The following is a 71,478-nucleotide window of genomic DNA, read 5'->3' on the forward strand; positions in this document are numbered from 1 at the left end:
GGCTGCGACACTCCTGTCAACTGTTTACTATCAGACCTCAAAGCCACCTTCGTCTCTGGACTGACTTCATAGATATTGTCAATGTATGACCACGGCTGTGACCTTTTAATCTGGCACATTCCCAGGAATGTCCATTTACTCATAAATTATAAACAGGAGGGCGACAGGAACATGTAGGTCTGTGCTAACACTAATCCATCTCCATCTACTTACCACAGAACCGGTGAGACTTGCAGCTCGCTTTGAAATCCCTGCGTCATGCAGTACTTCCTAGGATCAAGGCCGAAGAAACTATGTCCTTGTCTAGCATATATATGCATTTCTGAGTACTTCCAGAAGAAAATCCAACCGGTTTCAGACTGTGCAACATATTGCTTAAAGGCACTAGAGAAATTTTAATTAGAGCCTGGAGCTAGGAAGCTGGACACAGCAGGAGCTCCAGACAGGATCTACTGACTCTGAGTCTCAATCGCCTTTAGGAAACATTAACAAATTTGTTTGAAATCCTTTACTAACATCTAACACCAGGACACATGTACAGCACAACTTTCTAGGAGAAAGCTCCCAGTGAGGAGCTGTTCAAAGCATCATCGTGTTTCATCCAAACCCCAGCCTTCAAAAAGTTGATAATGAGTGATCATTTTGTGGGATAATCAGCATTTCTGCTGAGTCAACTTAGATGCAAAGTACTAGAAACGAAAAATCAAGATAAGAATCAAGGCCCCTCTTTCACTTAACTTAGAGACATCAATTTCTTTATTTCAAGACCGAAATCATATGAAGTAATTGCCCAAAACAACATTAAAAGCTATAACTCAATGAATAAAGCATAAAACCAGTTGTCATAATTTTAATATATATGTTTATTGAAAACAGACAGGACAGGGACATTACTGAGATGTTTTTAGACAGAGGTGATGTAAAAAAAATAATGACAGCACTGAAGCAAGTGATCATATAGAGTTCTGAATTTTCTGTGATGAAGAGGCTGTAAAACAAGTGATACAAGAGAACAGAGGGTGACTTTTTACAAAGTCAGAGGGATCAGCTGGAATAGATTCGTCTCAAACGTTGGTCTTTTTTTGGGAGAGGTTGATCTTGTCTCCGAGGCTCAAGGCCATCCCCTGTGGAAGAAAGGTGGGGGGGAATTATATTTCAACAGATTGGATATATACTGGTGATATCACATCTAACAGGTTATTTCATAAATCAACTTTCCTTATAAATTATGCCCTATTATTTAATAGAGGCATCACTTTAAATTGTTATCCTTTCGTAAGACAAACTGGTCGCAATGCGTAAGTTGAGAGCAAATCAATTCAACCGAGCCTTTATTTTGCAGTGCAGCAGCTGTGACCCACCTGGCTTTTGGCTCTAATGCGTATGTGTCCGTTGACAGGTGCATCAGGCCCCAGGTGGATTGGCTTCTCGATGCTGACATTAGCCAGAGCATCTTCTCCAAAGATAGAACGAGCATAAAGGTTGGCAGCCATGAAGCCACAGAAGCCAGACAGCGCCTGGTTAGAAAGACGAAAAGAATGACTTATTATCACAACCCAGTCCTTGCAGACATTCAGCTGATATGAGGACTTGATGACGACTGTTTTAATTGCACCACTACACAGGCCACATGTGATATTTTCCCAACATGAACCTGCTCCAAACGGATTAATTGCTGGCCTTATGTATTTTCATAAGTTCCACCAGCTTTAAAAACATAGCTTGCCATCGTTGCTTTGGTAAATGTAAGATCTCACACCAACCTTCTCAGGCGTCAGACACTTCATGTTGGTGGATCTGAGGATATGCTGAAGGTATTCGTTCAGATCAGTGATATTGGTGTTCACTGTCACCTACAACAAACAAAGAACAATCATGTAACATCATCAATGTTTGTTTTTTTTACTTGCCCTAAATATGGTAGAATATTGTTTTTTTTCCAAAGTAAATCAAGGTTTTCCCCTTTGTAAAGCCAGTTATTAGAGTAAACCGTACCTTGTTTTCCCATTCAAACTCTGCCCACATCTGTCTGAACTCTGCATCAGTGCAGGAGGCAGGCTGGATGTAGTCCATGATGTCAATGTGGATGTCACTGAGGACGACGCAGTTTCTGTCACTAGCAGCTCCCGATACATCATAGACTGCAAAGATATATCAAATATATTAGAATAAGAAATTATGCTCTGGTGACACGAAGAAAAAAACATAAACAAGTTGAATGATGCAAACACAAAATGTGTCTCTCACCAATGTTGCCGAATATAATTCCGTTCTCAGTAGAGGCCACTTTAACATTGGCCTTTATGTTCGCAAAATCATGGGGACCCAGAGTTAGAGGTGAGGGTTTCTCCACCAACTTGAGATCACCTGTGGAAAGATAAAACACACCTTAGTGATGCAGATGCTTCTGGCTCCAATCAGCATTACACAAGAGAACCAGTACATTTCCCGACTGCAGCAGAAACTAAACAAGACTAACCTAAAGTCGCCAACTCAAGGGTGCAATTCTGGAGAGTATCGTTGGTTTGGTTGACCACCAGCACGTCCAACACAATGTCATACTGGTTGACATGCACATAGGCTTCAGCATACACTGGGTCTGAGAAGCCCGTCAACTGAGTCACCTAGATTGGAGAAAAACGAAAGACATTTAATATTTAATTATAGCAACAAAACTAAATGGAAATGATTACAGTTGAAGAGTATGATCCAGTTGTCTTGTATACTGAGATGTGTGCAGAGCTGGTGCTGCACCTTGTTTAGTTTTGAAGCCAGGGGATCAGCAGCGTCTTTCCTCTGAGTGTTGCCCATAGCAGCCAGCAGACTCAGCTGGAACTGGTCATCCTTAGAAGTCATCTCGTTTTTGGCGGTGAGCTGCATGAAGGAGATGGGGTCGTCTGCCTGCACTGTGACGTTACGTTTCTCAGACTCCTTCTGTGGTTAGAAAAGAAACACAGGGTCAGTTGTAGCAAGTCACCACTAATTAACCAAACAGCAGAATTAACACAGAATGCACTGACAGAGCTCATGTCAAGAGAAACCCTGCTTATTAATTCTGGATTGTACGGTCATACATTTTATAAATTTAAGTTTCCTGGTTTATAAAATAATGAATAATGATAATAAATAGCGATAATGTTTCAATTGTGCACGATTGTCAGGAGGTTATATAATGAATTCAAGCCACTAAGTCATTACCTTCTGTGACAGCTTCTCTTCCTCCAGTCTGACAGTCAGCATGTGTGACAGGGATTTGCGGCACTCCTTGTTGAAAATGTCATTCATAAGTGGTGAGCACTCTGAAAGGACCTTCAGGCACAACGAGATGCGGTCCACATCATCGTCTGTAATTGGCTTCTTGGGCAGAGAAGACTTGCCCAGGTGCAGCACAGTGACCATGATCAGCATGGCCTCCGCAACAAATGACTAAGGGGGACAGCGTGAGAGCAGAGGTTAGAGGAATGTGTCACTTGAGTAAATAATTGGGAACGTGAAGAGGGGACATCTTACATTATGTTTCTTTTTGTCTTGGACAATAATAACATAGCGCAAGGCCACTTTGGTTAGTGTGGTGGCCAGGGAAGCTGCCACATAGAAGTCTCCGTCCATCAGGAAGCCTCTGAGTGGCGGTCTGGAACAAAACAAATCAGTGTTGTTTACTGAGCTGGACAGTTTAGCTCCATTTAGTCAATGGACTATTTTGGGCTACTTATGATACTCCTCCACAATGTGTAATGTTTACCTGTCTTCCTCTTTCTTTGAAGGCCGGGAGGAGCTGAGGGCACTCTGGGTCACATAGGTGCCCATCTCTGTCACCAGCTTCTGGGCTGGAGCTGCACTCACTTCATCCTCGGTCTTCATCTCTCCCGTCTCTCGCTTTATCTCATTCTCTACAATAGGGATCTGTCCAAGTTCAGACACAGATAGACATTTGTTACAATTCTAATGAAGTTAATGAAATCGACTGGTCACCTTTTTGTTACATGACAACAATGGACAAACATACCTCTCCTAAGGACCTGCGTATTTCTGTCATCACACTCTGGATGTCTTCTTTGGTGCTGCAGTATTCTCCCAAGATCCACAGCGCTCCCCTGTAAATCCTGAAATACCAAAATAGTGACAAATGTCACACGCATACATACTATTGACAAAACTCAGACCAATTTATTAAACGGCTGACAAATGTGACAATTATCTATTACGACATGAGAGTTAAATGACCAAAATCCAACCATGTCCATTTCTCGAATAATGGAACCTACTGATTAAATTCAAGAGTTAGCATGTTTTGTACATTTCATATGCTTTTGCTTCATCCTCAAGGTAGGCAAACAATTACCAATTGTAAATAGTAGTTTACAGGTAGAGCCTTAAGGACCACCAAAATTAAAATCAGCAACAAAGGAGGCATTCACTATTTATCCAAACTCAACAGGCAAACCAAAATGTGACATGTCATTTGGAAAGAAACAAAAATATTAACAGAGGCTTTGAATAGTATAATTCGCATGTGCTCATAAAGGCTTACTTGACAGTTCTGATGGCGTGAAAGACTTCCAGCATCTTCTCGATGATGAGGGGTCTCAAGTTTTCAAATCTCTGAATTGCCTCCCGTACAAACTCCAGTACATCAGCAGCAGCTGCCTCATTGGTGTCGCTTAAAAATTCCATCAGCTGTAAATCAAATCAACATACAGAAAAGTCAATATATATCGAAAACCAACATTTGGGTATCTCAAACAACGCACAGCTTCTTTTCAATGTGAAAAAATAATGGGAAGCTCACCACAGGTATCACATTGGCCGCCATATCAGGGAAACGCACACTGCAAGAGTGAAGAGTGCGCACCAACAGCTGCCTGTACTTATCAGTGTCTTCATGTTCCGTCACGTTGTTCGTCTTGATCACTTCTTTCTTCAAAACAATCACCAACTGGAAAACATAGAAATGTCATGACATTTGCTTGGATTTCCTTTTTTTCTCTGTGTATATTCTAGGACATGAAAACAACAGCAGAAGCATGGGTGCACTGTGCATGCCGCTGACCTCTTCTACATTGCGCGAAGAAACAAGGTCCAGTGCCAGCTGCAAGGTCTTCTTTCTGACTTCCAGGTCAGGAGTGCTGAGCACACGCAGGATGTCCATCACAAGGTCCTGGGCAAAAGAGACATCGGTCACAACCAACTTAAGTCAACAGAGGTGATACACTATAGGTGCAGAGAACTAGTACTTCTTAAATAAATTATATATATTTCACATACATTTTGTGTTAATTCAAATGATATTAGTTTTCAGTAGAGCTTAAATCTTGGTTGATGTTCTCAGGAATAAGATTTATGTCTTGATATCAAGGGGAAATGGTCTTTCAGAAAAGTTTAGCAGTAACACAAAACACAGCCATAATTCTTAATCTTCAAAGTACCTGGAGTACACGCTCGTGAGTGGGATGCTCCTTCAGTTCAATCAGGCGGTCGAGAACAATCAGCTTCACGTTGTTGTCGCTCTCCTTGATAATCAAATCAATGTAGCACTGGGCAGCGGCCTGGAGTCCATCAAAAGAATGTGTCAGAGACTGTACTTAACTAAAAACATTCCTACTATTCGGTGAAACATAGTACAATATCAGTGCCGAATAAATGAGATCTATGACCTGCACGATACTATGAATACTTTGGTGATGTACCTTAACGGCTGTGGGAGCACTGGAGAGGGTTACAAGAGTGCCAGCGGCCTCATACTTCACAGCCGGGCTGGAAGACTGCAGCAGGTTGTAGATGCAGCGGATGAACCGGGCACGCTCAGAGGGGTTGGCATGGCAAACCTAACAGACAGAACAAAAGCAGCAGGAGTTCAGACAATAAAACCGCTATTCTTCTTCAAATAGTACACTGTTGGGCTAAAGAATTTCAATCAGACTAATAAAGGCCTTGACTCACTTTGTAAATCAGCTCCACAATGACCAGCTGGAGAATGTCACCAAAAGTGTGCACTTGGTCAATACATGTGCTGAGGTAATCCAGAGCTCTGTCCTGTAAAATGTGAACATAGTTTAAGGAAAGCCTCTGAAATTGACATTTTGGGTCTAATGACACAAAATAGTAGTAATAGTGAGAAAATGAAAATGTGCCACAAACCTGATCTGCATGAATCAGCATCATGAAAGCGTTTCTCTTGCAGCTGGCATCTTTCTCATTAACAAGAAAGTCATGGATCAGCTCTGGGGCATCAGGGATGAGATGTTCAAAATTCCTAAAACAAACGAATCTCATCAGTTGGATGTAGTTTGCTAATACATGAAGTATAAGATACCTTGTAGAAAAGGTGACTGAGCTGTTTGTACCTGTAAATGGTGTAAATGGCCAGGACAGCATTGCGGCGCACGTAGCTGTGCCGGTGCTCCAGACAGGCCCGGATCGCCGGCATCAGAGGCTCAAGCAGCTCAGACTCCTTCAGCTTGCAAAGGAAGCGCAGAGTGGAGCCGCGGATGAACTCATTGGGATGCTGCAAGTCCTGAAATTGAAAAAAAAAAAGTTTTCACACGATGATTGCTGTGCCAAAGGAGCCAAATAAATATTTCAGAAGTTATATTATTATTACATCCTAGATAAAGGAAACATGGACTTCAGTTTTTGGACCATAAATCCGATGAGGTTTATTGGAAGCCTTATCTGGCCTCATCTCTTTTTGAAACACTTTTAAATTCACTCTCAACTTTATATTGTTATTTTCATCCATTTGTGAAGTACGTTTTTAACTTTTCTAAAAGACAATTTCTACACAAAAAAGATTATTATTATCATTATAACTTTCTTTTTATAAAGAAGAGATCAGTGTATTTTAATTATACAGGTGTACAGATAGAGTTGATAACTCATTGATCGCAACTATTAGTTATCTTACCTTTCTGTAGGCGTCACAGACCAGGATCATCTCCTGAAGCAGCTTGCCGTCTGGAGTTGTTTTGGGGACAATCTCCCAGAAAACCAGTAGCAGCTTCTTAATGGTGTGGTCCTGAAGTGGCAGCACGAAGCGGATGATTGTCATCAGAAGCCCTGGCAACTTCTCACCATTCAAGATCATGATGATGACCTTCTTCAGGGCTTCAGTCTTTGCCTTGATCTCGCCCTTTTCTGTAGAGAGATGATAACTATTATTACGATGAACAATATCAGCTCAGCCGTAAGCATGCATTATAGTTTTTTTAACAGATTAGAACAGAGGGGAGTTGTAGTTTTGATTAGCAATCACTAATTTTTTGTGTCATTTAAAAGCAAAACTGGTTACAGCTTTTCTGAACACAGACCTCACAGTCAACAGTTTTCACTGAAACCATATTCTACTGTTTATTAAAAGTGATGTTTTGTTTTAGATTCTTTTAAGATTCCTGCTATAAGCACATTACTTCAAATTCCACCAACCTCCATGATACTGAGGCGGAGCGAGAGGTTTAAGAAATGAATATCTCCCCTCTGCATGCTTTATTGAGGCTTATAAAAAAATCTGTTGAGCAAAGCTTTGCATTAAAAATAGTTACCAAGATCCGCTTTGAGGCTGACCTCCGAAGTCGGCTCGGACTCGGATGCGACATTGATGAGAGTGTAACACACGTTCTCTGCAGCTGTCATTTTGCTGCTGGGCTTTTATTTGTTTAGGATAATCCCAGTGAATGATCCTTACAGGATATTACCTATGAGAAACAGAAAAAAGGAGATTTAAGAAATGGTGGAACAAATGTTTACTCATAAGCTCAAACATTAATGCAGCAAAGAGATGAATCCAGTGTACACCAAGAGCATTAAATAACATGCAGGTTTCCTAAATAGCTTAATATTTTAACTCAAGTACACTTGTGTTAAGTTTTATGCGACTATTATGCAGGGTTGTGACACTAGTGTGGTGACAAAATCGGACTCAGAGACACATAAACATCTGCGAAGGTACTCAAACCAGCTCTGTGGGTGACAACACTAAGTGACTTACGATGAGGCTTTCACCTGCCTGCACACACAAACCAGGAAGAAACAATACATACCAGGCTGGCTGCCATGGCTGTTTATAATGATAATAAGCTTTCAATAAAACACAGTCCACATCTTACATACATCTTAGCTGGGGCTGACTGGCTGCTCAGCTCTGCAGACTCACTGCAGATGTGTTTTTTCCTGTGCTACATGGTAATTCTCAGCTTCCACAGGGCAGACTTTGAGTTCAAGAGAGTTTACTAATTCTGTTAAGTAAAGAATTACATCTTTGTGTCTCTACTCTCTCCAGAAGAGGACACAACAACATCACAGAAAGAACTTTGTACTTAAGACTGAAACTCACTTTATTTGCCAAACTCAGCTGAAAACTCATTTCAACTTCAGATAAATACTGATGTATAGGTTTGATGACTACACCAATAAAAAACGCTTCAAATTGCCATAAGGGCACCTTGTTTGAGACAGATTTGACAATTTGACAATCCATCCATTTAAACTAAATGTGCTTCTCAAGCACTGGAGTGTAAAGAAACCTACACTTGAACCAAATAAGGCTGTTAAAGTAATGTACATTTTGTTTTAATTCCACTGGATCACCTGTTTTTTGTATTTGGTAGTATTTTGGTTTTAAGAAAACTTGTGAATACAATGAACAACTAAAAGGCTCATGTTATATCAGATTACTTTATGCCCTTTATGGGACAAAAGTCAAGCTGAATCTTACAATAAGAGGCAAGCTTAATACATAATTCATTTTCCGGAGGAAACAGTATAAAGTGTCACAGTAAAAAACATGGAGCTTGATCATATTTGAATAGATTCATTATGTGTTTATATTAAGAGAAAGTTGTGGAAAGAAAGTAAGTACATTTCAAAGTAGTGTCCTTGAGTGCACATTTGACTTAGTTAGGTATTTCCACACCTCTATACTGCATACTTTTACCATAGAGAAATATTTAAACTGCATGGTGTAAAACACTACCCAACGACAACCGTGTATAACAATCGAGCTTATTATCATTAATTAATTGTATTAATTACATTACATTACATTTCATTTAGCTGACGCTTTTATCCAAAGCGACTTACAATAAGTGCATTCAACCCTGAGGGTACAAACCAAGAACAACAAGAATCAAGACAGTAAAATTTCTTCGAAATAAAGCAAAACTACAGAGTGCTATAAGTAAGTGCCATTTTAGTGCTACCAAAGTGTTAGTTTTCAAAAGTGGTTAGTGTTTTTTTTTTTTTTTTTTTTTTTATTCAAGGTACAGTCGGAAGAGGTGTGTTTTTAGTTTTCGGCGAAAGATGTGTAAACTTTCAGATGTCCGGATGTCGAGTGGGAGCTCATTCCACCATTTAGGAGCTAGGACAGCAAACAGTCGTGATTTTGATGAGTGTTTAGCTCGCAGTGAAGGAGGAACGAGTCGTTTAGCTGAAGCAGAGCGGAGAGAACGTGCTGGTGTGTAGTGTTTGACCATGTCCTGGATGTAAACTGGACCTGATCTGTTTACAGCATGGTATGCGAGTACTAGTGTTTTGAACCGGATGCGGGCAGCCACTGGTAGCCAGTGTAGGGAGCGGAGGAGCGGAGTAGTGCGAGTGAATTTAGGTTGGTTAAAAACCAGTCGAGCTGCTGCATTCTGGATGAGCTGCAAAGGTCGGATGGCAGTAGCAGGTAGACCTGCCAGGAGGGAGTTACAGTAGTCGAGGCGTGAGATGACCAGGGCCTGGACCAGAACCTGCACCGCCTTCTGAGTGAGAAGGGGGCATATTCTCCGGATGTTGTAAAGCATGAATCTACAGGACCGCGTTGCTGCAGTAATGTTGGCAGAAAGGGAGAGTTGGCAGTCGAGTGTCACACCCAGGTTCCTAGCAGTCTGAGTGGGGGTCAGCACGGAGTTGTCAAAGTTAATAGTCAGGTCATGGGTGGGAGAGTTTGTCCCTGGAAGGAAAAGTATTTCAGTCTTGTCAAGATTAATCTTCAGGTGGTGAGCGGTCATCCACTGAGAGATGTCAGTCAGACAGGCAGAGATTCGAGCTGCTACCTGTGTTTCTGATCGGGGAAAAGACAGGATTAGTTGGGTGTCATCAGCATAGCTATGGTAGGAAAAGCCATGTGAGTGAATGACAGAGCCGAGAGTGTTGGTGTACAAAGAAAAGAGGAGAGGACCCAGGACCGAACCTTGAGGGACCCCTCAAGGTTCGGTCGGATCACTACATTTGTTATAGTGATCCGTTCATTTAATGTTTAATAAATTATCAATATAACTGATTAATCATGTAAGTCCTTTCACTTTTGATACTGCAAGTACATATTTCTGCAAATACGTGATTTTGATTCAGAAATACTTAGACTGGAGTATTTCCAGTATGGTAGCAATACTAGTTTTACTTTAATACAGACCGGCGTTCCTGTTTACACGTCATCTGCATTTCTGTTGCTTCTGATCCGTGAAAACTGAGCTGCTGCCATCACAGTAACATGTTGTCACTGTGACACCAAACGAAACGTGGGTTAAAAGTTGAATGTTGGGTTATTTCATCAGGTGAGTAAATAGTGACACGAAGCGTTAAAACCACCGGAACAACACAGCAGCTACTGGGAACCACAACGCGTTAATGGCGTCACCTGAGTTAGCATCAACACCTGTACAGCTGAAAAACCTCAATACAACCCAAAGCCCAGTTCGTCTGTCCACCATTCACACCTTAGGTCAAACAAGATTAGGAGATATGATGACATGCTAGCTTGCTAACAGTGGCTAGCTCCATGCTAGCTTCTGCCCCGGCTAGCACTGAAATGGAGGACAGATAACGTTAGCTAGCTGTGGTTATAACAGATGATACGGCTGAGGAAACAACACGTGTAGATGCACACTAGAACACACAACCCACCTCAGAGCGCGACCTGTATCCTGCGAACTTGCCTTCAGTGTCCGGGTTTGGATATTTACATCTGAAAAAGAGAGAGCTCCTCTCGGCGAGCTGCCTGTCCAACACTTCCTAGTGACGTGGAAGATTACTTGCTGAGCCACATCACTGCTACGGTGCGCGGCGAGGATCATACGTCGGAGGAACGACACCAAACGCGCATGATAAAATAACCTGAATAATAATAATAACACGTTTTACACAGCACCTTTCATAGATACAATGCAGCTCCAAGTGCTGTACAATAAAATCAAAGACATTAAATAAGATTGATAAAGAAGAACACGTTAGCAATAAAACAAAGACTTGGGGGAAATATAGAAAACTAGAAAAAGGTATAAAAAGAAGGAAGACAATGTTGTTGTTTTTTTATGGTAAGATTATTATAAGCTGCTTCCACAAACTTTCTGTAGTTCACTTTTGGGATATTTCACAAGCACACGATAGAAGACCTTAGAAAATGGGACATACCCCTATAGAAAATCAGAAAGGTATGAGGGTGCTGTACCATTAAGATACTTTAAAAAAATATATGTGTAATGTGATCCTTACATCCATTAAAACACAAATAAATATAATAATAGAAAATAATAGATTGTGTAGAATATATAATTTATGTGTAATTCTGTATGACTTATATGTTCATGTCCCATCCTGGGTACCCACCAGAGACTATTTGGTTCCCAAAAGATGAAGCAAAATATAAATGCTCTTTCATATAAACAACGAATTGTAAATAGTGATCACTGCAGCACTTGTGTATTTATCTTAGGTATTTGAAGAAAGAGGATACAGAAAATGTGTATGTTTAAAAATCTGTACGCAGCCTTAGAGTACAACTGACGACATATCCCTAACAACCGCTGGTGGTCACTAACATCAGCTGACCTCAACTGGTGGTAGGCATAAATTAGTGCGGTTGAACATACAAGGGATATTCAGTGTTTAGTTTGAAAGGCAGAGAGGTAATGATGCCTGATCTACTGAGTAGGTCACATGGCTTTCATAGTACTACCATACAAGCCAGTGGCCAGTCAGATTTACCTTACAAAGTGTATTTGTTTATCAGGCCGTGCTGTTGCAGTCGTTTTCAGACATGGCCCCAGTATCACAAACACAAACACAAACAGATCATCTCTTCTTAACTTTCTTTATAACTGTCTTTTAGTTTATTTTATTGATCATTTTACACAGCACTGGTATTTACTGTATACACTAATTTAGTTGACCTGCTTTCTTCCTAACCTGATGTTTTATTACCTGTCTGTTTTTAACTTGCTGCCTTTGTAAAGCATGTTTTGAAAAGTGCCCTATAAATAAATATTATTATTGTTATTGTTATTATTTAAAATGCATTGTAAAACAACATATTACTGATATAATTTAAGTTGAATTAAATTTTTGCTTCAACAAAACAGTAACACAGATTTGAATGGTATGCAGCACCCTCCAGTGGAAGCTCAGCCTTGGTGACACAGTGGATGAATGAACCATAGCCTCAAAGTCTATGTTCATTCACTCATGAGCTCGCTGTGTACACCAATGCTCCTCTATACACTCATTGACAAAGCAAACACTTTATGTATCACGGAAATACTTGTATTGTCTACATACTTCACATACTTCACTTACAAAAACAACAAGTGATTATATATGGTAAACCTAAAAAACAGAAAATATATTTTATGTTATTATATATATTTTTTAATATGTAAATAAAATAAGTCTGGGGTTCTTTTATCGTTTTATTATGGCAGGGTAATGTTTTCTGATGACCATGGAGAGACATTAGCTACAGGCATTCGCCGTGAAAACAATAAGCATTAGTAGGTTAAGAGATTCAGAAACGACTGGTTTATTTCATTATCTGAACAGATTTGCAAAATCGTACACTGATAAACTTCTAGAAGCATCTCTTTGCATAACCTATTCAAATTGAAGTTGGTGTGATAAGGAGGGTTTATGGTCAGAGTGACGAGGAAATTGTTTGTTTACATCACAGAGAATTGTTAACCAAAGAACAATGGCCAACCTTGTGTTTCTATCTACGCCATATGCTATTAACACAACTGTTTACTGTAGGATTCTTATCTAACTTGGTAATAAGATCTGTTCTGTGGGCATGGTTTCTCTGAAGTCAGGAAGATCATGTTGTTACTATTCCGATTATTTAAAAGGAAGTACAAAAAAAAATGTCATAGAATTCATGACATAGAAAAGTTATTGATGCATATACAAGCATTAATTTGAGGCTATGCTGAGGTTTCCAAACAGTGACATCATTGTCATACTGGCTATGGAACTAAAGGAGATATGAAAACACACATATATCAATAAGTATCTATACATCTATAAGTTTATTGAGTGTTAAAGGGTAGCATTGTTCACCATGGGAAACAATTGAAAACAAGGGTCACGTGTTTTATATTTGCTTGAAAACTGAGATACCAATGTCAAATACAAGAACACAATGAATGCTAGTATTAGCAGTTGAACTGATGGCGTTTACTTTTAAGAAATATGTTAAACACAGTCTATGGCTGGCAAACATCATCTGACTTTTTAGTTTGAGATATTACTTTACAAGCTAGCTTTTGCGAAGGAGGCCTTGCATCTGTATACCCAGTGTTAATGAGTGAGGGCTGCTCTCAGAGTCCATACCTCCACATAGGCTCATGTCCTATCTCACCACCTGCTAAAAAGTAAAGTAAGGAAATGAATACCTCAAATATATCTAAACAAGTCTGAATACCTTTCCCTGGAATGAAAACTCATATCTTCATGTGTTACTGCAGAATTGGTTCTACTGAATTATGTTTGGAGACATGATATGCTCATTACATAGCAGGAATTTATCTGAAACACATAATGACCCTGCATGATGTGAGAGTAACTTTTAAACTTTTGAAAACCTTCCCTGGTGACCTGCAGCCACATCAAGTATATTGATTGTGTTATAGCACAAACAGTATATTTAGTGTGCTATATTTATACAGTAAATTGATCGTTTTATATTTATATACTGATTCCTGTATTCATATATATTAGTTGTTATATTATATAAAGTACATGATTGTGTTATATGTTTATACATTATATTGATTGTTATATTGATATATATACTGTATATGATTGTGGTATATGTATATACAGCATATTGTTTGGGTTATGTTTATGTACAGTCTATGATTGTGTTACATGTATATACAGTAAATGATTCTTATATTTATATACAGTATATTGATCGTTATATTATATCTAGTATATTATTGTGTTATGTTTACATATTATATTGATTATTATATTGATATACTGTATATGATTATGGTATATGTATATACAGCATATTGTTTGGGTTATGTTTATGTACAGTCTATGATTGTGTTATATGTATATACAGTATATGATTCTTATATTTATATACAGTATATTGATCGTTATATTATATATAGTATATGATTGTGTTATATGTTATACATTATATTGATTGTTATATTGATATACTGTATATGATTATGGTATATGTATATACAGCACATTGTTTGGGATATGTTTATGTACAGTCTATGATTGTGTTATATGTATATACAGTATATGATTCTTATTTATATACAGTATATTGATCTTTATATTATATATAGTATATGATTGTGTTATATGTGTATGTATTATATTGATTGTTATATTGATATACTGTATATGATTATGTTATAATACAGCATACTGATTGGTTTATGTTTATGAACAGTCTATGATTGTGCTACATATTTATACAGTTTATGATTCTTATATTTATATACATTGTATGAGTGTGTTATAGTTCTGCTGCAGCTCAGGATCGGTCCCGCGCTCCACACATCATCACAGAGCCCCGGGCTTGCGAGTTGTGGCCTGTAGGCGGCGCTGCGGAGGCCGCTCCCGTGTAAAAACAACATCTCACCTTCTTCCTTCAGTCCAAGTGCTGGAGCACGTTCGAGTGACCGCGGAGCGCGTCGGCTGTCATGGAGTTCAGCAAGAACACGGCGTGAATCGCGAGGAAGACGAGGGGGACTTTCGAGTCGGAGGAGCGGAGCCACGAGTCGAGCCATGGCCGCCCGGGAGGAAGGAGAGGTCCCGCACGGCAAAGCAAGGCACCGCGACGGGGCTGGAAGTGCGAGCAGCTCGGAGGGCTTCAGGAACGGCTACGTGAAGAGCTGCGTCACCCCCCTCCAGCAGGACCAGGAGCGGGGCTTCTTGTTCGACGTGGGCCGGTTCTGCAGCGGGGATGTGCTCCACTCCACTCGGCGGAAGGTCTCGGTCCTCTACGCGGGCGCCTTCGTGGTGGTCGCGGCGTCGCTCCTCGTCTCCCGGAGCCTGCACGGCGACTCGCCCCGGGACCTGGGGACCTTCCTGTGGGGCTGCTCGCAGTCCGCCAGCCCGCTGTTCAGCATCGGCTGTGCTTTCTTCTTCCTGACCCTGTACCTGCGGGCGAAGCAGCAGGGCAGCGGCGGGAGCAAGTGCTGGCTCGCCTCGCTGCCCGCCTCCTGCTTCCTCGGGGACTTTCTGGTGCTGCGGTTCCTGCAGTGGGGAGAGGAGCAGCACCAGATGCAAATGGTGGGCAGGTTGTTGTTCGTGCTGGGCTGCGTGGGTCTGCTCACCCTGGTCCCCACTCTCAAACTCAAACACAGCGTGCTGGTGCTGGTGTTCGCCAGCGTGGTGTGGCTCGTCTCCTTCACCAGTCTGACCGGGCTGCCCGCGCTGCTCCGGCCGCTGCTCGCCTGCCTCGCCGGGCTGTGCGGCTCCGTGACCGGGCTCTGCTTCGACCGGTGCTACCCGTCCAGGGAGGCGCCGAGCGGGACCTCCGGAGCCGAGGAGAAGGTCCCGGTGATCCGACCCCGGAGACGGTCCAGCTGCGTGTCGCTGGGGGAGACGTCCACCAGCTATTATGGCAGCTGTAAAATGCCCCGCAGACCCTCGTTGCCCTGTATATCCAGAGAACAGGTAGGTCTCCCCCCCCGGATCCCTTCCTGCAAGACCACGGCTGTTGTTTTTAAGGACAGCAGGCCCACCGATCATCCACAGCTACACATGTGCACGAGATGGGGAAAACACACAAACACACACAAAGCACAGACCTGCAGGGACACACTGCCCCATCAGGAGATATCCATAAAGAAACTGCTCAGATCAGGATGCACTAAAGAGAAGTTTGCTTCACTTTGCCACTCCCGACCCAAAAACTTTATATTTTACACTAATATAATGTCCACATTTACTTTTTATTAGTTTAAACTTCACCCAATTATTTAAATATGAAATTGAACTTTCTTGCATCACATTGCTGATACTTGATTACGAGTGTATGTCAGCCAAAGATTGCTTGTTATTTATTACAAGTAGATTTCACCATCCAAACATTTCTTGATGGATATTTAATGTAAGCTGATGAAACAGTTGTTTCTCTCTTACTAAATATCAGCAATAAACTTTCCTGCATTACATTGCTGATATATGACACTAGACCTGCAAATACTCTCTCACCAGAACGAAGACATTGCACAACATTATATGCACTAGCTGATTTGATTACACGTACTTTCCTGCAACACTTTCTCGCCATCAGTCGTGTTCCTCTTCTGCTGGGAATATAATCTTTTAAAAGTTCACACACCACATCATGGATGGAGTGTGAGTATAGAAGTCGGACATTAGAATAACAACACCAGCAGCAGACCCAGTGATGTGGCCCGTCCACTCCCACATCACTGTAGTCAACAGTCAACAAAACACGAGGATGGTGAGCACAGACAGCAATGATTCACTGTCTTGTTTCTTTTCCCTTTTTCTCTGCTTGTACACATGGGCCTGTGCAAGCTTGGATGAAACCAGTGTGTTTACATACAGTAGCTGGCAGGGTCCACCGCAGAGAGATGCTCCTTTCTCCTCCGCATTAGTTTTTGTAAACCAATCCACCTATATCAAGTGATATCCACACCAAATGAAGACTATCGTGTTGCATACTAGTATGTGTGCGGGACAAGAAAGAGCTGAAGCAAGCTGCTGCCTTCACTTGTGTGCAGACAAAGTGGACAATTGACAGAAGTTAGTATTTGAAACAATACATTTTAAAACACAAAACCTGCAGCTGCTCAGTGGATGCCAGTCAGCTCACACACATTGTTTGTGTGTCCTTCGAGCGTAGTAAGAAATGATAAGAGATCTAAAAATGTAAGTCCAGTATGTCTCAGTTGTCCTGTTTCCAGCAGTTGTTTTTCCGCCTCATTGTTTTAAGGCTGTTAGCAGATTAGCAGTCACTCTGAGTCAGACAATAAACATTGCATTAAATATATATAAATGTAATATCTCTCCTTTTGTGATGCTTAATTAGTTTCCTAGTTTTTGAAGGTAGTTATGTACAACACACAGTTTTTCATTCAACAAACTTTGCGTTTTTTCCATTGCTAATCGGTTTTTAATAGATTTGTTCAGATTCCTAATTATTTTCTAGTCCCAGGTCCCTGAACTGATCGCTAAACCACTTTGATCCTGTTTAAAATTGACAAAATGTATGGAAAGAACAACAAACACTTGCTAAAGTGGTGGATAAGATGTTCTCCACAGTGTGAAGCCGTGAACATCTTATCAGCTAAATACCGTGACATGCATTGTAATTCGTATTGAGTCAAAAGATAAGCAAAGTCCATTGTTATCACCCACGTCGACTTCACACTGTCCTTAAAAAACTCTTGGCAGCCGCACAGTAAACATTTTAAAGTTTTTTTCAGTGACGACAAGGGACTAACAACATAAATGCACTTTTTAAAGTACCTGTGTGTCATATGAGAAATGCCAGTCAGGTGCACTGAAGTAGGTGAATTGCCTGATAGTTTGGGGTGAACCCTATTTAGCAGCTTACCAGCAACCAGTCAGGTGTATTGTGGCCACTGCATGCTGGGGATAGATCATCCTCATCAGGATGGTATAATATCTTTCAATAGCCCATAACGATGGGAAAAGCTTTGTTAGATGCTCTTTTAAAAAGGTTATTTCTTTTTTTTCCTCAAGATGATGGGAAACCCTTCGCATCAAAGAATTTAGTGCGCGAATGAAGAACTTTAAAAACCGAGCAGAAGAAAAAACAGTTTGTATTATTGCGTCTCCACATATTAATGTTTAATTCTGTACAAAAACCGTCAGTTCCTGCGTCAGAGAACAGCACAAGGAGGCACAAAGGAAGACTTTGAAAGGAGTCACTCAGGGTTCACTGGTGATGTCACGCATGTTCTTTCACTCGCAGAGAAGGGGGAGGACGTCTTTTTGGTCGCAGGAACACGTGGTTTGATATACAGCAAGTTCGTCATCACTGTAGACGCATGGTTAGGCATCATGATGAAAGACAAGATGTTGGTTTAGGTCTTGATAACAGACACAGATGTGTGAATTAAGTCTTAAAACTAGAGGCAGAAATGGGGTTTTCAAAACAATTTAAACGCTTCATCCTCAAATCTTTTTAACTGTCAGGTGCTTGTTAAAATCACATGAAAGGACATCGCTGGAAAAGACAACAGTTTTACCATCAGTCTTTAATTGTGTGGATTACATGTTTAACTACAGAGATGGTACTTTTCTTGACGCCCTGTAACTATAACAGATGGGTCTCGCTGCTGAGAGGAAACTCACCAAGACTCATGGCCAACAAACTAAAAAAAATGTGTAGTGTCGTAAACACAGCTTTTCTTTTTATCCACGGTAAATGACCATGATATAACTATGAGGTGTCGCTATACATAAAATCCACTTCATCGCTTCACTTGCACATCATTACAGATGTAGACTCATGTTAAAGTGAAGACACTCAATAATGACTATCATCATCATTTTTTTTTTAAATCACTGGTAACTGGAAATAAGCGAATTTGAGATTTCAGGAGCTGTTAAATATTTATGATGAGGCATTTCTTTTTCTATAATTCACCTTTCCATCCCATCGTGAGAATCATTTTGACATTTTATATTCATGTTTGAACCATCTGATGTGTTCAAAACCACTCTGCTAATGTGGATACAGATTTACTGCAAGTCCAAGGCATCATGAATATTCAAGCTAGAAGTGCTGCTTCCGACAAATGTGCCCCATGGCCGGAAAGACTCCAGGGTGAGAGATGTGCCACCAGTATACGCTTGTATGATCAGAACTTTTATATTTAAAATAGTTGGCTTGTTAGTTTAGTATTTGCTTGTTGTTTGGGTGTTAGGTTAATCATTTCTCATGTATATGAAGGAATTTAAGAGCGGCAGCAGCACAGATAAGAAGTGGTAATACCTAATATTTGCACCTAAAAATACAATCGTACCAGAAAATAGTTTGTGTTGTCTGTCCCAGTTTTTCTAATTGGAAAATCCAGAGTTCAAATTGAGGACATGAGTATAAACCTATATGTTTTAAAATCAAACGTTTCGGATATTTTAGGTGTTGACAGAGACCTGAGCCGAAGAATCATCTGGTATTATTACACAAAATGTATTAACAGTTGTTCATTGTATATTTTTATGGGCTGCAGTGTGTAGACAATGTGATAAACTGAAACAGAGACCATGGATCTTAAGTTCAGTAGGAGGTCCTGCATTTGTTCTTAAACTACACGGAAGAGATTTGGCCAGTAGTGTTGCTAGAGAGCAACACTTTGTCATGCGAACTAACAGCCGCACATGCGACTGCACATGCGTGGCCAGAATATTTTTTGAGGAGGCGAATAAGGCTTCTAATTTTTTTAATGTAAAAACTTATTCTGTGATAGAGGGCTATGTAGCTAATACTACAATTTTTTTTAGGACATTGCTGTTGGTAGTTGGGCCTCGTCAAACTGCAATAAAAACTCTTTCATAATTAGAATTCTTTTATTTGCCAAGTGTATTTGCACATACAGGAAATTGCCTTGGTGTGGTTGGTGCACTGTACATAAAACAACAATCGTACATAAAAAAAACAATATATACAGTAAGACAACAATATATACAGTAAGAAACAATAAGTTATGCACATGCGGTGCTAAGGTGCAGCGATTGGTTTTGTATCAATTATGTGCGTGGGGGCAGATGTTGCTGATTTTCAGGCCGCACTTCTAACATGAAAGTTAAAAAGAAGTGATTAATGGCACCCTCTGGATTAACACAGTTTTACCAGTTCATGATTGGACAACTTGAATGAGTTCTAATATATGGCCAGCAACTTGGAAGAATGGGACAAGTGGAAATGCACTTGCAGCTATTTCATACAGTTCAATTAACATATTTGTAATATGTATATTATGTTTTAGTGAGAAACACCAAATGTTAATATTCAAATTGGTGTTCATTTTACAGTGTATTAAGTGTACAAGACACATGCAAAAGTTCATATATATATGAAGGGAAGGCATCAAATTAAAACACTTTAATATAACAGTTAACTAAATGCATTTTTAAAATGAAACGGCTGAAACACATGCAGAGTTGAATAGAAACTTGGCTTACAAATGTATTGAGAACCACACATTTGGATTTACTGAGAAAATAACCTTTTTCCTTCAGGCCTTCAATTGAAAATTTATTTCAACAGATCCTTATTGTCTCCAAGTGCCTATATAATACCTCAGGTGAGGTTGTCAAGTGTCTAAATTTGAACTGAATGTGAACTTCCAATGAGCTCTACATGTTAAAACAAATGCAAACACACTGTATAGCTCCATAGATTGCCTACAGATTAAGAACACCTAATTCAAATTCAGCCGTGTGATGGCACACATTTCAACAGATGCTTGTCTTTCTAGTTTCAACACGTTGATGTCTATCTTCTGTGTCTTTTTGAGTATTTTTAACACCAAGAGGATTTAAGTATGATTATACCAGTCAATCAAATATTGCTCAAGTTTTTTAAACGCTCTTAGGTTTATATTTAACTGAAGGGTGCTGTGACATCGATAAATATTCTTTGAAACTTATATAAAGTATCTTAAGTCAACTCTGATGAAATCTTATTGTCCTAAATTGAATTGTACAATGTCACATGAGTAATCCTTTCCGCTATTGTCTGTTCATGATCTTAAGGCAACATTCAAACAAACCACAAGCATCATTTGCATGTCATGGTATGGTCCCGCTGTGAATCAAATGAACCAATGATAAGAATTAGGCCACTTTATTGTGTGTTTTTCCCCTTGTGATGAGACTTTCTCTTAATGACTCGTACCGAATGTCCCGAGCCCTAGAGAAACTTCTTCTTACCTCAGAGCAAAATCGGCGAATGTCACACATTCTATTAAATGGCTTGTATGCTCCGCTTAAGAACGAATCTGTTCATTCCACACCGGTGTAAAAGGCCCCGTGTATTAACACAGCATTGAGTCAGTTTGATTTCCAAATCTTGAAACGAGACTGGAGTTTCTGTAAAAGTGTGAAAGTGGTTAAACAAACGACTAGAAACAGAATTATCAACAAAAAAACTATAAACACAGCCTTTTTAGGTAGGAGATAGAATTGTCCCATTATCAGGTTCCTGTTTCAGTTATGTTATCCAAAACATCTTGCACAACAAAAGTGGATTGACTAGGGACCAGGAGTCCTGGAGATATTCCGTTAAGTGTAATCAGTTGAGGTAGATTCTTCTTCAGTTGAATATCAGAATTAATAGCCACCTAAATAAGTCAGTAAATCGTGTAGGTGTGCCCTGTACAACTTTGTATGCGCAATTTTATAATTACAATTCTGTTGCACTTTGAGAGGGTCCAATAATTGCAATGGTCACAAATAGAGACTTAGTATTTGTTAGTGAGAAATATATAAAATAGTTATTTTGCATATTTTGGTTGTGGGTCCCTAGAATCATGCATTTCAAAACAGCTGTTTTCCACAAAAGGATTTTATTGTTCAACCTGAGAAATAACCTGTTCTTACCCAGAATTGTGTCAACACAGACGCATTATTGACCCTGTTAGTTTTTTCAGATGAATTCTGTGAATTCAGGGAGAAACTCCTTCTTTTTTGTGTGGTTACCACTCCATGGGGGCAGGCAGGGGTAAATAATACACTTAACTACCCCCCCCCCCCTCCATCCAGGCAAGAACAAGAGGAGCAGGCTGCAGAGAGAAAGGTTGGAAAGGAGAGCAGCGAAAACGCAGAGCAGCTCTCAGCTGTCACGTTCGCTTGCTGTAAAGCCATGTGGAATGATATAACATTGACGTCACAACCCAGTGACGTACCACAGGGTGATTGCATAGAAGAAAAAAAAAATGCCAAGTCTTATTAATCGCCCTGTAGAATATAGTGTCTGCCTCCAGCGGTAATGAGAAAGGAAGAAATTGTCCGTTTTAGACAGTGTGCAATAGAAAGAGTGTTTAGGGGGGGAAAGGTGCCACGGACAATTGTACTTTAAAGCCCACTTAGCTTTTTTACCCCGAAAATAATTAAAATAATTTTGATATAAAATATAAAAAATATATGGTATAAAACCTTTTATTTATTTATTTTGTCAGTGGTCTAATGAGACTGTTTGCACCCTGTGCCTCTTTATATGATTTGTCTGTAGAGAAACATCCACACATTCTGTTTGCTCTTTTGCCCTTTGGCTCATTATTATCAAAACAAAACCAGCGTCTGAACAACATGTGTTATATTCAAGATGAGTTATATGTGTGTGTGTGTGTATTTGTCTTTCTCTCTCTTTACGCTTGTGTGTGCCTGTGTGCAGGTGTTTTTTTATTTTCCAGTATACAGTTAATTACACATTTACTATTTACTGCACCATTTTCAATGCGTTTACAAAAACCTGAAATAAGTCTGACTTGCTTTAAACAATTAAATGTATAAAGATTACCAAATTAAAGCTTATTGTGCCCCTTTCACACACTCTGGGCCTCTGTCATGCTGAGGATGTGTCACAGACACTTGAACGAACAACACAATCTAATTTTATTTATTGCGCTTATTCTTTTTTGTTTATTTAATACAATTAAATATCAATGTAAATCCATTAAGATCAATAAGGGACCTTTTCAGCTCAACCCAAATTGTAGTTTATAATTTGTCTATATTTACACATTTAAATCTATTTGTAATTAGCTATAGCTTATATGTCTAATGTCATCCACAGTTTAAGGTAATGTTTATTTTTATGAAACATTTTGTCAGTCTATGTAAAAAATAGATAAATGTAAAAGTACATTATTATTTATTTTTTAATAATATATGTATTCATTTTTTTGGACTTTTAAATAAATTGCACATATGGCCACCTTCAGTCAAATGTGGTTCATGTGAATTTGAGCTGAACATTATTATATACTGTAAATCTATTTGATAAAATGAAATCTCAGCTGTGCTGTTGTTGCGCTGGAGGAGAATGACGTGTGCCGCTAACCTAAGTGTTTCCGAGCTTGTGTAACAGTTGAAATATCAAGACCAAGATGTTCTAAATCATTGCTTAGCAACTACCTATCAATGCCACTGGTAGCTTTCATAGTAATGGTAAACATTTTGTGAAATGCCAAACCAAGAGCTGAATCAGCATTTATGAATGCTGTGTGTTAATATAGAAACCTTTTATCTGGTGTATTTCTAAAGATGTACATAAGCATTTAATTCTGTTATTTTGGAAACTGCACTGGTCAAAATGTGGCTTGTTGTTATTGAACCCAGATGTCCCGCTGGTGACAGCTTCTGTTGGATTACACTCTCATCCCACTTCCTTTTAAGAACTAGTTTGCATAGCTGCTTTTAATTTTTCATTGTCGGCAAAAGCAGGACCAGTAGAAAGGGTTAAGTCGAGCGGGGTGCTGTGTGTTTGGCTGACTGCGGAGTGAAACAGGATGCAGCGACTGCATTGTCAGCCTGCTGGTGTGAGTGCAAACAGATGAGGAAATGCTGGAGCGGGTACTCCAAAACTCGGGTTACCCTGGAAACGGTTTGCGTCATGATCACCAGCAATTAGCTTGCAGCTCTTTAGTTTTCATGATAGGACTACCAGAGCTTAGCCTGATGACTCTGGTGTCTGAGCAGTCGCCATAAACAGAGGACTCACTAAATATTCAGACCGTCTTGTGTTTGCTTTTTCCCTTTTGAGTTAAATTTGTGGTCCACGAATTATAATTATTTTAGAAAAGAGTTTGAGTTATGAGTTTTTGAAGCTCTTGTTTTGAACTGTTCAGCATGACCTCTTTTTCTAGTTTTCTCTAATTAGTCTTGATCCTTGATCCATCCCTATCTTGTCCATCTTCTTGTGCTGTTATCAGTATACAAAGCGTGTTTGAGTTTGTTTACTGTTGAGGCCCAGGCTGGAGAGGGGGGGGGGGGGGGGTACCAAACCGTTGCCATCAACTAAGTTGGGGCTAATTAGAACCTTTTTTATTTCTTCTCCTTTTCTCCAGCAACTATTGCATCAGCTTCCCATACTTTGCCTGTTTTCACTACATGAAAAATTGGCAAATGTGAAGTGGCTAGATAAGATAAGTAATGACAAAATGTTCCCCCAAGCCGCCTGCTCCATTTGCAACACAATTGAGCGTTTGAGTTTGAGGAAGCGGTGTAGATTTTATGTGCAGCTCGTCGTCTCGCAGGCTTTTGATAACACCATGAGGTTTCCAACAATGCAAACATTTCAGGTGGCTTAGCTTTTAAGTTCAGGATGAGGTTGTTGAACCTTGCATGTGTTGACTGTTTGCTCAGTCCAATGACAGGGTGAGAGTAGAGGGAGAGAGCATGGTGAGGTTTTGACGAGGGGCGGTGTGGTTAAATTAGACCGCTATGACATAGATGCTGGGAGCCCTTGTTTGAAATTCTGCTTGAGAAAATAGGTTGAGGGTGTAGTAATTTTTTTTATAGAACTGAATACGTGCTGTTAGTAAAACATGAGGTTTTACTGACTCTTAATAGTCACCACACTACTTTACTGGTGTAAAATCATCTTCTTTCTTCTTTCAATATTTGCTAGGTTTTACATGATGATCTAAGGGATGTTTGGACAAGAGTGATTTTTTTTCTTTGTGGCATTGAGAATTATTACAGCTCTTTTTATTTTACATTTTCCCCAAAACATTAACCAGCAATTTTATGAAATATTTCCTCACTTTCTTCCTCCACTTTCCTGTCTTTATTTTGTTCACTCTCGCTCTGTTTCTCATTTTCTCAGAATTTCTTCCTGTCTTTCTCTGTGCGCCTCTTTTGAAAATGGTGTCAGCACTGCTGCTTTTACACCAAAAGGCTGTTGCTAAGTGACGGTTGACGTCAGCCGCAGCTACAGAGGAGGGCTTGTGTGTGTTTAGCAGCTGAGGGCAGATCCCACTGAAAAGGGCAAAACTGTGAAGCACTATTAGTCACTGCAATGAAAACCCGAACTTCAACCAACGCAATCACCATTTCCAATAACTGTGCACAATTTATTTGGAGTACTTATTGTAAAAAAGTAAATCTGTGAAAGTGGAACGATGAGGTTTTAGATAAATTGTTTTTGGAGAAACTGCACCCGGCCAGTCCCCACCCCCTTTTCTTCACTTTTTCTTTAGTCTGTCGCTGTCTCCCTTTCTTTCTCACTTTAACCCTCATCCGCCCCTCCCCCAACACACACACACACACGCACACACACACTCTCACACACACACGCACGCACGCACACGCTCAAATGCCAGACACCCCCCCTCTTCCCCTCACATAATGTAAGTGAGATTTTGTAGATAGACTTTGTGTCGGACGAAGGTCTCTGACTCCGAGCTTCAGTGTGATATCTCCCCCATCTGGCCAAGGTTGCTCTCGATCTGCTCGCCATTGTTCGGTGTAATCAATTCCCAGGGACCTGTATCATCCTCCCTCTCCCCACCCCACTTGTGCCCCCCCCCTTGCCTCTCTCGTCTGTGACTGCACACGAAATTTGACCTGTCAGAGTGAAATAAACTTCCTCCGCACATCTCTCCTGAGCAGTTATTTGTTATTATCTTGTAAGAATTCCGGACATTTCGGTTGCAGCATGATGCTTGTATCATCTGCGTCATCGTGAGGTTCAAAACGGAACATGATTTGCTCGTGCCTGGCTGACACACGAGAGGCAGAATCCTTGTTTTTCTTTATGCGAGAAAAGTTGTAGAGCCATGACACAGAAATTCGCACAGTCTGTTTACACAGCAGAGGACACGGGCAGAGTCATATGGAGCTTACTGATGGCAGAGCTCAGGGTTTAATCGCACACCCCCACTGCCGCTAATGCACACTGTGCTGATCAGATACAGTCTGAGCCGTGGCCCGCCCCAAACTGTCAGCGATCCATGTGAACGCCTAGAAATGATGTGCTCATAAGAATATTAGCAAAGTGATATTTAGGGGTTCAAGGTCTGATCAGCAGTGGTGTCGTGGTCTAACAGACATGGCTTCAAGCCGAAGGGAAGTTTAGAGAAAATGGAGTTAAACCAAAGACACTGACTACAGCCACACTCCTACACTTTAGTTTAAAACAAATCACTGCTGCTACGTTTACACCTGTCGTCCACATAAATCCGAGCACCTAAAACGAAGAATGGAAATGCTGCTGGCCCGGTTTTAGTTTGAAAACTCAAAGTTAAAGTCTGGACGGGCAAAAACAGAGATGATCACCCGAATTCACTTTCATTCAGTCACGACTCGAAATGACGGCAACAAAATTATGACTGATATGGAGCCAAAAGGCTCAAGTGGATGGAGATGATTTTAGTTATAAAACGCTGTTTATAAAAAAAAAACAAGAATCATTAGTACTCATGTAGCCTAAATCCCTTTTACCCTTCTGGGCACATCTGACTCTGAAGGGTTAAGCAAGCGAAATATTTATTTATTCAAGCAGTCACAGGCGCCATATTAATGTTCTTACATATTATTAAAGCTTCTGTCTACTATTTATATACAATACAATGCTTGTGGATTGCAGCAGTCGTATCTGCCTTTGTCCTGATGCTGTATCATGATATTAAGTTGATCAACAGTGGAATTGATGTCATACCTGGCATAGTACCATAGACATTGGGCTTAAGGAATTGGGTGCTCAGCTACAGACAGCAGTTGTTTGCAGAGTTTAGGCATAGAATAAACATATTCTTTGAACACAGATAATTTAGAAAGTTACTGTTGTTTTGGGTGTGTTATTGTTGCTAAGTCGTCAAACAATGTTGATGCATCAGGTTGGGTGTTTGTAGAAGTAGCAAAAACGATGCAAATTGCATTTGAATCAGCAAGTAAGCCAACTAGTCAACTTTAATTGTCTTTCATTTGCTCCATAAGTGTATTTTCAACATGCAAAGCTGAAGATGTAGTTGAAAAGTGTTGTGGAACCACAATACACCAATTAACCTATTCCTGACGTCAGTGTAACGTATTTGCATTATATCTTATGTCAGCTGCTTTCAGCGCTTCATCTGTTTGCACTTCGGCTCAATCAGACATAACAAACTTTGTACCAGGGAGCAAGCAGGATGATGTCTGTTTAATGTCCGGTTCAACTGATTCGGACATTTTCTTTCTGGCATACAGCTCCTCCGAGTTACGTTTAGATAAATTCAGCGTTGTAGTGAACGTATCAAAGCAGCTCTTGTCTGTCGCACACAGCCTCTATGCCGCTATCCAAAATGTCACTTTATATGACAGGTGGTATCTTTTTAAACAAATATAATCAAAAATGGGTCCAATAATTCCCACACAACTTCTTATAGAAATATCATAGTACATTTTAGAATAGATTCGGACAAATCCAGGATTTTTTTTTTCCCTTTTCTTTAACATTGCAAGATCTTGACATTGTCACAGATTTCAAAGGAAGTAATCCATAGATCTTGATGACAAAAATTTGACATATTTATGAGGGACTGCATAGAGCCATTGTTGTTCAAACTGTTCATGCTATACCATTTTTAAAAGCAATAGCCAAGTGGGGAAATTCCTGGGGACTTTCTGTGGACTTTCTCTGGCCAGTTCCCTAGTTAAGGACAAGCAACAGATGCAAAAATTAAACATGTACATGTGCAAACGGAAACCTCTGGAGAACGTACAGACCCAATTCTCCTGAGATCCTCCGGGGGTCACCTCAGAAAACGGCTTCACAGATGCACACACTCACTTACTGACATTCGGAGAAGTAGCTAAGACCGCAGCCGGTCCAGTCAAAACTAATTTGAGCAGCTCTACCAAAGACTAAATGTATCATGGAGGTGTTGATCATTTATCATGTTTTTGGCACATGATAAGCTGTCCATGCAGATAATGTGTTGAAGTTAACTGTTAGCCTGTCTTTGAGCCACAGAGCAGTGGAAATAGTGAAGCAGTGAAACTAAAGGTCACATTCAGGCAACACTAGTCTCCATAACAAACCTTTACTTTGTTGTTTCCCTAAAACAACATTTATATATCATGATACTGTAGTTAATTGATTTGTCTATCTAGGGGTTACAACCTACATGGATGTTAATACTGTCTCATTAAAAAAAATATATAATATAATTAGAAATGCATTAAAACTCAAATTTAAAGGAGATTATATCAATTATTTCACAAAGTCTGAGTCAAAAAAAGTTGCATATGTTATGAAAGGTGTGCAAATTCGTGTCACCAGTTTCTTGGCTTGACGATCATGACTTCTACCATTTAAACAAATTTACATTTTCAAGCTCTCCTTTACTTTACTTTATTCTTCCCGACTATCTTTGCTGATAATTGATTTGGAAGTTTTGCCCTTTTCGCAACTTTATTTGTCTGTATTTTTGACCAGCGGTGCCCTTTAAGAGCAACCCCACAGTGCCTTAATACCAAGAAATGTAAAGGTCCCCCCGCAAAAAATAAAAAAAGGATTGTATACTACACAAATCCTGGTAAACTTGGTACATGTAGGCCTCACCTTTGCTCTCCTTAGCTCTGTTTAGTAAACCTACCTCTGGTCTGTGTGACTCTGACTCATCTGACAGTCAGCCAGTGTTCCAGTATTTATGCCATGTGGCATCTGTCTCAGGTGATGCAGGCAGAGTTTGCAGAGCTCTGGAGTTTGTACTTACAGATGTAATACTGACAATTTTTTTTACTGTATATATATGCATATTTATTTCATTCTTATTTATTCAATGTTTTAACTCTTCAATGTATCTACTCTTTATTGTACCCTCGGCACCATTGCAAATGAGGGTCTTATTCCTCAATGTGTTTTCTGAGGCTTAAATAAATATTCAATCAATCAAAACACTGATCTCTGGTGGTTCCAGCATTATGTTGTGATCCACTCTCTGTCAGTGATGCCTGCCGAGTCTGCTCGTTCTGAAGACGGGATATCGGGGGGAAAGTCACTCAGAAAGCCAACTCTTCTGACTATTCAGCCTGTGTTCACACTGCAGGATGGACGTATAGCCTAAGAAAGTGTTGATTTGCTACACCTTTGGATGCATTGAGTTTATTAAACAGTGATTTGTGTTTGTTGAATGCATCAATAGCAGAAGATAATTATATACAAATAAACTGGATATCTGGTGCTCAGTTGTTGTCGGAGTAGGAGAAAAAGGAGTGACTGATGTATCCTGTAATGAAGGTCACCCCCAAGTAGCCCCCCTGTTTTATTTAAATTCAAAACTGTTGATGCAATCATCTTTAAAGGCAGGAAGGAAAGTGTGTTTCTTTGTGGTGGGGAACTTTATGCTTAAGCTTTCAGTATTGTTTTTACGGTTGAATGTTAATGGTGGTGATTATGACTGATTCATGTGTCTGTTCTCACTGGTCTATGAAGAATGCATACTTATAATTACATTTATAATTTACACTATTCTTCTTTGTTTCATTGAATAGGTGGACTCAATCTCTTAAGCCATTGTCAGACATGAACTTTGGAAATTTTCTGGAGTTTTGTAGATTAGAGGATGCAGGAGGCAAGACATAAAGTATAAATCGTGTTGTCTGTCCAAGTTGACATCGTCCTCTGCATCAAGTGTTGCACCTATTTTTTATCCTGCGATATTTGAATGCTTTCTTTTTGTAATGTCAGTTTTGCATCAGTCCTGTTTAAGACTTGCTTTAAACATTTTCTTGCTATATTCACACATGGTCTCAATCGGACATTTTCCAGACATTTTACTAGGGGTCTGGCAGGAAAAGTTCTGGTAAATGTCCAGAGCAACTGACTCGGACATTTGCGTTCTCACATACAGACCCAACATGTACAGTGTTCAGTGCATGTCTGAAAGCAGCTTTAGCCTCTTTCTCTCTTTTCTGTATTGCTGTGTCAGTCAGCGAGGGCATAACGACCTCTTGGCAGGTTAACAGTCTTCAATATGTGTGCACTAAACACCGGGGACTACACAATGCGAAATACCCCACCTTTGTACCAAGCCAGATTGGATTATTCACATTAGACATCAAGTTATTTCGGCTGGACATTGCAACAAAATCCCTTTTTTTGGCCTGACACTGATCTGGGTTTGTCCCTGACCTGTGGTACCTAGTAGCTAGTGCTGCAAACTTTCAGAAAGTTTGTTGTAAAAGTGTGCCCACAAAGAAAGCATAGTGGAAAACAGTTATCCATTGTCTGGCCATAGGAAGCAGATTGTTGCACACTCATAGGTAATTGTCTCAGAATGAAAATGGGCGTTTTGCCTGAAACATCTGTGCCAAGCAGAATGAGACAACTACAGTACGGTCTTGGGCATTTTATCATTCAGAAATGTTCTTTATATATCGGATCAGACCCTACACACACCTACAAGCTACCTTCTTGGATTCTGGAAGCTTGAGGGCAGAATATCTCCCAAACTAGGTTGCAAACACACAGCTTTAACATGGTCTTATAATGTAGAAATGGTCCAGTTAGTAAAGTTGGCGGCTTACAGACAGAGAACACTATTATTATCTTTTCATGTTTCTAGCAGTCCAACGTGCACTTTACTTGAACCTCTGGTTTGGTCTCCACCGACTCCCGAGAAATTATTTGTTTCACTTTCTTCACCCAATTGTCTGGGCAGGTATTGGACAGCCAATCTAGCCAGATCGTTTTGGCTGATGCTAGACACAGGGCTTGATGACAACTGTGAACTGTGCGGACTGAACTTTACACTACATATGCAGCAGCAGAAGAGTCTAAAAGGCATATGCAGCAGCAGAAGAGTCTAAAAGGCTCTAATTATTTTGTGTTTTTATAAATACAGATACTTGAGAGTAAAAATTCTGGTTGTTGTAGTTGTGAAGACTTTTGAAAAGTACAGGTCTATATGATGCTGACCTGTAACTCTATGATACACACACCCTGATTAGAAGAGTAGAAAAGACCGCCTGCATCAAGTCCTCTTTTTTGCTGAGAGGTGCACAAACAAACTACCATTACGAATTTTAGATAAATTACTCTCATTGTGTAAAGGCAATGAGTTAGTGTGTTCACAAATTACTTTTACAACAACTACACTGACAGATGCTGAGGCACTTCTTTAAAGTCGGTTCCATATTGATTATGACCCTAAAGTCGACAGGTGTACAAGTGCTTCTTGAGTATTTTGTTGTTTTTTTAATTGAGAAGCTGCGTATAGCCAGTAGTGGTCACTGGCTTGTAAATGATTTACTCAACACACAATTTCTGTTGTGGTCTCTTCTTCTCTCACTGTTCTTTGTGTCTGTCTCACTCGCTCTACTTCCCTGTGAACTCCTCCCCCCTTTGCTCGGCTCTGATGGATGGCGTTTGTGTTCACATGCTTGTTATTGGCCAGAGTTCCAGGGCTCAGGCGTTAGGTTGTGTTTATGAGAGGAGCCTGCACTGATTCCATGATAAAACCAGATGTTCCCTTAAAAGGCTTTGAGCCTCCCTCATCTAGCGCTCATGTCCATATCAGGTATAACCTTCCTGTTGTACTCAGGCATCCCAGCCGCCAAACTATAGCATTGCTCTTGGGCTCCACAGTGGTCAAAAAAGGTTGCGTGTGAAGGACATACATCACGTTTGCACTTTGATAGTAGAAACTGCAGACTATTTGTTATCAGATTGTTAGAATCTTTGTCAAAATAGAACTAACCTCATTGCAGTCGATAACATTTTGACATGCTGAGCTTAAAGGGTTTTCAATAACATCAATACTAACCCTTATTAAGCTGCCAACACATAACAAGTTGAACCATCTAGAATGTGTATATGCATATGCAGTATTTGATTTAACAAATTATCAGGTTGCTGTATGAATTCATATTGCAGATTGATTAGTGTCACAGAAATTAACCAGGAGGCTGCAGTTTTTGGCATGTCGCAGGTTAATTTCTACACAGTAAAACCCTCCAGTTCCCAGGCTGCCCAGTCACACTTTCAGCAGAAAATATTTGCACTGAGATCACCTTTGTCCTCTGGGTTGTTGATAACTTCACCCAGCCTGCTAGAAACCAAACATTGGGCTGATATAAGGAGAGGAAATACAGCTGTAAGAAAAGGAGAACAAAACAGAGGCCAGTCCGTCAGAGGCAGATCTGAATACTTGTTGTACCTTTTTGGAAATAGCTGCTTTAATTTTTGTGATGATACAAAAGTCTCATCAGGCTCTCATTGTACATTCTGCGAGTCACAAGGTCAATACTCTTTTTAATAATTACTGGCATTAATGCTGGGTAAACCACATGAACGTGCAGATCAGCAAATTTATGTCAGCAGAAAGGACTTTGAGAAGCACTATTCAAACTATTTACACTTGGGCTTGCTGCCACTCTCCAAAGGTCATGCATGCTGTTATTCTTGCCAGGCTCCTGTGATAAGATAAATGGCCATCATTGTTTATTTGTTCCTAAATGGAAGTCCACCAAAGAATAAACTTCAATTTTACTTTCTACCTACAATACATGTGCAGTAGGTACATTTATTGTAGGTAGAAAGTAAAAAAAAACTACTTACATTTCAATTTTGCATATGTAGTCACAATCATAGTGTACAGTCTTATCTTTTTATCTTTTTGTTAATTGTAAAATTTGGAATTGCTTAAAAAACTGAAGACATTATTCTCCACTGCATAAAGGAGATCATATCTCCTCTTCCTCCCCTTATTTAGAAATGAAGCCAAAATACCTGGGATCAAAACACAGAGATCAGAAATGGAGCTGCAGTAGCAAAGTCCCACCAGTACAAGCACTTGACCAATTTGATTCAGTCTTAGCTGTTAATCATCACATTTTAACACATGTTTATAGCATCAGATAACCAACTTGGAGTTTGGATAAAATTAGGTCACATAAGCAAATTAACATCCATCCATGTGATAAGATCTACGTAAACTGACGGAAACCATATTTGTGAGAAACGTTTGTACTTTGACTTTTAAGTTTGGCTCAAATCCATCCACTAACATGGAGGAGGTGGTGTCTATGACATATACCGCAGCCAGCCACTAGGTGGTGATTTAGAGACTGGGTTCACTTTTGGGAAGATGTCATGTTCTTCTTTCTAGTCTTTGACCCCAGCCTGCTGCCTTGCTTTAAGTTCTTCACGGCAGTTTTTTTTGGGAAAATGTTGTGCTGCTGACAAATGAAGCAGATCAGTCTATAAAATGACCCTGAATGTGATGTGACTTCGATTTTCATCATTAGCCTGAGTGTCTTCCCGCCGAACACACTAGCTTCTATAAATACACATTAACTTTTTCCACTTTGGCATTCTTGGGTGCCTTTTACAAACTGGAGCTTTGTTGAATGAAATGAACAAGTAATGTGCTCTGTGGTGGTGTTTGTGTAACTCCAACCCGTACGTTTGTGATAAAAAAACTGAAAACTTATGATGCACCCTGTTGTATCTCACAGTGTGCGGCATCTTTTTGCAACACATAGAAAACAACCACGGCTGCGAATTGTGTTTTATTGTTGAGGAGAAAAGTGTTTATTCTCTATAAACAATTTTAATAGTAACTAGCAGTAGAACAGGTTTTTTTTGCTGTTGGGATTTTGTAGAACTTCATTTTTTACACCACAGAATAATGAGACTTTTAATCTAATTGTTAACTTCTACATGCCCTGGATGGTTGACAGCTTTAGCTATTTTTCATTGGAGATGTTCCGATACCAAAATAAGAATCAAAAATGCATCTGATACTAACTGAAATGCTAGGGGGCGAGCTGATACCACGTTTTAATAAGCATATTAGTTTCACCAAGATAAAACTGCAATTACCCTCCCCCTGATATCACTTCTTCATCAGCCGCTCCAAAACAGCAGTTGCACTTTACTGCCACTGGCAAGCACTGTTTTCAGAGAGGTGACGAAAAGGAGATTTCGGGCATGCTTGTTTAGCGTTAGCCAGAGCCATCTAAAATGCCACAAATTTCGCATGGAAAGTCCTGCAAAAGTGAAAAAACTACCCCTCAAAGATTATGTTCCTATGTTATCTTTGAGTGGTGTTGTGTATTCCTAGATCTATTTATTTGTGGTCTTTTTCAGTTGTGACTGTCAAACTAGATAATAAAAGAAATTCTATTTTATTCATTCACTGTATACATACAGTGAATGAATAAATAATACATGTATTTGTTTTTGCAAAGAGTTTAGCCTAAGCCAGGTCATACAACAATGATAGCAATCACCACTTCCATATAGGTTTAGTGGCATATGGCTGTAAAATTATGTTATATATACTGGTATATTTTGCACTTTTATCGAAATCGGTACTCTATATCAGCCAATAAGAAAAGTCCAGGTATTGGAATAAGTTTACTTAGTACTGTTTTTTTTTCTATTGACTAGATTTGTGCCAAGTAGGACAAACACCACATGGATACTAAGAAACCAATCTTGTTATAGACATACTTAAAAATACTCCAAAGGACATGAACAGATGCTGACTTTTTGCACGGCAGAAGCTGAACAACACCAGTCCGGTGAAGTGGTAGATGAGTGTGAAAGAGAGGGATGACATTTTGCACGAGCTCCTTCCCCTCGTCAAAGAATTTTCCATGGTCCTGTCAGGTTGCCCCGACGATACTGGTGACAGCCTTATAGGCGGTCCGGCCATCTGGAGTACCGTGAGTTTTCCAGTTTGGGCCCGTTGACCTGTGGGCTGGTGGCGAGCCAAGCAACTCAGAATGCAAAAAGATTTTGAACAAGTCTTTGGTCCTGTAGCTTGAGTTCTTTTGACTTACATCAATCAATGCATGCAGTGAATGCTTGTTGTTTAGGTCGAGCCCCAGTCATGCTGCTGAATGTCACGTTAGAAGCTGCTTGTTGGATGACAAATAAACACTGGCCCATAACTCTCTGTCCATTCTGAGGTTTTGTGACTTCTTATCTGTGCTTCCTGTTTTCATTTGGACTTGATACATTTTGCACATTGTCTTTCTGAGAGCCATCTTGTCACTTTACACCACGTAACTTCATCCTTGTTCTGGGGTCTTTATAAGTTCACTGCTCTAGTCTGTCTTTTTATTTGTAATCATTAAGCTTTTATCCATTTAATTATGAAGACTACATACTGAGGGAGCAATGTCCAAAACGATCTTTATTTACCATCGTTAGTAAATAAAACTTTATAGTCAAATTGTTGAGGTATAATTTAATTGCAAACAGTACGTTTTGAACAAATTCTGTTTCATTCCACAAGCTTAAAACACCCTTTCAAAGTTGTAGAATTTAATATTGATAATCAATCAAAATGCATTTTGCGGATGAAATGAAAATGTTGCATCTCTAGGATATATTTTGTCATACCAGTCAGGTTTTTGTATGGGTTTGATAGCAGGACACATCTTTTTTAGTGAGTCAGTCTGGGTCAAAAGTTCAGAGACAGTTTTTTTTAATCCCTGCTCCTTCCTTCAGCTGCAGGCCTACACTCAGCTCCACTGTCTGAGCTGTGCCACTGAGATACAGGCCCAGCCTTATCCCAGTACTTCAAGCTATGTCAGACAAACAACTCACACACGCACACACACATGCACACCCTCTGCAGACCTCTCATCTGGTTAACTCTCTTTCCTGAACAGGGGTTTTAAAAGAATCAGGCCGGCCTGTTCTCTCTTTTCCTCTCTGTCCATATCATTTTTTCCCTTCCGCGTGCTCGCCTCGACAGCCAGAGCCAATCATTATCAGCGCGTGCATGTGCGGAGGGGCTGCTGACGCGGTGTGTGTCGCTGCACACTGACGTCAGTAGTGCCCTGCTCCTCTCCATACAAATGCACCGCCTGTCTGCCATTGATACCTTTTTCTCTGCACCCCACCCACCCCCCCCAAACTCTTATTAGCGTCTTTTTATCAGTTCCAGCACCTCTCGCACCCCAGTGTCAGAGCCGCGCTCATATGACATGCAGGTGTGACCAACCAGCAGTCTAATAGATCGCACAGGTTTATTGACTCCTGTGAGGAAATATTTACGACTTGTCTCTTGCTGAATAATTGTGTGTATGTGAAGAGCTACTTTGACGTGTTTCTTTTTTTTTTTTGCCTGTACATTTAAGTGGGTTCACTCGTGTTTCACTGTTCTTGTTACTGCCTGTTTGGTCTGTCCTCGTTTGCTTTGTGTCTCTTCATACATGTAGGTGTGGACACATAAAATGCAGTTCTTTCCCCCATGAAATACCGGCACCATAAATGAATATAGATAAATAAAATAAATAGCTCTCTATATTCTCTATTATTATTGTTATTTTAATTATCTCTATATATCTTATTACCTGCACAAATTAGGTTACCTCTGCTTTTGTCGGTTTGTTGGTGAGCAGGATTACGAAAAAATACTACACAATTGATTTCTAAGGAAGAATTCATAACATTTTGGTGCCGATCCAGATCAGATCCAGGAATTTTTTCTTGATTTTCTTGCATAGTTTTTTGTAAGTTGGTCTCATACTTAATTTAACAGAGCTCCAAGAAACAGACCTGGATGAAAAGTGGGAGAAATGGACGTCATTCAGAACCAGAAATAGCCACAAAGACTATGGAGAACAGAATTAGTTGATGAAAAGAATAGATGGATTGAAGGAGGTGTACCACACAAAACAGTTTATTTGTTTGTTCTATATGAACGTAGATGTTTTGAAAATATCAATAAAAACTTAGGTTTAAGAAAATTATAATTTTACTCTGCACAGTGAAGAGAACCTGCAGCTATCTGATATACTTGAGTTGAGTCGCAGTATAATAACAGAATGCACAAAAACGTCAACCTCAATTTACTTAACAAAAAAGCATATTGTGAACAACCCTAAATATAGTTGAGGTGAGAAAGGGTACAATGTGTTTTGTGACGTGCTTGTGGGTCTGTGTGTATCCGTGCGTGAACAGGTGTCTGGGAGTCAGCTGCTGAGTTGGGTGTCTCTGTCTATGTGTCCGCCCTCATGTCATGTTTTCATAACACCACTAAAGAAAATATCTCCTTTTCATTGAAAGATTTTAATCTCTTCACATGCAGAAGGCCCTCACTGTAAATAAGTTGTTGCTTGGCACATGCTTTAATGGGGACGATGGTGGTGGTGGTGTCGCCCCTTCATCCAGCTTTTCCTGTTTCCGAGCACAGTAGCACTGAGAGAGGCGTCAGGGTTTTTGTGCGCAGATAATTAGAGGTAAAGAGGAGTGCACACTGTCAGGGTTAGGTGCTGACAGCATGTACACATACTGGGCTGTATAGCATGTGACACGCTGCCGACATTTGAGTGTGTCACTGGGCGTGTGCTGCGTATGTGATCACGAGCGTCAGTAGAAAATGGAACTGCCAACAGAACACGAACCTTTGGTTGAGTTAAATGAAGGACGAGTGCACATTGTGTCGAGACGTGTCTCCGTTTCTTTTATCTGCGTCTGTCCTTTACTCTCCATCCCTTCCTTCACAGTGTCTTCTCTGTTTCAGCCCCTCGTGTGTGTCTCCGTAAATAAGCAGAAGGCCAACAACTCTGTCCTCCAGCCGTCTCCCGCCATCCTGTTGCCATGGTGTATGGAGCATTGTTTGCTGGCCTCTATGTCAGGTTGCCATGGCAGGGCCTATTTGCCATATTAAATGTTTGGCAGCATTGTACAGATGCTGATGACAAACACCCAACATCCCACTTTGATCAATGAAACGGTTACTGATTAGAGGAGATGGGAGGGAGCCGCTGATCTATTTAGCAACCACAGTTATAGATTTCATGAACTGTATGTTGCACATGCTCACATACAAGACACAAATGTATAAAATCAGAAGAGCATGGTATAAAAAATAGAAGTCAAATGTGGGACGTGTTTTCTGTTATTTGACACATTTTTACACATCCTATTTGTTGTGATAGATTATTTCTAGATCATTCATGTCGGTATGATCATTGGCTGAGATAAAAAAATAAAGCAGATGTGAGGGTGGTGTGTGTTTACAGGTTAGGTTGTGGTGGTTAGTGTTAGTGGAGCTCCTTCTCACGTAAGGCTTCTGAGTCTGTCCCCCTTGTGGCAAGGGGTGAGACTGCACGGTGGCCTTGATTTGTTTACTCTCTTGATTTTTACATGAGAAACTGCTTTACCCCCCCCCCCTCCCCATTATATTATTATATGTATATTATATTACTATTATACATAATTACATTACAATAGCAGGTGTTGTGTCAGAAGTTATAGATTCCAGTGCTTTCTGCCAAGTGTGCATGGCTATTTGTTGTTTTAATGCAGGCAGCTATTTACAATATTCAGAAAGTCCAAAGTATAATCAGATCATATTACAAATAAGATAATTGATTTCTTGACTTATTTCTCTCAGGATCTGGTTGTATTTTTAAAGTGAACCCACACCAGGTTATTTCAGGTCCAGCCTGCACCAGCTTTGACTGCACACTGCTGTAATGTGTGAGAGCTGTTTGGTTACCGACAGATAGCATGAAAACGCTGCCAATTGGCGTAGCTGCGGCCTGATAAGATCTCATTGCTCCATTGTAGACGCACCGTGGTGGTTTTAGTGGTTTGCTTTTCTTCTGCTGCCGCTCTCAGTGCGGTGTGCTGTTGCTAAAGTGACGTGCATTAGCATACCTGTAGTAGCAGAGTGCATCATGTGGCGCAGGAAATCCTTAATGTAAACTGTTACTACACTGTGTGTTTAGATAACGGGCAGAATAGAACAGCAGAAGCTCTGACGCTCTCCTGCTGACCCGCCAGCGCCCTCACTGAAAGAAAATCCTAATATGCTCAAAGTGCAGCGCAGGTCAATGCCTGGGCTCTTTCTGCATTAATACATTTCATACTCTCTGTTATGTAGCAGGACTTGTACAGTGATGACGATTTCACTGACTGTTTCTGTGTCTCTCTTGTGTTTTTCAGATGATCCTATGGGACTGGGATTTGAAACACTGGTACAAACCCCAGTATCAGGTCAGTATTTCAGCTCAATGTTGTGACAGTACATGTGTGTGGTTCATTCTGTCAGCATTCAGCTAATACAGAACTTTTCAGAGAGAACGGTCTCTGTGGCCTACGAGTAGCAGCTGTCCATAAGTCATCTTTAGGACATTCAGTTCTCTCCCTGATATTTGACTTGTGGCTTGGCAAAATACACATTGTGTAAAATCTGGCATACAATGACCTTGGCATTGTTGTCATGCCACACTTTTATCTTACTCTGACATTCTTTTGCTTGTTTGAACTATTTGCGTAATCTATCAAAGAATTTAACTCATACAAACGGAAAGTCAGTATTTGTTCTTGTTAGACAGGACAGAGCCAGTAAGAATATTTTCCCTCAGAGAAAGAATTTCACCTATTTTGAGGCAAACTGATCCTACAGGTTATGGAATATCATTTTTATATTAGCATAGCACTACACCTCTCTACATTAAGTGTATTTTCCTCCCAATATACAGTAGTGGTGTTAGATGAATAGAGGGACAGGAGAGGAATGAGGTGAGAGAGGAAGATAGAAGTAGAAACTCTCAGCAGGGTCAGTTGTGGGAAATTAGGATCGCTACAAGAAATGAAAATGCAGAGTAAAGTTGAGAGAAAGGTGAGAGGTCATCCACAGCACCATGGACCTGATGTCATCGCTCCTACCACAACACCACTGTTCCAAACACAGTACACTCCAGCAGGAAGCCAGTAGACCACACTGTCTCAAGCCATTTAGGCAACATGTTCACATGGGAAGAAAATTGGGAGGGCAAAACTTTCCCACAAAGACACTCATACTGCTTTCAGACAGGCACTGGATTCCAGACATTTTCCAGAAATTATCCGGAGGGACTGTATGTGAGAGCACAGATGTCTGAGTCAGTTGCTCCAGTGATTTTCCAGAACTTTTCTTGCCAGACCCTTGTAAAATGTCCGCAAAACGTCCCAGAGTGAGCCCATGTGAGAATACAATTGATTACGATTGAAGTGCCTTTGCTTCCCTCTTCACCTAACCTGTGTGCTGTACGTGTGCATGCTGCAGGGTGCGGTGAGTGGCAACGGCGTGGATCTCTCAGTCATCAACGAGGCTCGGAACCTGGTGTCAGACCTGCTGATGGACTCGTCCCTGTCGCCCCAAACCATCTCAGCTCTGCGCAGCATCTCCAGCCTCATGGGGACGTTCTCCGGCTCGTGCCGTCCCAGAGTCAACCCCTTCACCCCCTTCCCAGGTTTCTACCCCTGCGACGAGGTGGAGGATGCTGTAGAGAGGCCGGACAGGAAAACCATTAAGGTGAGCAAGCATTACAACTGCACGTATATGAGTACATAATCTGATGAGTAAGGTACTCTAGTATCTTTACTTAGGATGATTGTGAGGTAGATAACAGAACTACGTCATTTTTAGGGGACGGAATCAAGAACCAGATCCAAACTTTTAAAAACCATCTGAGTTTATCACTTCCTTTTATTGACGCCGGCATGTTCTGACAGTTGTTCATTCCAAAACAATGACGGTGCACGGTGTGCGTCTACACTGCTGGCAAGAAGGAGTCCTGGCAGAGAGGAAGTAACAGACCAAAGCGTGGCTTCATTTAGCGGAGAAAAAAATATAAACAGGAGTGGTGGATTATAATCTCTATAAAATTGCGCTGGGAGCACAACAATGGAAACACAATCAATTTGCTAAAACAAAGTTCTTCTCAACATGGGTATAAATTCCAGGAATGCCATGTGTTATACGCACGAGTGCCACTGCTTCACAACCAAGAAGCACGTCCATCACAAAGGGTAAATGTCCTTTGTTATAATAACATCAGCAGGGTTGAGTTTCAGGTTGAGTTCGCAAAATCTAAATAAACCACTTCTCCGAATCATTATTCTTTAACCAAGATGGAATAAATCACAAGGTTATGGAAAGATGTGAAAGGCAATTTCCTGTATGTGCAAATATACTTGGCAAATAAAAGAATTCTGATTCTGAGAAGCCGTAAGGAGTTAGGAAAGGAGAACCACGGAGCAGAGAAAAAACAACTCCACTTGCACTCTGCGTTTTTTGTGTATTTTTAACAGAAGATATGCACAATATGTTTCATATGATAAAGGAAATGAGTTAGGAAGCATTGCAGCTCCTTTCCTGATCATTTAGAGAATTCAAACAGCTCTTATAATGGCAGCCACTGAAATACTTCCGGGTCATTTCACTCAGTTAGGAAGGTTCCTAATCAAAATGGATTATTGGAACGCACCCTCAGATTCTTTCTCTGACTAAGAAAACCTGAATTTAAATGTAGGCCTACCTTTTCCCACCCACACAGAAAATGTATCAGTCATTGTTAGTCAACCCAAACCAGACCTAGATGAACAGTCAACTATAGCATTGGTGTAAATAAGATCTTATCAATTCCCATCCCCAGCTTGTCACATAGTGATTGGCCATATATTGTGTTGTGTAGACAGATGGCCCTGCCTTGCATTGTGGTAAAGACTCTTCTACGGGCCTCACTGAAATGACTTAATATTTACAATTGTTTTCATACTACAAAAATTATGAATCTGTACATGGCTTAAACAAATGCTCACAGCCACATAAGCAGCATCTTCAATTTGCGTATAAAGACGTGTTCTTTCCCCATCAGGGTTGGAGCAGCAGAAACAGCCTCCCCACCCCTCAGCCCAGGCGGAGCTCCACCTCCTCCTCCTCTGCGCTCTCTCCTCTGGAGTCCACCTCCTTACGCTGGGAGCGCAACAATGGCAAGAGACCCCAACCCGACCTCAACCTGACCAGGTACTGACACAGAAATACATACAGTTTTCAAAATGGCTCACATACATTATCTGCTTTAAATTTAGTATACTACCTTGAATCGGCCCAATTTTGGATCCAACAGAGACGATGCTGTCGTCTCTTCTCTGATTGAAAAAGAAGAAACAGATCTACAGTTTAACCAATCAAAGACCAAGTTAAACTGAATTACGATGATAATACATGTACTGACATAAAATCCGATTTCTTTAGTGACTGTAAACAACTCTTTTACACAGTTTTTATTTATTTGGACAACATACTTGTGTTGCGGACACTGAGGTGCAGTGTATATGCTTCTCCACAGGATGGCAGCACAGGACTGGTAACGTTGTCTGAAGAGCTTCTTTGGACTTTTACATCACTAGATACTTTTTGTTTAGGAGGTGTTGTAGGACTGATTTGTCCAACAATAGTACAGCCGTGGACTGAAGTGTGTAATGCACCAAATGATACAAAACATCTGATTGCAAGACAGCTTTTAGAGAATAGAATCTGTGTAAAGTTAAGTTATTTGAATATGTGTGTTTTGTGATCCAGCTCAAGTCTGTGCAATGGGCCCAGTCCAAACCTGCTTACCATTCCCAAGCAGAGGTCTTCCTCTGTTACCCTCACATACCACGCAGGGTCGAGGCGAGCCGGTGAGATATAACTGTAAAATTTCCCGCAGATGCTACATGTTGGTTAATTGTTCACATTTTGACTGAAAATGTTCCCCCCTCTTTTCCTGAACTCCCTCCATCCTCTCCAGGTGCATCACCAAGCCTGAGCCCAGTCACCTCTCCAAGCCACAGTCCCGCTGCAGTAGGTACGAGCTCTTCATCGTCCCTCGTCACACGGTCGCCCGTGGAGTTCCCCGACACTGCCGACTTCCTGACAAAGCCGAGCGTCAGTCTGAACCTGCACAAACCCCTGAGCTACACCTTCAGCTCACCTGATTTCCAGCAGGCTTTCCGTGGCTCCCCCTTCCCCCTCTGCACCAGGCAAGAGCTTCCCATTTGAACTGTCATTTTACTGATTCTCATTTTATCCACTCCTTTAGTTACCGGTTGTTATACATGGATATAGATGCAGCAGCTGATCTTGTCTGTGTTTGTCGCGTCTGTCCGTTGCAGCTGCGGCCGTCAGATGCTCAAAGGAGTTTCCAGCAGTGATGCAGGGGAATCTCATCAATCATTCAGCAGTGAGGCTCAGCGCAGGCGCTCAGGTACATTTGATGCACATTATACAGCGGAGAAGAGTGGTGGCTTTGGTATTCTATAAGCAGTTCAGGGTGTTAATGCTGCTTTATGCTGCAATCCAACTATAAAGAAAGTTGAACCACACAAACACAGGCAGAGGCGCAGTAGAATGTGGCTGTTCAAACAAAAGTTCTGAAATGGTATGGGTGCAGTCATGTTAGCTGGCATATCTACTTGATTGTTTTACTCTGCATGTTCCTGTAATCGGGGAAACCATGGAGCTTGGATTGGAATAGCTAGACTTGCACATCTTTACTATATACAAGTAATTCTAGTACCAAAAGCTAATTTAAAAAGTAAATGAACAGAAGATGATATACATTTTTTTTCACACGAAGGTTTGTGTGTGCATGTATCCATATACTCTCCCCTTCACTGTGCAGGATGTGATCTGGAGTTTGGCGGCGAGGCCCTGATCAGGGAGGAGAGCGTGGAGGCGGACCCGTCTGGAGACGGGGGGCCAGATGCTGCAGGGAACCAGGCCGACCAGAAGGAGAAGAGCACAGACCAGCAGACTCAGGAATCAGAGGTGTGCTTTATCAGACAGCTTCTGCTCATGGGATGACTGTCTGTTACAGCACAACACGTGGGGCAGATATTCTATTTGCATGTTATTTGTTCTTTGCCTCCACATAAATTACCAAATCAGACCCACCTGCCATTGTTGCATTTCTGACATTTTAGCTCATACTTTTATCTATATATCATGATTTAGAATACAGTGGTTCAGTATTGTATTCATGGACAATATGACTTGTGATCACTTTGAGAGTTGAACCCACAATCATTTTAATTAATTGATCAATGGGTCACGTTTAGCTTTCTATTGTCATCTGATGGTTAATCTGCCCAATCCCACTTTATCCAACAGACCAACTTTCAAGCTGTGCCACATGCTTAACATGGACTATATTTTCCAGATATTCTTCAGTCAGTGTAGTCTCTGCTAGACTGTCTCAATATTCTGCATAATGTGTGTTTTCTTTCATGTTCAAATCCTTCAGCGGCCGTCCGTGGAAGTTATATTTATATTAATCTCCACAATTCGTGCATGTTCTGATCGTTTTCAGGGTGAGCGGGAGTTCAGGTTGGATCCTATGCTGGAGGACCACGAGGCTCTCATGGAGAGGATGAACACTTGGAACTTCCAGATCTTTGACCTGGTGGACAGAACGGGAGGGAAGGCCGGAAGCATACTTAGCTATGTTAGTATGAAACCATCATCTCCTGTAGCTGTAGTATTAAATCTGATAAAGTGCTGATAAAGGGTTAGAACAAGAAGAATGCACTGGATTGTAACAGTATGCAAGTTGAGGTGGTTTGGACTCAATGATGAGCTTATCAGCAGGAGTACAGTTTCCTTAAGGCTCCCAACAGATACTTTGTCTAAATAAGAGTTGAGCCACAGATAAACAGCATTGAAAATGTAAATATACAATATAACTGTTATAAATGTTTTTACAAAGTCCAGTAAGTGAACGTTTTATTTATTAACATGTTAATGATATATATTTAACAGTTATTTTAATGTTCCACTGAATATCAGCAATGGAGCTGTCCTCCATTCTGATTGGAGTAACAGTAAAGCTCTTTTGTGTTTCCTCAGGTGACGTACACTCTTTTCCAGGATACATGTCTGTTTGAAATTTTCAAGATCCCGGTGAGGGAGTTCATGTCGTACTTCTTTGCTCTGGAGAACGGCTACAGGGACATTCCCTGTGAGTTTTCATGTGTAGTTTTGAAGGAATCAAATACATTTTTATGACCAATAATTTAAATTCTAAATCATTAGTGGTATGCATGGTATGATAAACTAATTCAAACTTATTGTGGTCAAAAACATACAGATCATAACCGCGTTCATGCTACTGATGTGCTACATGCTGTCTGGTACCTGACCACTCGACCAATCCCTGGGTTCCAGCAGATCCACAGTGAGCATGTGACAGGAAGCGACACAGGTAAACCACAGTGATATAGAATTGTTGTTTCAGTTTGTAGAGTGGTTCCCTGTGATTTTCCTGAGACTATAAAAAATGTATAAGTCTGTCAGGCTTGGAAAATAGTTTCCCAAATTAGTCGAAGGACATTTAGTTTGACCTAATGCAAAATTGCAAATTATCAATATTATCAATCTCTGTTTGCCACCTCTTCCGTGTTGTTGCCCCATGTTGGCCAATATTCACAAAATAATCCTACAAAGAAATCTTTGATGAGGTGATTTTTTTTTAATAATTTTTCTTCCGAAGAATAAAACAATATCACTTCCTATCATTATCATTATTTTAACTGAGATGTAAAAAAGAGAAAAAGTAGATAGAACTTGCATTAATGTGTCCACTCATTATCCTTTCCGGCTAATTGCTCTTGTTTGAAAGTGCATAAGCTACGACTCCATTCGTTTGTGACTTATACTATTATCCTCTTTTTTTAAGGGACGAGGCCTTTTTTTCTAGATAACACAGATGGCTGGGTTTAAAAAGCAGAGATTGTCGTGCTTGTCTCTGCTGATATTTTATCTCTATTAGAAATTATCTGAGGCTTATCCACTGACGTGTCCCACTGAGGCAGCTGTCATTCGATAAGGGACCATAGAGAGAAGGAGATGAGAACATGAGTGATATGAGAGATTGAATGTGACAGTGAGTAAATGAGCGTGCGTGCGTGCGTAAATGCAACATGGGATTTCTCTTCTTAATTATGGGAAAAAACTGCTATTCTAACCTGCTTTTACAAAGACACCATAGGTCTTCTCTTAATTTTCAGTCAGTGAGACATTCAGTGACGTCCATCTTGTTTGCTGTCATGTTCCAGATTCAGATAGTGGGATCTCTCCTGGCAGGATATCCTATGCCTCCTCCAAGAGCTCCTCCATTTCAGACGACAGCTATGGCTGCCTGGCCTGGAACATACCTGCCCTGGAGCTCATGGCCCTTTATGTAGCAGCTGCAATGCACGACTATGACCACCCTGGTCGCACAAATGCCTTTCTAGTAGCCACTAATGCACATCAGGTAACCCACAGTATTTATTAGTATTTTAAAATCCTGTTCGATTGATTCAACAAACTTATTTTTGCTCACAGGGACCCATGGGCCCTGTTTAGACCTGGCATTAACATCCACAAGTGGACAGCTGTTGTCAGGTCACACCTGACATTAGAATGTGTCTCCTCATGAGCTGTAATCGGATCTCACTTCTCTGCTCTACAGGCAAATTAGAGTGTGGTTATCCACGTGGATACCTGGCAAAAAGGTTGAAATGATATTGGGGTTGGGTTCAGTCACTTTGGCTGGCCTATCGTCAAATCTTTTTAACACCAAACGTGCCTGTAATGTTCAACACAAAAAAAAAACAGAAGACCTCTCAGGTCCGGGTGGAGCTCGTTTGTTTTCTCTGGGGCTTCGACAGGTTCAGACAGAAACATGTGGTCAGAGCTGCTCACTAATGCAACCACACAGACATGAGTAATTTATGTAGGAGACCCTGTGATGTTGGCTTGTTTTGCTTGTTTTATCTGACTTTGGCATACTGGTCCTCTGTGTTTACTCATTGGAAACAGTCAGTGTTGATATTGTGCCAGTGGCCACAAATAAAAGTTATATTATCTTTTCCTAATATAACTGTAGCAGTTCAGAGGATGTCAGGTTAAAAGACCGTCGGTCATTGTGGCCCAGGACACATGCGTTCACAGAGCTAAACAAATGTTGCGGCCACATTACCATTGAAATATACATTGATATAAAAGCACAGTGAGGAGGTATAACTTACCATTGATCTACCTCAGTTGTGTAAAATGTTAAGCTGTTTATAAAGTGTCAATCTCGGCTCATTTACAAGAGTTTAAAACCTAAACTCAGATAAGTCTTGAATCTGAAAATCAATAATAATCTGACTTTTATCTTGATATTTATTGATATCAACTGATATGAAAATATTTTTTTAATGATATCCTTTTTTGCCTTAATCCAATCTCCAATGTGTCCTCAAAGAACCTTCACACCTTCACTTAGAGAGCTGTCTGCTGGTGGTCCCTGGACAGATGTTAATGCCACAGTCATTCATGTTTTCAGAAACACAGGATCACGTTCTAAATGAAGGTTTACATGCTTTATAATGATAAGCCAGGCCATAATAAAATAATTATAATAATACAAAACTAGTGGAATTTTGAGCATGCAGTGTTTCTCCTCAGTCGACCACCATAGTCTGTAATCCCCTCCCTCTCTCCCTCTCTCATTGTGGTCGGCCATGTTAATGGGGGTGAAAAGGTTAACTGGGTGCCTCTGTTTAAATATTGTATTTTCACAACATGTCCAGTGATAACACTCACACTGTCTGGGTTTAGCAAGTCCCAGGAAAGTGGGTTAAAAGAAAGGATAGGGAACCCTGAACCTATTGATCGCTTATGATGTTGATAACCACCATGTGTTTGCTGAAAGGATCGTTGAAGTCTGTCTTGGTGTCTCTGTAACCAGCGCTAGAGCCTGTTGCATTTCTACTTTCATAACCAATACCCTCATGCCCCATTTTATCTCATTGGCTTAGTGCTTGCTATTTTTAAAACCATCACAAATTGTGTAACACATACAGTCCCATTATGTAGGCAAGTCCATTACTGGCATTTTAGAGTGTGTCATCTTTCCCTCTGTCACCACTCTTCTCTTTTCCCTCTCGTGCGCTGCAGGCAGTGCTGTACAACGACCGCTCGGTGCTGGAGAACCACCACGCTGCTTCTGCCTGGAGCCTCTACCTCTCCCAGCCCGAGTTCAACTTCCTGGTCAACCTGGATCACGTGGAGTTCAAGCGTTTCCGCTTCCTCGTCATCGAGGCCATACTGGCCACAGACCTCAAGAAGCACTTTGACTTCCTGGCTGAGTTCAATGCCAAGGTCTGAGATGAAGAAATCTTTACTGTTTGCAGAGTTTTATGATCAGAATAGATAATTGTCTATTTATTGATCCTCTAATTTCTGGCAAAGTTTTTTTTGATTGAAATATTAGCAGGATGGTACGTTGAAATTTAGTTGGACACGCAGCATTCTGAATGCAGATGAAAGAAAAACAACAACATTGACCTGTTGCAATAAAACGTCATCTTTGTTTGTTCCCAGGTGAACGATGTGAACAGTCCAGGTATCGACTGGACCAATGAGAATGACCGACTGCTGGTGTGCCAAGTGTGTATTAAGCTGGCAGACATCAATGGACCCGCCAAAGTCCGTGACCTGCATCTCAAGTGGACAGAGGGAATCGTCAATGAGTTTTATGAGCAGGTACAGACTGCATGCTAACACTGCTTGAGTGGATTACATTAACAAAGATCGTTTTCTTTATATCTTTATATTGTTTTGTTTTTTTTAAGACACTTTAGTAAAAAGGGTATCATAATTTATACCCTAAAATAATCCAGTCCAACCACCAACACCTTCGGACAAAACATATTTACAGTATATATATAATCAAGGTCACAAATACAACACACAAGGTCATACATTAATAATATTGGTGACGTTTGCTAATCTCTCTGTAGTATATCCCTATAAAGTCACATATTTAAAAGGCAAAACAATAATAAGATGATTAGTGAGAAAAATCGGTAGAAAATGTTGGTCTTTATTGTATCTTATTGGGAAATAGTTTTTCCTCAAAACAGAAGCAGAAAATAACACAAAACAAATATCAGTTCAATGAAGAGAAACTTCACTTAAAAAACTAAATGTAATGTGTCCACGGTGAGAAGTGATGTGATAAAAATTAGACAGAGAGACAGAGACGGAACACATTTGAAGTTTTGGCATGAATGGGTTATTGAGATCACGGCCATATCTGATTGGATTACCGACAGTCAGCTGATCAGAAGAAGTAGAGCGAGTGAGAGAGAATTGAGAATGTGATTCACCACAACCAATGTCATTCTGAATCACTGAAGATTTCTGTCTCTGTAGAAAAGGTTCTCATCCGTAATCCTCCTTTTTGATCCGCAGGGCGACGAGGAGGCTCAGCTGGGATTACCCATCAGCCCCTTCATGGACCGCTCCTCTCCGCAGCTGGCCAAGCTGCAGGAGTCCTTCATCACCCATATTGTTGGACCACTTTGTAACTCCTACGACGCTGCTGGCCTTCTCCCCGGCCACTGGATCAATGAGGCGGGGTCAGACGAAGACGAGGATGAGGGGCAGGTGGACACAGACACAGATGAAGACGAGGAAGATGAGCTAGAAGACGAGCTTGCACCAAGTAAGATTTAAACCCTTATTTTGAAATCCGTGTTTACAATCTAGAGTTTGCTTAATCATTTCTTTTCTGCCATGTGCTCGTTGTAGAAAGGAAGAAGAGCCACCGCAGGTTGTTCTGCAGCATCATGCAGCACCTGACGGAGAACCACAAGGTGTGGAAGAAGATCATCGACGAGGAGGAGAAGATCAAAGAGCTCGGCAAACAGCAGCCGCCGGACAGCCTGCCCGCCAGCCTGCCTGTCTCCCCGTCAGACGACATCCAGGTCATCCAGGAGGAGGAGGAGGGAGACGAGCGTCAGTAGCAGGAGGAAGAAGTAAAGAACAGAGACGCGTGAAAAAAGAAGATGACGAGAGGCACGAGTCCCTCGACCACCTGCCTATCACTGACATGAACACAGACATGAGGAACACACACAGACATTTGACAAATGCACATAAAACACACTTTTCTCTCTCTCACACACACACACACACATTTAAAGATTCACTGTGCAGACTTAAGCAGTCACATTGATCTTGGAGAAACAAAAAGGCCTTACTACTGTGAGCGGATCCTTGCTGCAACGGTGGGAGCCAAACTCCTATGCACTTTCACCCCCCATGGAGAGTCGAGTGCACCCAGACAGAAAGAGAGGGGGAAAAGCACCAGAACTGAGGATGACGGTGCGGAGGAAGAGAGCGGACGGGGTCCAGCGTCGACCCCATGGTCGCCCGGCTGTGATGCTGCCTTGAATGCAAAGCGCTTACACCTCCCTTAGGTACAAAACAATTCCCGTCTATTTAAGAAAGGAAAGGTAGAGGAAAAATAATGAAGCGAGCGACATCATCGAGTGATGGATACCCTTTACCAAAGTGAACCGTTCAAACACGGAGAAAGACGAGAGACTGAGACTGTTTCAGCCTCAGTGTCAGGTTTATTTTTGAATTATATATATACATACATGAATATATATATATATATATATATATATATATATATATATATATATATCAAATGTGCCTGTCTGAACCTTTACTGAGTCCATTTTGGCCCAGAGCCGAGGCTTGTGTAGTTCTCTCTTCTTGCTGGCGACACGAAACACTGTATAAGACTCAGTCACAGAGACATTATTGAAATGTTGACTGATTATTAGCATTATATCTGCATCATTTTTGATGCTTTTACTCATGTGTACCACCTGTCTTTTATTTTTGTTGTTCCTTTTTTGACCCTTTAACTCCCCTCGCTTCATTTTGTCTGTGTGTGCGTGAATATGTTTTCGGTGGGAATGTGATGGAGCGAATGAGTCGGGAGAAAGAGAGCACATTTTTAATTATTTCAGTATTTGTAATTTGTGTGTGTGTCTTTGTGTCCTTTCAATAATGGTTGGTTTCTAACCAGTGAGATGTCCTCTGGTGTTTTAACATGTTGCATTCAGACCAGGAGTGCTGTCTCAATTAATGGATTCTTCACTTTCGTCTTTTTGATTCTAAGTATTTTTTTAAAGGTTACTCAGGATTCATGCAAAGTTGAATAATTATTTTGCAAGAATTTGTGTCATTAAAATGAAAAATTCACAAAGAGAATTAAAAAAATCTGGGTGACTAAAGTAGTTTGTAATATCTCGATGAGCAACTTGATTACGAACCAATCCAAGCAATTCAAGCCTCTGTGACAAACCTTTCACCACCTCACTGGAGAGAGAAAAAAGAAGCTTATCTCGATCGACAGCAGACTGCAAATGTCTCTCTCCTGCAGCAACACAACACATCTGCACAACGTTGCTCGACAACAGTACGGAGCAAGTCAAGTTTTCTTAGTTCAACGCTCCCCGCGTTGTTTTTAAACCAACACAACGTCTGGGTGTCTGTGTTTCGCTGAGTCAGCGACGCTGACGTTCAGACAAACTTTAGAACTCACCCATCTCCCATTTCCTCATTTATTCTTTATTTTGAGTTTTGTTACCGAACCCATAACTCGGCCAGTGTGTAAAGAAGGGATCCAGGGTTTCATTTCGCTTTGGTTTTGTTTATACATATCTATATTTTATGATAAAGGTTTAAAAAAAACTACTAGTTCTCTATTTCATTCTCTCAGAACTCTTGGCATTCCACTAGAAAAAAACGTTTTTATGAAAGGGAAGGCGGATTTGTCGCCTTTTCCCCCCAACCTTATTAAATCATAATCTCTGGACAGAACGTTAAGTAAAGCAGTGTAAATCAGGATTGGGATATTTAAAGACGAAAAAGTAGATAACGGTGTGCACATTTTAATACCAAACAAGTGTTTAGCCGCTGTACAAAAGAGTATGTGCATATAAATTATATATATTTTTTAAAATAATCAAATGAATGCATCTGTTTTCTACATGCAGCTGACATATTGTACATGGAGATCCTGTAACTGCCGTCTTGTCTCCAGAGTTTAGAACCTGCGTCTCTTCACAGGTGTGGAACTGTCAGGGTTTTTGAGTTCTGTTTCCTCACTCGCTCTCAGCCTCTCCCTGTTCTGTATCATAACCACTCTTGTATTCTCCATCATCGCCCTCCCTCTATCTCTGTCGACCCAACTAGTGCCAAACTTTACCTACATGCAGTAGTTTCCTGGGCTGTGATTGGCTGATTCAGCGAACGTTTCTCTCCGGGCTCCGGTTCTGTTCACACAAGAGAAGCACATTGATTCAAATGGTCCACTGGGTTTAAAGGGACAATGGCAGGAGACGGAGTTGAACTCAGGTCAGAGCTGTACACATTCTGTTTGTTCACACGGACCCACGCTGGATCATAAAGCCCGGGTAGCCCCCACCCGACATGTTTCAGGCTCATTAAGTTGTAGAACTCTGTTGGCTTCTCACTGTGCAGTCTGTCAAACCACGGTGTCCTCTAATGATTGTGCCATAAATACATCTATGAATGGTTGTTTCCCTTATGTAGCATCGATATATGTACGTTTGTCTAATGTAACCATTCACCCTTTATCTACATTGTGGGGGCAACTGATTTTTGTTGTTATTTATAGCTGTCATAAAACACCATCCCTAAAGCAGCTCTCATTGGTTCTTTTTATTGGTCCTTGTCTGTTTGTTTTATTTAACACCGCTTTGTGTTGTTCCTCCATTCCACTCGAAGTAGAAGGAGAAGAAATACACTTGTCATACAAACACACACAGGTTTCAGTTTTTAGCTTATTAGACGTCTCCCTCTCTAATGTTGCTGTGCTGCCGACACAATAGCTGCTGTTATATATATATTTATAAATATATTTTTGTATCAACAAGATCGAATCTTTATGTCAAATGTGACCTCTATGCTTTCCCTTCAGCAGCAGCAGACAGTGTTTTAGAGTCTTTGAGCACTTTGTTTTGGTTTTATGCGTAGACTGAATATATAAAGATGGGCAGCATGACCGCTCCTCAAAAGTGAAGCCAAGTGTCTTCATCGCCGCCTGGTGGCTGGCTGCGGTACAGGTCATAAATCCTGCCTATTCCGTGTTAGATGAAACTGTCAGACAGCTGAGACTGAGTCGTGATTGGCTGAGGGCATGTACAGGAAGAACCTCCTCACTGCTGCACAGAATCAAACTCCCAAAATGGCAGCATTTGTGTCTGGGATATTTTGACTTAATTTCTGGACATTGGGCTGAAGTGGAGACTTGTTGTCCATCTTTTTGAACAGTCTATGGTTTTATGGCCCAAAACTTTTTTGGATTTTGTTCAGTCTAAATGCTCCCATCAACAGATTCCTGCTTTACAGAAATGTATCAAAAAATCCATTGTAAATAAACTCTGCCCCAAACAGCAGTGATATATATTTACAAATTAATATTACAGTAATCTTTGTTCATTTCAGAGTGTTAGCAATTTAGCTGTAGTTAAAAAAAGACATGTTCTCAGTATCTTAAAAAAGACTTTATGAATGACACAAAAAGTAAACACCAACATTACAAAAAAAGACAAACAAAAGTTAACCTTAACACAAACAGCAGTACTTTCTTTGTACTGCTCAGCACCATTTAGTAGAAATCAGTGTTGCATTTGTTGCATTTCTAAGAGAAAGACTTTCCAGCGAAATCCCTCCCTGGAGACGGGGTCAGAGTCAGTCCAGGTGATGTAAATCTTGGCCCTCGTCCAGCCCCAGTACAGTGTCCAGAACTTTCCTGGAAAGTCTGTTCGTCCTGTTGCGCCCCACATGCACAAATTCGTGGTGTCGTCTGTCTGACCTGAAGCTGTCCCAAGAAGGCAGGCCTTTGAACCACAGTGGGTGTACTTACTGTCAATCATTGACACCAAACCCACCGCTGCAGCACCAAGGTTCATAGACATTTCATTTCCCCAGCTGTAGAGCCCTGAATCAATAGCACACTTGTGTTCCTCGGATGTCCTCTCACCACAGAGTCTGGTCAGCTCCCCTGCTGCTGCAGAGGCATTGTGCAAACATGCATCCTGCTCAGTAAGATCATTTTAACAGTACCTGAATAAACTGGATCCCGTGCTCGGCTGTAGAGCCACCTTTGTCGCTTTGGAAAGATGCACCGGATCTGGATACACTCCAGCGATACAGTTTGATGCACACGTATCATGTGGTTGCATTGCTGTGCAAAATAGTAAACGTGTCTTGAACAGCCTGACAAGCTGTTCTGGATGCCTGCCTGCCTACTTGTGGTAAGGAGTGTCTCCAGGGGACGGGACTCTCTGTTGTCTGCGGACGGCACAGATGGAGTAGGGTTTGGGCTGCAGGGTCATGCCCAGTTTGGGAGTGAGGCTGGGGACGCTTCCTGGAGGGAACTGGAGGTGAAACCTCTGCAGCAAAGTGGTGAAAAAGAGGAACATCTCCATCCGGGCCAGTTGTTCACCTAAGCAACAACGCTTCCCTGAATAAAAGGAGAGAGACTTTTATATTGACCCATAGAAAATGCACAGTCACACAATATCAGACTCATTGGATTGTCTAAATATAAATGACAACAGGAGACACACACAAGAACTTATCTGAAATTTACATTTAGACTATGTGGAAAAATGTTTAACAGAAAAGACGAAACAATCCGTTATAAAATGTTGTTAAAAGCTGTAGATAATAGACAGAGCAGTAGTTTTGCAGCTGTAGGGAAACATAAAGAGACTTACCCAAGGAGAAGGGAAGGAAGGCCTCTCGCTTCACAAAGTTGCCATTGCTGTCCAGGAACCTCTCCGGTAAGAAAATACCGGGGTCGTTCCAGTACTTCTCATCAAAGTGCACCGAATAGAGGTTCGTTATCACCATGGTGCCTTTAGGAATCGAGTACCCCTTGACTTCTGCATCCTGGGAGGTGGCGCGGAAAATGCCAAGTGGGACGATGTTGCAAAAGCGAAGGATCTCGTGCAGAACGGCCTCCACGAAGGGCATCTTCTGCTTGTCCTCCAGCGTGGGCGCCCGCCCGTTGGAGAGAACGCTGTCGATCTCTCTGTGAACCCTCTCTTCTCGGAGAAAAACAGGCACCATCAGGCATTTATTCACATGACGTTACCATTAAACAAAACACATCTCTTTTGTACTGTATGACATATTCTCATACTGGGACGATGCTTAAACTACAACTGACCTTGGATGTTGGGGTAGAGAGCCATGTACAGCATGGCCCAGCGCAGGGTGTTGGTTGTGGTCTCTGTTCCAGCGATTATGAGCTCGCCAACTGAATAGATGAGGTTCTCGTAGGAAAACGAGGAAGTGGGGTCTCCTGCATTCTGTTCCAAATCATCCAAATAAGCGTCGACATAGTGTCGAGGTGCATGTGGCACCCGGCCCTGAGAGAACGTCTGTATCACCTGCAGCAAGAAATCATAAACCTCTGCAGCGTTGCGGAACAGCTTCTGGTGTTTTCCAAACGGCAAATACTCGATACACGGGAAGGCGTTGTAGAGAAGCGCCCAGCCGCTCACGGCTAACTCCACGTTCTCGCTGAAGAGCTCGATCATGTGCTGGAAGTTGCGGTCGTCGTAGGTGAAGCGTTGTCCGAAGATGATCAGGTTGGTGATGTTGGACACGGCGTTGGTCACGAGGTGCTTGGGGTTGAAGGGCTTCCCCTTGTGCTTGTCGATGGCGTCGACGAAGAACATGCACTCCTCGGAGATCCTCCTCTCGAACTGCCTCTGGCCGCTGCCGAAGTAACGGAAGGAGTTGCACGCCAGTTTACGGTGCTCGATCCAGCCTTTGCCATATTTACAGTTCAGAAGGCCTGCGAGTGGCGGAGAAGGAAAACAAACAAATGAAATACAGATAAAACTCCTGACAATGAAATTTTTTCAACTGTCGTGTGATTGCGCTGTGATCACATCGTGAGGTCTTACCGCCCATTTTGGTCATTTTCTGGAATAAAGGCAGCGACGGGCGATCAGCGAACACCTCACTCTGATGGTAGAGACACTCCCTCACACAGTCATATCCATTCAGCACCACCGTCAAGATGCCGCCCAGGTCAAGACTGAAAATCTGGAAAGAACACAGTGATGTAAGCGCTGCTGCTTTTGTTCCTCACACACACACACACATACACACACACACACAGACAGACATCTAAATATTCCACAGTTACAGACACTCTGCAACATTGAGGTGTTTCATGAGCCAGGAGCAGGGTGTGGGTTATTTTAACTTTCAGGACATTTAACAGGACAGTCTCCATCTTTGCATCATGTTACATTCTAAAAGAAACAATGTTATCAAACTGAACTCTTTGTCCCTAGATGTGTGTTTATCTTGAGGAGGGGACTTTACTTTTTTGGGAGCAACAGATTCTCCTGCAAGAAAGTAGACCCCTGATGTAAGGGCGAGCCTCTATTGTTCCTTCCCTGCAGTGTGTGCGTGCGTGCGTCTGGGTGTGTGTACGTGTGTGCATGTGCGTGTGTGTGTGCGTGTGTTACCTGTCCATGAACTTCACTCTGCTTCTTGAGGAAGACGTGCGGCTCGGTGGCCAGGGACAGTATGTTTCCTATGATAGGGATGGTGGAGGGTCCGGGGGGGAAGCCCGGGGGTCTCCTCTGCTTGAAGAGCTGCCGGACCAGCAGGAAGGCGAGCAGGCAGACAGCCAGGCAGAGCCCGGCAAGCAGAGCCTGAGCCCCGGTCACCTGCACCAGAGATACCGACTTGATCGAAACCATCTTTCCCCCACAGAGCCGAGCAGCGTGTGTCCCCCTGCAGCCTCGCCCTGCTGACTGCACCCCCCCTCACACCGACCAGTGCACATATGTATCATCTTGCACATTTTCTATCCCCCGCCTCTAGAGCCAAGATTGGCCAGAAACTCAGAGTTAACTGTTGATGAACTTTGTTCTGCACTCGATCAATGATGGGGATCACTTTTTGGTGCTGGTGGAGTTTTTGGTTCATTTAACCCAAATAGAAACAGCCTCAGAGGGCAGCGCTGCAGGAGCCGGGCACACACACAAACACACACAGACACACACACACACATCAGCATGGTTTGTCGTGAAACTCTTATTCAAGTTTGACTCAGACACAAACGTGCAGGAGAATGTGTCAATGCAACAAGTCAGATCAGAACTGGCAGACGCGCTAATTGGCCTCACAGACTTGCTGCAGAGTGATTTAAATATATCATATTACATGACTGTGTGTCTGTGTGGGGGTGTGTGTGTGTGTGGGGGGGGGGGGGGGGGGGAGTTCTGCTACATTGCACACACAGTCTGGAAGCGTGTTTCCTATAAGAGCAGTACATGGAAAAATCCTGCAGCACGTTAAAGTTCAAAAGTGCTCGTGTGGGATTCCGGTGGATTTTAACACTTGATGTGCTGCTGTTCGAAGAACGAGGATGAACAACAAAGTTCTGTTGGAGGAATTCAACACTGCAAAGAAAATCACACAAATTCAATGTAGAACTAAAATTGATGCAACGGCTGAATACACAAGATCATAATACTAATGATATTGGCAAACAAAGTTTTATTCTTGGTCATTGTTTCATTGGAGGAAGGTAAGATATATATTCTGAGCACAATTTCTTTCTCATAAAAACTTTCTACCAGACTAGAGATAAGCTTAAAAAAAAATCTGTGGGTTCTTGACCCAGGTTTCTGAACATTCACAGGGAAATACTGTGTATTGCTCGAAATCGTGATCACGTGTATAGTTTCCAGGAAACTTTGCCAAGTAAGTAGTGCAAATTTGAATCTAAATGAATGACTTACCTGTGCACCCTAAATGTTACATATGCTGCAGGAACCATGAACTTTGAGTAAAACAAGTATTTCTGGGAAGCAGAGGTCGGATAATGTCAGAGTCTTGACCAAACATAAAGCAGATTTCAGGATGCAGATTAGCTTTGAATGAAGGAGACAGAGCAGAGATGTATTTAACTGTTACAGGCCCAGGTGATGACTGAGCTGAGAACATCAATATGATCATTTTGCAAAAAGGTAAGAATCCACCCAACATCCAACCAGGCTAATAAACTCAAATCGTTTGAGACAAAAATGTTGGACTTTTGGACATAAGTGTGATTTGTGTTGACCGTGTTGAATCAGTGCAGCAGTGAAAGCAACTTTTGTTAACGGCAGCACAAAGAGAGAAGGTCACACTCTATCAGTTACCAAACGACTGCCAGCTCGGAGACAACTTTTCCTGCAGATAAAAAGAATAAGAAAGTACAAAAGTGTCAAAGTCAGCCTGGAGAGAGACTGACTGCCAGTCACCAGCTGTCGTTGGGACGGTGGCTCGGAGCGACAGATGAGCCGAGTATCATGTGGGGTCACTGAACAGGTGATCAGCGCCTCTCCGATAACATGGCTACAGACGCTGGAGAATCCTATCGCACGGGTTGTCACCATACATGTAGGCTGCAAGGACATGTTACCATCATGTGTCTGTTCACATACACCTCACTGTGAACCAGACATACGTACGCATCTGTCAAAGGGAGGTGTTTTTAAACAATTGGGACCTTTAACGAAGAGCTTATATCGTGATTGCAATTTTAAACTTTAACAATTTCTGAATAATCCAACGCCAAGCAGGAGATGGAACCGTGTTTTGAACAGATTTAGTTTCAATGTGTGTAAGTGCAAAGCGATGATGAGGCCTGTTGTGATACAATGATAGTTTCGGAACATGATGATTTTATAAACCACATCTGTTTGTATTTTTAAAAATATGTAACGTCTAAATACATGTCCAACAATCTAAATAATAAAGTTATCTTAATATAACATGAACTATCCATTAAAACACAACAGATTTCTAAAATTGCTATTTGAAATACATATTTTTACATTTTGTAATATTTCAACATTGAATGTATTTGTTTGATATCATATATTTGCTTATTGGCTCTTTTTTGAACAACGCTTTTGTCTACAATAATTATTATTCATCATTTTTTTCAATATTAACAATATTTGTATCAATATATTTGTATGATAAATGTGAAAAATTATTGCTAGATTGTGTAATTGGTTTCGAAATGAATTAAATGGATAACAAAATAACAAAAAACCAGGGAACGTGGTATAATTATCTGAGGATTCCCCATAAAGCACCTTTGTGTTTAACCCAGTTCTAGTTTTTAAGCAAATAAACTTTGCCCCAGTAAGCGGCTGTAGGTTCCTTCACCTCCACACGTTAATGCACTGCATTCAAAGGTCAGAGGTTACGGTCAAAGGTTAAGGCATGAGCCACATTCCAGACGTTTTGGTCTTGCGTTCCAAAAACCTGAGCTCGTCCACACACCCCAGGATGAGGAATGTTGGGGAAAAATGGTATCAAGCTTGAATAATCCGACAAATCAATAAAGATGCACATGACAAAATATCTTATAAATATTTTTAAAATGATCCCTTTCGCAGACAAAGCAGCTGTTTATTCCCTCGCTTTTTTTCTGCCTACACAGTTTTTTTCTTGTTTATAATGGAAGTGGAGAACGCACAGAGTTTAACACTCAGGTAACAATAACCGTCCCACTGAGGTGGTTTTTAAACTTTAAACAATTTGCACTTTTGTAAAACCGTGCTCTCCACTTTTCCGTGTCATCAGTTGCTCCTCATCAGACGTGAAGTTGTTTATCCAGCTGTTCCTTCCTGCTTAGGCAGCTGGAAGATTTTTTTTTTCTGTCTCCGAAGCCTCAAATGGCCTAGACAGACCTCCCCCCTCCCCACCCATCATTCAGATTTGTCAGGGCTACCTAATGAGGACATTCTTGCAAATTACTTTCTTTGCTTCCTGCCGGCTCCCCAGACTCATCAGCTGTGCTGGAAGCATTAAACCAATCTGTCAATTTTAATCAAATGAACAACTCACTGTTGCATCTTCTTGTTAGTGGTCAGGTCAATCACAACACCAGCAACAGGAGTGTTTCCTGTCCGTGGAACTGCATGCACTCAGAACAAATCTGAATCAGATCTATTTTCAAAATAGTTCATGTAGTAACTTCTGCCAGTTTTTGAAATACACACTTCAAAATTGTGTTTGTCTGGATGGTATTCATTTGAACTTATATTAACTGATTTATCTTACTTAAAGACCCCAAGATGAAGAAGTTGGCGTAACTCTGCAATCTGCATGTTCTCCTGTTTCCCTTTCCTGATTGGTTCTGCTGTGTGGTTTGTCCCCTGTTGGTACGCAGTCCTGTCTGTGTGTGTGTGTTCATCCAGGTGGGTGTGGCCTTCAGTTACCTGCTCCCCGCACACTCATCAGCCGCAATATTTAAACCCCACATCTTTCCTGCAGATCCCTCCATCTCCTGGAGTGGTGTAAACCATTGACTGTGTGTAAAGATGGACTCCGCTTCCTCCCATTGTACAAATATCCTTTACAGCCGTGGCCAAAAGTTTTGAGAATGGCACAAATATTCATTTTCACAAAGTCTGCTGCCTCAGTTTTTATGATGGCAATTTGCATATACTCCAGAATGTAATGAAGAGTGATCAGATGAATTGCAATTAATTGCAAAGTCCCTCTTTGCCACGAAAATGAACTTAATACCCCAAAACCCATTTTCACTGCATTTCAGCCCTGCCAAAGAAGGACCAGCTGATATCATGTCAGTGATTCTCTTGTTAAGAAAGGGGATAGTGTTGATGGGGACAAGTCTGGAGATCACTCTGATCACGCTGATTTAGACAGAATAGCAGACTGGAAGCTTTAAAAGGAGGGTGGTGCTTAAAGTCAGTGTTCTTCCTCTGTTAACCATGGTTACCTGCATGGAAACACGTGCAGTCATCATTGTTTTGCACAAAAAGGGATTCAGAGGCCAGGATATTGCTGCCAGTAAAATTGCACCTAAATCTACCATTTATCTGATCATCAAGAACTTCAGGGAGAGAGGTGCAATTGTTGGAAGAAGGCTTCAGGGCGCCCAAGGAAGTCCAGCAAGCACCAGGACTTCGGCACTCAGCTTCGGGATTGGGGCACCACTAGTGCAGAGGTTGGTCAGGAATGGCAGCAGGCAGGTGTGAGTGCATCTGCACGCACAGCGACACAAAGACTTTTGGAGGATGGCCTTGTGTCAAGAAGGGCAGCAAAGAAGCCACTTCTCTCCAGGAAAAACATCAGGAACAGACTGATATTCTGTCAAAGGTACAGGGATTGGACTGCTGAGGACTGGGGTAAAGTCATTTTCTCTGATGAATCCCCTTACCGATTGTTTGGGGCATCTGGAAAAAATCTTGTCTGGAGAAGAAAAGGTGATCGTTACCATCAGTCCTGTGTCGTGCCAACAGTAGAGCATCCTGAGACCATTCATCTGTGGGGTTGCTTCTCAACCAAGGGAGTGGGCTAAGTAACAATTTTGCCTAAGAACACAGCCATGAATTAAGAATGGTACCAAAACATCCTCAGAGAGCAACTTCTCCCAACATCCAAGAACAGTTTGGTGATGAACAAGGCCTTTTCCAGCATGATGGAGCACCTTGCCATAAGGCGAAAGTGATAACTAAGTGGCTCGGGAAACAAAACTTCTGAAATTTTGGGTCCATGGCTAGGAAACTCCCCAGACCTTAATCCCATTCAGAACTTGTGATCAATCCTCAAGAGGCGGGTGGACAAACAAAAACCCACAAATTCTGACAAACTCCAAGCATTGATTATGCAAGAATGGGCTGCCATCAGTCAGGATGTGGCCCAGAAGTTAATTGAAAGCATACCAGGGCGAATTGCAGAGGTCCTGAAAAAGAAGGGTCAACACTGCAAATATTGACTCTTTGCATAAACTTAATGTAATTGTCAATAAAATCCTTTGACACTTATAAAATGCTTGTAATTATACTTCAGTATACCATAGTTACATCTGACAAAAAGATTTAAAAACACTGAAGCAACACACTTTGTGAAAACCAATATTTGTGCCATTCTCAAAACTTTTGGCCACGGCTGTATAAGGGCGCCACCATTTTGCACTTTTGGCCTCAGAGTCTCTGCGGTGGTGATCACGGTCTGAAGCTGTGCTATCGAGGTTCCGACGATACCTGCATTCGAAAAATCGCAATTCAGTTTTATCAAATTTTTTAAAAAAGTATTAAGACAAATTAAACCAACAGAACACTTGCACATGCATCAGTGTGTTGAGAACCAACTAATATTTAAGTCACAGTGTATGGGAAAAATGTATTTAATTTGTACTTTGACATTTTAGTTCAGGCCACAAGCCGTTTACTAACATTCAGCCACCAGGGGGCAATGAAGATGATTGGCTCCACATTTGGGGAGCGATCATGCCGTCCATCTTTCTATTCAGTCAGGGGAGAAAACTTCAGACTTTGCTTTGATGTTGTGTTTTGTAGGAGACAGGAGGAGACCATTGAAATACATATTGAAATGTATTCCTAATGTCGTATGCAAGTTCCACAAAAAATACTGGAGTAACTACTTAATTAAAACTGTGGCCAGAGCATTCCAGGAAATTAGATCAAATTATGTTTATTCAACAAATATTGCCGGAGTTTTTTATATTTAACCGATTACAATGATGTAATATTACTAAAGATATTGGAAGAGAAGCCACCATATATATATAAATGTTTTGGCAAAACAAATCAATACCGTCTCACAGGATGCAGTTTGTCGTCTTATAGCAAAACTCTATTCTGGGTTAATTTTATTTGGTCCTGATCAGTGCTTGGGGGTTTGATGCTGTTACTGTGCTAGAACAGCACCAGCCTGTACATTATGAAGAGGCTTCTTCCGGTCTGTCCATACTGCAGGGCATGTGCACACTATTTGTTTTGTGTGGGTCCCTTGACGACCTTGGATCTACAGTAAATTATTTACCATCTGAATAAGCGGAATCATAAAGTGCATGTGGAAAATCGAACAAGAGACCTTCCCTAATGCTGTCCAGAACCTCTGTTTTTCCAACTGCATAATGACACTAAAAGGCGCAGCAAGAAGTCCTGTAATCCCTGTGCAACCACTGGCCAGCTGTTTAAATGTTAGGTCAGGTTTAGTTGGCTTCCTAATGGAGAGCTGGAGGATTTCATGTCTATAAATCCACAAGCCTGGATATAGTGTTCTGTTTGAAAATGCAGAAACGTCCTCATCAAACCGGAAGCTTCACAAAACTCTGTCCCTTTTCCATTGCCTCAGCTGGTACTTGATTCCTGCCACCTGTCCAAATAACGCAAGGTGACGATATAGATTTGAGGGAAATTCTCTTTCTGACGTTTTCTTTTCGCAGAATTGCACTCAACTGCACTCAAGAAAGATGCTGGAACTCTGACAAGACAGATGAGGTCACACTGACTCAGCGGAGACTGTCACTGATGAGCGCCGCACTGAGCAGAGCGCTGCCCTCTCTGTCATGAATGCTCTCCTGTGTTGTAATTATTTTTCCAGACCAATTCATGCCTAAAATTTGGGGATGCGAACAGCGTGAGCTAATTGCGTTCTTGACAATACGCTCTCCCCCTTGGAATGTCAATTCTCTGCATCAGACTCATGTCCTGGATCAAAGCAGGCATTGGTGATTTGAGGCGTGGGAGCAGCTCCGAATCCAAAACTTTTGCTTTGGACTAAAACTAACGTGCATCTGAACTGCTTGACCTGTGATGGTGGCGCTTGACAAATTTTTGCAAATTTTGACCATTATTTCCAAACTTCAGATTGTTAACTATAAGATAAATATAGAATACAAATTTCTCTGCAAGTTCCACAAATGAGAGAAATACTATTAATATTGATAATTGTGTGTGTGTGTGTGTATTTGAAACCTCTTTCTCCAGATACACACGTGCGTATCTGTCTGGGAAGTGCAACTCTAATGAGTTTCCTTGTGACGCGAAATTATAGAACAGGAGGCAGGATGCTTTATGATACATCATCCAATATGGTTACATAATGGGAATTAGAAGATGGCCAGAGACCAGTAGCCCAGTAACTAGCTCAGAAACACCGGATGAACACCAGTGAATCCATGGCGCCCTCACAGTGATGTCATGCACACATAAAACTAGAATGGCACTCCATAGTCTCCTTCAGTTCAATCAGGCTGCACCAAATTGCTCACACTTTAACTATTATACAGAATGGACTGGATCCTTAACTCCTCTAAACTGTTTGTTGTGTTGAAACCCAACTCAAAAATGAACATTAATTTATTCTCTAAAATATTAAACAAAGTTCTTTTGTTCAGCACTGTCAGATGGGGCGGACGTGCACCGAAACATGTGAGGGAGCCGACACTTTCTGAAGTGTTTCCCAGTGGATCAACTGTTCCCTGTTCGATTATGAGCCTGAACAAGGGGAATCCTGCTGTTCCTGAAATAAAAAAGCATCTGCAATGATTGTATCTAAAGGTATCAACAGATTTCTTCCCACTCTGAGTATCTTCTGGCCACCTGTAGAATCCATGCCCCTCATTATCCCTGTACATCTTAAACATGTAATGATGAAATTAAGCCACATTGAAATGTCATCGATTCACTTGAAGAACAGATGCAGTGATGAATCATCTTCATTATCTCTGAGCAGCATCAATGATCCACGCTGGGACATGGGGTGGATTAAGACCCTCAGTCACTGTGTGAAAGTGTCAGTGACGGTTCTCTGTCTCATTGTGTTGAAACAGATTCTCTTCCTGATTCTACCGATTTTTGTGAATGGACATTATTTACATGTAACTTACACACAAGCTCTTTTATTAGCTCGCTGGGAGTGTCTTAGACCTTCTGATTGGCTCGCAGCTTGTGGTGAAGTATCTGACTGGCCAATAGACGATCATCAAGTGCTCACTGGGTGAATATGGAAACCCATGGGGAACATATATAAAACAGTGTACTGTGGAGGTGCTCAGCAGATACAGTCTCATCATTTAATTCTTCATCAGCAGAAGATTTGTTATCTTATGGTGAGTATTGATAAAACGCTGCTTGTTTAGATTATAGATTGTTGATGATAGAAATACTAGATACGATGCTCTGGTTGTTGAGGAAGGTGAGAGCTGAATATGTCGTTACTGTACTTGTGCTACTAGTTATAAACACAGGCTAGAGTTTTCTCAGCTGGATTGATGATATTTTACTATCTGATGTATATACTGTTCTATCAGCCAATTCTGCGAATGGGCTAGTTGCCGATCAAGCCTCTAATATCAGTTTATCACTAACAACTTCTCTCCCTGCCTGGAATGGGACAGAGACAGAGGATTTAACAATGTTAATGAATGTCGATAGAAAATCTGTGTAATGGCACAAAATGTTGTGGACAAGCAATAATGCAAATTACCATGTTTGATACCGTGGGTGTTTTCCACAGGGAGGCATAATAATGCTGAAGCTGTGGACTCTCCTTCTTGGCAACGCGCTGATCATTTGTCAGATATACGTCTCACAGGCAGCTCCATCCAGGTAGAACCTTGTAAAACTCATATAATTATTAATATAACCAATAATTAGAAAAAACGTTTTTACCAATACTTATCATAGATATTTATATGAACTTCATTTCCTCAGTTTCCCAAGCATGATTTGTTCTTCATGACCAGCAGTAATGCAATGTCCTGATATATGCAAAATAATCAATTCACCTTCCTATGAACTTTTAAAGTGAACAAATGTTTCCATTACTGCTGTATTTATATATTTTTTTCAAAACAATACTGTTTCTTCTTCCCAGATCAAGCAAAGAGTTGATGTCAGATGGAATCACACTAACAAACGAAGACGCTCAAAGTTTTCTCAGAGCCTTCAAGGAGTTGATGCAGATAACTTCAGATGAGCAAGACCCTCGAGCAGCTGATGGGAACAGGTATGGCTCTTACCTATCTCTCTATAGCTCCCTATTCTCTTTATATACCATATAATATCTTTATCTCTATTAACACACTTCTGTTTATGAGTCCAACAGCTTCAACTTTGGTGTGTATTGATTATGAAGGTACACAGTGCAATTCATGTAAATCTATTCTCTGCCACAATCCCTCAATTCATGGACTTCATTCATTAATTCACTCAGTATTAGCTCATGTGTCTGTATGAGTGTCCTAAAGACAGCATGATATCAGAGAACTCAAGAGAATGTGCATGATAAACATTAGACTCATACATTAGTAATATACAGCATGAAAACTGCAAATCTTCTGGATCTGTTAGCATGACGTTGAAATGTTAAAGCATGACATTTTTAGAGAAAAGAGATCATACGTGTACGAATCATATTTATCTGCATGCCACATCCACTGTAAGTCTGTTTCTGCATGTTTGTCTCCGTCTCTGGCAGCTTGGACAGAGCCATGTCTAAGCGCTGCACCGGCCTGAGCACTTGTGTGCTGGGCAAACTCTCCCAGGATATTCACAAACTGCAAACATATCCCCGCACCAACGTGGGAGCGGGGACACCGGGCAAGAAGAGAAGTCTGTCTGAGCAGTATGAGAACCCCGGCAGCTCGTTCAACTGAGGCTGTCCCCTGTCTGCTCTCCGTCTGCCTGAGCTTCTTTTTCATCCAGCTCCTCCCATCCTCAAGACTGTTGATGCATGCGGCTCCTGTTCGTCAGACTTACTTAGAAAACATCATTTGCTTTATTTTTCTGTTGGCTGACATCAGATTCTGACAGAGAATTGAGATCTAAGAATTAGAAACCAAAGTGTAATTGGCATTTCTGTACAATACAATAAAGAAAATAAATGCATCTTTACATCAAACCTGCATATATTTCATTCAATAAGTAAAAAATGCATGAATGTGAAAATTAAAAAAATGGTAAGTATGCCTGTCTATAAGGCTCACACAATTATTAAATAATGTTACTCCGGGCTTTTAACTGTTTAATTTGTTATTGACAAGTCTACAGAATACATAAAAAAACAGATTTCTGCTCTGATCTTAACAAACTGTGTTTGACCATCTTTCTGATAAGCAATGTCACAGCACAGAAGCGAGGCTGTAACACATCCACCTGTGTGACCCATCGCTTGGCCGACTTGCTGAGTCGGACGGGGGGGCTTGGATACAACAACTTTGTTCCCACCAACGTGGGCGCCAAGGCGTTCGGCAGACGGAAGCGGCACGGAAATGTTTGAGCACCAGAGGGAACACAAAGGTACGTTAGCACACCAAACTTTCAAGTCTCTGTACCTGCCTTGTGTTTTAAAGCCAAGCTTAGAATTATGGTTCTTTCAAATCCAAAATACTATATTTTATTTGATGTTACAAAAATGTAAGGTACCATTTTATACTTGAATATATTCATCAACGGGAATCTCTCGGTTTGTATGGCCCCGAGGAAATTGCCGTGTTTTCTGTACCATGCAAATTGACTAAGTTGCGTTTGTGTATATAAAAACAAATATTGGAAAACCTGATTTGTCTACATAAACAGAGAGTTAACATTAGTGGCTGTTGCACTATACTGTCCAATTGGGAAATAAAGCCGGGTGACCCACAAGAACCTTAAACAAATGTTTTCTGAATTTACTGTGGCCTTTGAGCCAATGTTTGATAACTGTTTCTTTTGTCTCCTCTCGTTTACTTACTAGGACTGAGATCTTCCACTCAGTGACAAAACTGCATCATCATCCATCGTCAAACTCTAGAAATGTAGAAAAAATACCTGGCGCAAACAAGGACAGATGTTTTGCTTTCAGACGACCTCCCAGATGTGTGTCATTGTTGTTAACTGTAACTTGGAATATATTTCCTTCTGTTTAGAGAGATGAGAATTTATTTCTTTATCTTTTCTTGTGCACTTCTGAACTGTCTGAAGTCTTTTTCTGTACATCTGCCAGTTAAACTCTTAACAACTGAGGCTGACCCGGGCCTGGATGTATATCTCGTCTTTCATCATAGCGCAAAATGCAAGAATGTCAAATTTAGTAAGACCTGTGAATTGAAAGCAAGAATAAATTGTATTTTAGCTATATGAGTCTTTCAATGTCCGAGCGTGTTTTTGTTTGATTACGATCATTTAGAAAATTTACAGATAATGTGATATGCTTATAAAATAAAACCATGTTGTATATGATATTCACTTTTCATATTTACTATACAGACACATAATTAGATCATCTCCAAACTGGTTGAAAGTATATCAATTTGATAAAAACTTTGGCCACACCTGGCTCATTTCGCCCTCCGGTGGTGCTAACACGTCACTGCTTTTTCATTGGCTATGGAGATCCATTGAAGACGAAGTGTCTTAAATGAGGATAATGTTCAGTTTATCCGACAGCTATTGTACTTCTAGTAAAGTTTTTATGTTGTTTCAGTAAAATATATGGTTTTGGCTGCTTCCCCACCGAACAAGTTCTATACTTGCTATAAAACATACTTGATTTTATACAATGATACTGATAAACACTATGGCTTCTGATTGAACGAGTTACAGAATCAGCCTGGATCATATTCACTGTGGTGAATTACAAGCCTTTGTTAATCCTGACAAGTTAAAAAATAGTTAAAAAATAGTCTGAAGGAACAGAAGAAATGGTGCATTCAAATGCTTCTTGGAAAAGTCCCATTTCCCAGGTTACGACTACTGGCTTTGAAGTCGGTGTGTGGGAAAAACATGGACGCTGGAAACAAAATGTGTTTCATTGATTTATCAACAGCATTTACACAATACCCTGACACATCTTTCCAATATTTTCATCATAATGAAGAGCAGAGACAAAGGATCAGGTGTGACAGGCATGTAAATAATGCAAAACCCACCTTAAAAACCTGTGTATTGTCTGAAAAAGCCTGTTTTTTAGTGCTTGTGAGGGATAGACATGCGGCTTGAAAATGACTCAATTGAAACATTTGACAAGTTTACATTAAAAGCTTCAAACATCAAAACAACATAAAACCTCCATACTGCTCCTGTGATGTCATCCAAGTGTCCGTAGCCCTGACATTCAAATCCGACTCGATGTTTTTTAGCCTAAATATCTGTTACATCCCAATTGATTTGGATTTCGCTGAAACACTGTTTACCCAAAAGTGTTTTGTGGACTCAATGACTTCACCCACCCTCCATCGGCATAGTGGTGAGTGGATAATGAGTGCATTTTCATTCTTTTGGGTGAACTATCCCTTTAAGGTTGCATTGACGTGAATGTTCACCCAGTCGAGATTTGTTTTTTCCAATTATCCCGACATCACCTGAACGCGCAGACAATCAACACCTGCTGCTTAAAGCACGACGGAGTTAACCTTGTGGCTGTTAGCCATTAGCTAAGATGCTAACCACAGTTATTAACTCTTGTAACAATTGCTCTGAGAAACGAAACTTCATTAGAAAAGGAAAACGGAGGTTCACTGCGGTTTTTTCCAATGTGGGAACCACGGACATGTTTGGAGGCTCGCTCCTCCCTGGCAGAGGAATGGCGCACTTTTGAGCTAGCTGTTGCTAGGCTAATGGACTAATATGCGACAACTGCAACTTGAAGGATGTTGTAGAAAGTGCGTCACATAACCTCAACCCAGGAATTCATCAGACACCAAGTCAGGGAGGAAAGATTCACCTGAGAGTAAGTGACTTTTCTTCACATTGACTTACTGTCCGATGGACATGAACACACCAGCTGTCATTGTGCTCCCTGTTTGATAAGCCTTCATGTTAAGGCATAATGACCTTTTGGTTTGTGAGTGTGTGTAGACAAACCTGCAGGTGTGTGGGTGTTACGTGTGTGGTTGTTTTCCTGTGTCTCCCCTCTCATTCTCTGCAGGTCTCACACCATTGGCTGTTCCTCCACCATCGTCCAACCCCCTGTCCAATCTGGGAGCTGTCTGTTGGCCAATTAGTGTCGTCAGGCCTTGATAACTTGCACCTGTTTTGTCTCCATGGAGAGAGGCCATTGTCTGCCTGTGTGTGGGCTGTGTGGAGCTGTTGCTTTTTGTTTGTGAGATGCCACCGGGGTTTAGGTGAATAGGTAAGACACCCTTGGGTTTACACTGCCATCACGTAGACCATACTCTGTTATCACATCAGGTTAGGAGCGGGGCCACCCTCTGTATGTATTAGCTAGGCTGTATGTGTGCACTAGTTAGTTGTCACGTTATCTTGTTTTCTTTGCTTTGGCTCCGCTTATAGTTCCCTATTCCCCTTGGCGGATCGCTGGCTAAATAAAACACACTTACTGATCCAGTTTGCTGTTGTGCCCTGTTTTTGTTGTTCTCCGAGTCAGCCTAACAGTAACATGTGTTATGGTTCCCCTACTCCCCCCCTAGACGTAGCAAGCTAACATCCTGGAGCCGTAACATATTTGGGGGCTCATCCGGGATACTCATTGTAGGACTCCACGTCGGGCTGGCTTAGAGGTGTTCGATGCAGGTGTGCACATAGTGTAGCTGGTTTGTGTGTATAAGATAGGCAGTAGTTTTTTTTGTAGGGCTCGTTATGGAGGCTTTTGAGTTGGGTGTCTTTTTGGCTGATCCGTCTATGGATCGAATTGACAGATGCCGGAAGGCTGATTTATATGCCATAGCGGCTCATTTTGAGTTTCCAGTTCAGGGGACCCTGCTCAAAGCGAGACTTAAGGAGTGTGTCGTGGATATGCTGGTGGGCAAGGAGGTGCTTGGTGTGAATGCGGCTTCTCCTTGTAGTGATGATAGGGAGGACATGCAGGCTGGGGCAGAGGCTAAGCCACCCGCTACCTTACCACGCTTTAATCCGTTGTCACCTACTTTATTAATGTCGTCTCAGGACGCCCGTCTGAAAGTAAGGTTGGCCCGCTTGCAAATGGAGGCTGAGCGTGGAGAGAGGCAAGCTGAGCGTGAGCACCATCTGGAGATCCGACGGATTGAGGCAGAGAAGGAGGTGAAACTACGGAGGTTGGAATTGGAGGCTGCAAGTGCAGCACGTTCACCCCAAACCACCCTCTCTTCTCCACTAGCTAGCTCATTTTGCACATTGGATGTGACTAAACAAATGGCGTTGGTTCCGCAGTTCCGGGAATCGGAAATCGATTCTTATTTTGGTGTGTTTGAACGCATCGCAGTTTCTATGCAGTGGCCTAAAGAGGTGTGGCCCCTCTTGCTTCAGTGTAAACTAACTGGTAAAGCTCAGGAGGTGTTGGCGTCCATTTCGTTGGCGGACAGTCTAGATTACGAAATTGTTAAAACCACTGTTCTTCGTGCGTATGAGTTAGTACCTGAGGCATATAGACAAAAATTTAGGAGTTGCAAAAAGTCTCCTGATCGTACTTTCATGGAGTTTGCTCGAGAGAAGGCCACCTTGTTTGATCGGTGGTGCACCGCCACTAAAACTACAGATTTTTCCTCTCTTCGAGAATTAGTCCTGCTGGAGGAATTCAAGAATAGTGTATCAGAACGTATAGTAACATACTTGAATGAGCAAAAAGTGGTGTCAATGTCCCAGGCAGCTGTATTAGCGGACGAGTTTGTACTCACCCACAAGCCCGCTCATTCGTTCTCTACCTCTCCAACCACTCAGTTTCGCAGGTCAGTTTCGCTACCTTTACGTTCTAGGGAGGAACGGGAGTGTTATTATTGTCATGAATTTGGCCATTTAATTGCTGACTGTCAGCTTCGTATGAGAAATCATCCACCGCCCGTTCAACAACAAAAGGGGGTTGGGTTGATAAGTACAGTTTCTCGCTC

General features: G+C 41.2%; 5 protein-coding genes across 5 annotated transcripts in view; 3 read left to right on the forward strand and 2 right to left on the reverse strand.

Annotated features, from left to right (window-relative positions):
• Positions 1–845: 845 nt before the first annotated feature.
• Positions 846–11,003, reverse strand: copb1 (COPI coat complex subunit beta 1). The gene is made up of 22 exons (XM_061067992.1): positions 10,885–11,003; positions 7,539–7,691; positions 6,905–7,134; positions 6,345–6,514; positions 6,139–6,253; positions 5,941–6,033; positions 5,688–5,825; positions 5,427–5,546; positions 5,051–5,158; positions 4,790–4,936; positions 4,532–4,677; positions 4,007–4,103; positions 3,743–3,903; positions 3,511–3,631; positions 3,199–3,426; positions 2,755–2,934; positions 2,480–2,624; positions 2,248–2,367; positions 1,996–2,141; positions 1,764–1,853; positions 1,362–1,517; positions 846–1,124 (listed from the first exon to the last, which is right to left on the reverse strand). The coding sequence occupies exons 2-22, from the start codon at positions 7,627–7,629 to the stop codon at positions 1,065–1,067; spliced, it is 2,862 nt and encodes a 953-aa protein (XP_060923975.1). The 5' UTR covers positions 7,630–7,691; positions 10,885–11,003; the 3' UTR covers positions 846–1,064.
• A 3,847-nt stretch (positions 11,004–14,850) lies between these two features.
• pde3b (phosphodiesterase 3B) lies at positions 14,851–52,500 on the forward strand. The gene is made up of 16 exons (XM_061068720.1): positions 14,851–15,900; positions 39,134–39,184; positions 40,239–40,487; positions 41,833–41,981; positions 42,540–42,640; positions 42,751–42,982; positions 43,115–43,206; positions 43,624–43,769; positions 44,311–44,445; positions 44,847–44,958; positions 45,088–45,201; positions 46,055–46,254; positions 47,928–48,131; positions 48,354–48,515; positions 49,227–49,479; positions 49,566–52,500. Exons 1-16 carry the CDS (start codon positions 15,007–15,009, stop codon positions 49,778–49,780), a joined length of 3,309 nt encoding a protein of 1,102 aa, XP_060924703.1. The 5' UTR covers positions 14,851–15,006; the 3' UTR covers positions 49,781–52,500.
• An 843-nt stretch (positions 52,501–53,343) lies between these two features.
• Positions 53,344–56,639, reverse strand: LOC132998965 (vitamin D 25-hydroxylase). The gene is made up of 5 exons (XM_061068721.1): positions 56,357–56,639; positions 55,784–55,925; positions 55,039–55,671; positions 54,584–54,913; positions 53,344–54,327 (listed from the first exon to the last, which is right to left on the reverse strand). The coding sequence occupies exons 1-5, from the start codon at positions 56,591–56,593 to the stop codon at positions 54,110–54,112; spliced, it is 1,560 nt and encodes a 519-aa protein (XP_060924704.1). The 5' UTR covers positions 56,594–56,639; the 3' UTR covers positions 53,344–54,109.
• Positions 56,640–64,850: 8,211 nt separating this feature from the next.
• Positions 64,851–66,558, forward strand: calca (calcitonin/calcitonin-related polypeptide, alpha). The gene is made up of 4 exons (XM_061067651.1): positions 64,851–64,871; positions 65,193–65,284; positions 65,553–65,684; positions 66,156–66,558. Exons 1-4 carry the CDS (start codon positions 64,851–64,853, stop codon positions 66,331–66,333), a joined length of 423 nt encoding a protein of 140 aa, XP_060923634.1. The 3' UTR covers positions 66,334–66,558.
• Positions 66,559–70,157: 3,599 nt separating this feature from the next.
• LOC132999104 (uncharacterized) overlaps positions 70,158–71,478 on the forward strand; it is a 5,393-nt gene continuing 4,072 nt past the window's right edge. The window contains exon 1 of the mRNA XM_061068892.1: positions 70,158–71,478. This exon is cut by the window's right edge and continues 3,744 nt beyond it. Within this exon, the coding sequence (XP_060924875.1) occupies positions 70,256–71,478 (1,223 nt within the window). The 5' untranslated portion in view covers positions 70,158–70,255.

The sequence above is a fragment of the Limanda limanda genome, chromosome 3 (assembly GCF_963576545.1).
Source record: "Limanda limanda chromosome 3, fLimLim1.1, whole genome shotgun sequence".
NCBI lineage: Eukaryota > Metazoa > Chordata > Actinopteri > Pleuronectiformes > Pleuronectidae > Limanda > Limanda limanda.

Bases quoted from the DNA above. Each gene is read 5' to 3' on its own strand.
- copb1 (XM_061067992.1), bottom strand. From the start codon at position 7,629: ATGACAGCTGCAGAGAACGTGTGTTACACTCTCATCAATGTCGCATCC. The intron at 3,632-3,742 runs GTAAACATTACA...GTTTTGTTCCAG, and splicing joins TCAAAGAAAGAGGAAGACAG to ACCGCCACTCAGAGGCTTCC. The intron at 1,854-1,995 runs GTACGGTTTACT...TGTTTGTTGTAG, and splicing joins AGTTTGAATGGGAAAACAAG to GTGACAGTGAACACCAATAT.
- pde3b (XM_061068720.1), top strand. From the start codon at position 15,007: ATGGCCGCCCGGGAGGAAGGAGAGGTCCCGCACGGCAAAGCAAGGCAC. The intron at 39,185-40,238 runs GTCAGTATTTCA...TGCATGCTGCAG, and splicing joins GGTACAAACCCCAGTATCAG to GGTGCGGTGAGTGGCAACGG. The intron at 43,207-43,623 runs GTACATTTGATG...TTCACTGTGCAG, and splicing joins GGCTCAGCGCAGGCGCTCAG to GATGTGATCTGGAGTTTGGC.
- LOC132998965 (XM_061068721.1), bottom strand. From the start codon at position 56,593: ATGGTTTCGATCAAGTCGGTATCTCTGGTGCAGGTGACCGGGGCTCAG. The intron at 55,926-56,356 runs GTAACACACGCA...TGTTCTTTCCAG, and splicing joins AGAGTGAAGTTCATGGACAG to ATTTTCAGTCTTGACCTGGG. The intron at 55,672-55,783 runs GTAAGACCTCAC...CGCCACTCGCAG, and splicing joins GAAAATGACCAAAATGGGCG to GCCTTCTGAACTGTAAATAT.
- calca (XM_061067651.1), top strand. From the start codon at position 64,851: ATGCTCTGGTTGTTGAGGAAG. The intron at 65,285-65,552 runs GTAGAACCTTGT...TCTTCTTCCCAG, and splicing joins TCACAGGCAGCTCCATCCAG to ATCAAGCAAAGAGTTGATGT. The intron at 65,685-66,155 runs GTATGGCTCTTA...CGTCTCTGGCAG, and splicing joins CGAGCAGCTGATGGGAACAG to CTTGGACAGAGCCATGTCTA.